General features: G+C 43.1%; 1 protein-coding gene across 2 annotated transcripts; it reads left to right on the top strand.

Annotated features, from left to right (window-relative positions):
* Nucleotides 1-3,784: 3,784 nt before the first annotated feature.
* SLC18A1 (solute carrier family 18 member A1) lies at nucleotides 3,785-42,982 on the top strand. 2 transcript variants are annotated; one of them, XM_068974328.1, is made up of 15 exons: nucleotides 3,785-3,908; nucleotides 6,386-6,743; nucleotides 7,332-7,390; nucleotides 12,640-12,723; nucleotides 13,592-13,684; nucleotides 15,919-16,008; nucleotides 16,250-16,293; nucleotides 20,652-20,712; nucleotides 20,794-20,889; nucleotides 37,163-37,241; nucleotides 38,202-38,253; nucleotides 40,792-40,855; nucleotides 41,135-41,254; nucleotides 41,466-41,599; nucleotides 42,869-42,982. In XM_068974328.1, the coding sequence occupies exons 1-15, from the start codon at nucleotides 3,785-3,787 to the stop codon at nucleotides 42,980-42,982; spliced, it is 1,572 nt and encodes a 523-aa protein (XP_068830429.1). The 2 variants fall into 2 exon arrangements, with proteins under 2 accessions (XP_068830429.1, XP_068830430.1); XM_068974329.1 differs by lacking the exon at nucleotides 20,794-20,889.
* The last annotated feature ends 21,258 nt before the right edge of the window (nucleotides 42,983-64,240 follow it).

Below are 64,240 nucleotides of genomic sequence, written 5' to 3'. Positions count from 1 at the left end.
ATGCAGGAGTCAAGGGTTCGATCCCTGGATTGGGAAGATCCCCTGGAGTAGGAAATGGCAACCCACTCCAGCATTCTTGCTTGGGAAATTCCATGGACAGAGGAGTCTGGCAGTCTATAGTCCATGGGGTCTCAAAGAGTTGGACATGATTGAGCATATACTCACACCAGCTTTTCCCCCCCCTAACTTTAGAAATTTAAACAGGAGGAAGATAAGAACTCACCTCTGTTTGATAGACAACGCTCTATGATTAACAATGATGAGCATTGGATTGTTGGATGATCATCCAAACTTGGCTAGTCTGTAGTATTAGTATGGCTACAGTTAACCGAAAATATATAATTGTAACCTTGCCAACTCCTTGAGTTTTAGCCCAGTAAGACCTATATTGGAATTCTGACCTCCTAAACTCTAAGATAATATGTTTGTGTTGTTATAAGCCATAAAGTGTGTGGTAATTTGTTACATCCACAATAGCAAACTCATATACTCCCCTCTTCCTCTTTCTGTTGCTTCCTTCCTATTTCTTTTTCTAGTTTTTCTTTAAATCTCTCTTTTTTTTAAGCCCTAAGTTGAAAGTTCCCCAGTTAATTAAGACAATTAGGAGAGGCTACAACTTGCATAATTAGGAAAGCTCTGCTACTACTCTGCTCAAAAGTTGTATTTGCTCTTTTATAAATTATTCTTTGCATGGGCTTCCCAGGTGGTGCTAATGGTAAAGAACCTGCCTGTTAAAGCAAGAGTCGTAAGAGTTAGATCCCTGGGTCAGGAAGATCCCCTGGAGTAGGAAATGGCAATCCACTCTAGTAATCTTGCCTAGAAAATCCCATGGACAGAGGAGTGTGGCGGGCTACAATCTGTGGGGTCGAATAGAGTCGGACATGACTGAAGTGACTTAGCATGCATGTTCTTTGCCCTAATGATGACTCTTCAATGTCATGAAAGTATAGACCTATAGGGCCACTCCAAGCTTCCATAATGAGCCATACTCTCTCATGTAACCCATCCATCCAGTCATCAACACAAGAAATATTTACTGGAGGCTGCTATGTGCTAGGCATTGAGCTAGCATTGGGATATAAAGATGGAACTGCACAATCCATGCCTCCAAAGAGACCATGGGAGTTGGATTTTTAAACTTGAGAATTGCAGCGTTTTTTTGGTGTTTTCTTTTTTTTTTTATTGGTCCTGTGGGTGTTCTAATATTTGCTTATTTCCAGAAAGCAACCGGATGTGTGAAGCTCTTTGACTAAGTAACAAGGGACAGGATCTGTACCCTGGTTCCGCTGTGTCTTCCAATTTGTATTCAGACCAGACAAAAGTTAATGGGTTTGATGATAGATAAGCATGGATGGAAAACAGTGTAGCCTAGTGCATCTTTGTTTAGGATAATTTCTCCCCGCTCTTTGTGCCCTTCAGTGGTACTTTCCTCCCTGTGACGCAGGGAGTTAAGGTTCCAATTAAATCTTTGTGGACAAAGGGCACACATGGCCTCCTCAGATAACCTGTGGCAATAAATCCACCAGCAGGCACACTTTATGAGAAAAGTCCCTGCTGAACTGTTAACAGCTGGCAATACCTCACTGAGTATCTCATACCAGGTGAACTCTCAGGTAAGATGTTTCTCTCTCTGGCCACATTTAATCCTTCTTTATAATTTATGTCTCTGAATAGAGAATTATGACTTTAAAATTTACTGCTGATTTGTTGATAAATTCCTGGTTTTGTTTGGTTTGTTGTTCCATTTGGTTTTGATCATTTATATATTTTTGGTCTGCTCTCAGAGTACTTATTTTATTCCATTTTCCATCTTTGAGTTTTCCATTGTTTTTCTTTTAGTTTTTTCTTATTTTCTTATGTATGCATTTCTTACATATTGTAAGTCAATTTGTATTTAGAAATAGCTTTTCCTTATATTCAGAGACATGAAAGTTCTTAAATGATTTGCAGGCATTTTCTGCTTATTTCTTAGTTTCTGATCTGAAAATTTGGTTCCATGGGGACTCCTCAGTCACTTGGATCTGTAGTGTGGATGGTATTTTTCCTCCAGCCCTTGCCTTAGAACAGAGCAGCTCACTGCTTGGATATTCCCAGCATGTGAAGTTGACTACTGAACCCCAGTGATTATCATTTAAAATCATTTATTTCTTATATTATGGAATTAGTTAATTGTAGAATAATTAAGTTATAGAATAACTCAAAAAGAAGATAATTTGTCATTGATTATAATAACTCTTGTGTGGCTCTTGTGTGTGTATCTTTCTATTCTTTTAAAATGGTGCATCTATATTTTTTATGTAATTGAGATCAGGTTATAAATACAGTCTAATATCATTTTTTCTTAACATATTAATGATATTTTCTAAATCATGAAAATTATTTGAAAACATTATTTTTGAGAACTATTTATATTCTACCATCAAAATGTATCATTTCTTCACTAACATAAATAGGATTATTTATTTTAAACATTTAATTTTTACTTGAAAATATTTGACTATTTCTGATTATTTTCTGAAGACAGGTTTCAAATTAAGGGGAAGGCAGTTTTTTGAGCCTGATATGTTTCTTAACCGTAATCTATTTCAAACATTATAAAATTGGAATTGTTGATGCTACAACAGAAACAACATAAAAGAAAATGGAATTCTTCCCAGCAACTGTTATTACCTGAAGTTTAACAAAGTACTGTGACTTTTTGCTGACTAAAGACGTGAAGTCCTAAGTAGAAAATGAATCATCAAAGCTAGGATTTTACTTACACAGAGTAGCACACATTTCTAAGCGGCATTTGTAAGCTTAAACAAAAAAATAGGTGTGTTTCTAGTATCACAGAACAAGGAAAGGTGGTGGGGTACTTTCCTGCAAGTTAAAAAAAAACTTGGGATTTTGTTCTAGTTTGTTACTAATTGTGTGACCTGAGACACACCTCTTAGCTTCTTGAATCTCAGATTTCTCATCTGTGAGATGAAAAGGCTGGTCGAGGTCAGTGTTTCTCGCTGGCAGCAAAAGTTTTAATAACACTGCAGCACATGGGCTACTTTGAGGTGGTACATAGACGTAGAATATTATTTTTTTGACATAGCACATAAATTTCTGTTTTTAAACAATAGTGTTTCAGCTTTTAAAAGTGGCTATAGAGGAAAAGATTAAGTAAATAACAATACAAGTAGTCCTCAGATATGCCATAAACTACCAAGGTGGTGGGCAAATGTCTGATGTTTGAGAAACACAGAACTCCATGATACTCTATAAAGCCTGCTTCATGTGCAGGGTAAAGTTCCAGATATAAAAAGCTGATAAGCAGTGCTTTCTTGGAAGGCATTCTGGGAATGGGTTATGGAGATGGATAACAAGAGAACAGAGATGTGAGCACGGAAAAGTTCAAATACCGTCTGATCTTTGGGAGTTTGGGATTAGCTGATGCAGACTATTATATATAGGATGGATAAACAAGGCCAGGGAACTATATTCAGTATCCTGTGATAAACCATAATGGAAAAGAATATGAAAAAGAATATAGACATAGGTATAACTGAATCACCTTGCTGTACAGCAGAAATTAACCCAACATTGTAAATCAACTATACTTCAAGAAAATATTTTTTTTAATGAAAAAAACAAAACAAATACCATCCTATCACTTGAACTCTTTGTGCTTCTCATTTTAATCATGAGTTTCAATTTTCCGGAGAGAATTTCTCCCTTCTTTCAGCAAAGACTTGTAACTATAACAGGATCCTCCCTGAGAACCTGGTGAAGTTGCCCTGGCCCAGCCCTCAGCATGCTCAGGACAGTCTTGGATACTCCTCAGCGGTTACTGAAGAAGGGGAGAGAATCCCGGAAGCTGGTGCTACTGGTGGTATTTGTTGCTCTGCTCCTGGACAACATGCTGCTCACTGTGGTGGGTACGTTTGGGGGTCTTGGTGCTGGGGGTTAATTTGCTCTGTGCCCCAGGGGGCAGCATGTGCCCTGTTAGAACTCTGCAGTGAATGGACTGGAGACTTTTTCCTTTTGTGCTTGAAGACACCAAGATTGCTAGGGATTGGAGGAAACAGCAGGAAATGGAGTCTGAAACTTACCAACCTTTGCTGAAAGACCCCAGAGGTTCAAAGAGAAGGAGGTTCAGACAGCATCTGACCGAATCAAAGAGGCTGACCTGGGGCCAGAACCGGAAATCCTTTTCTTCCTCCCCCTACTCCTTTCCAGGGTGCTAATTATTTCAAAGGCCTCTGGGATAGTGAGTATCTTCTCACTGTGTTACTTTTGTCTGTTCTGTCAAAATAACACACTCTATGCTGCGCTTAGTTGCTCAGTCATGTCTGATTCTTTTCTACCCCTTGGACTGTAGTCTGCCAGGCTCCTCTGTCCATGGGGATTCTCCAGGCAAGAATACTGGAGTGGGTTGCCATGCCTTCCTCCAGGGAATCTTCCTGATTCAGGAATCGAAGCCGAGTCTCCTGCATTGCAGAATTGCAGGTGGATTCTTTACCAGCTGAGCTACCAGGGAAGCCCAACATATTCTATGTGGATTTCCAATTCCTTACTCAAATCTTACTTTCCTGTGGCTCATTCCCTCCCAGTTCTTCTTTTTAAGTTGGTAGTATATTAATTTTTACATTTAGTTATGCTGGTATATAAATGGGTGCCAACATATTTCCCCTTGGATAAAATGCATGCATGCATGCCGTGTCGCTTCAGTTGTGTCCGACTCTTTGAGACCTTCTGGACTGTAACCCACTGTGCTCCTCTGTCCTTGATATTTTCTAGGCGAGAATACTAGAATGGGTTGCCATGCCCTCCTCCAGGGGATCTTCCCCACCCAGGGATTGAGGCCGTGTCTCATTATGTCTCCTGCATTGGCAGGTGGTTCTTTACCACTAGCACCACCTGGGAAGTCCCTTGGGTAAAATATATGCTTCCAAACAAGAATCTTATTGAGACAAATTGTAAATCCAGTACAGTCAGTTCTTATTTGTGGTAATTATGCTCTATAAAGTTTCTGTGAACATTGGGTTTATTTATCTATATTCACATTTATTTATGGCCTCACTTGGGGCATGCCAGGTCTTAGTCTCCTGACCAGGGGTCGAACCCATGACCCTGCAGTGAAAGCATAGAGTCTTAGGCACTGGACCACCAGGAAAGTCGCTGAGCACTGGATTTAGTCAATTAATATTTAGTCAGTTGCCTGCAACGCAGGAGCCATAGGAGACTCGGGTTCAATCGCCTGGGTCGAGAAGAACCCCTGAAGGAGGGCATGGCAACCCACTCCAGTATTCTTGCCTGGAGCATCCTATGGTTGGAGGAGTCTGGTGGACTATAGTCAATAGAGTCGGGCACAACAGAATTGACTTGGTGTACACACATGCATGCATGCATTTAGTCAATTAATATTTTAATGACAAATAATTGCTCCTTGGGAAAATACACACATATACATGCATACCCCATATAGATTATAATCTTAAATTTAAAAAAAACGTTATCTGTCCTGGTAGATTGTATTTTTTTTTCTTTTAACAGAAGAGATAGTGAGCTTCAGAAGTGTTGAGTGACTTACTTGCCTGAGGCGGCTCCACTAACAGGTGCCGAGTGGATTCAAGCTCTGCGCAACTGGCCCCAGAGCTGCACATTCTTGCCCTGCCCCGCTCCTCTCCACCTCATGCTCCGCATATCTGTGTGAGAGTGAAACAAGAAGGCAGAGTCTGCCTTGTTCAGCCTCAGTTGCAAAACCGAACATCTGATGACTCAGTGTTTTCTGCATGTGTGTCTAAGAAAAACCATGCTGGCTCTGTGAGCATTGATTTTGGTGATTACAAATAAATGTTAGCCAGTGAGTGAATGAGCCAATATGGAATCTGTGAATAATGAGGACCAGTTGTATGATGGTTGGAATTCAGGCACTTGAGCTAATAGGATAATTTGGGCAGGCACAGTCCTTTCTTTTTTTTTTTTTGGCTATGCTGGGTTCTTTTTGCGGCTCACAGGTTCTTCGCTGATGCACCCGGGCTTTCTCTAGTTGTGGTGAGTAGGGGCTACTCTATAGTTGCAGTACATGAACTTCTTACTGTGGTGGGTTCTCTTGTTGCTGGGCACAGGCTCTAGGACCTCAGTAGTCGTGGCACACATGTTTAGTTGCCCCACAACATGTGGGACCTAAGTTCCTGGGCCAGGGATCGAACCCATGTCCTCAGTTGAAAGGTGGGTCCTTAACCACTGGACCACCAGCGAAGTCCCAGCACAGCCTTTGGGTAGACTTCAGATCATATCACTTAGACATCTCCATGAATGTAAATTTGGATTGCGTGGTAATGTCCCTGGATTGACTAACAGTCAAAAGACAATCTGGCCTTAGCCCTCATGACTTGTACTTCACTTTCAGTGCCCATTGTGCCCACCTACCTCTATGCCAAAGAGTTCAAAGACATCAATGGTTCTCGATACCTCGGCTCCACAACAACTTCCCAGCCTGCCCTCACTCCTGCTTTTTCCACCATCTTCTTCTTTGAAAACAACACTGTGGCTATTGAAGAAAGTGTGCCCAGTGGCACAGCAAGGACAAGTGGCATTTCTGGTACCGTCTCCCCTCCAGTCACTGAAGCCAATGCAGTGCGTGGAAACAACTGCTTTCAAGCCACAGAATTCCTGAAGGAAGAGAACATATGGGTCGGGGTTCTGTTTGCTTCCAAGGCTCTGATGCAACTTCTGGTCAACCCCTTTGTGGGACCTCTTACCAACAGGTATCTTGATGGGCGCAGTGCCATACAGGGAACTCAGAGACTCAGAAATAGGAGGATGGGCTAAGATATCATAAAGGTGGTTAGAAGGGATAAACGTGATTACTTGTCTGCATCCCAGGCAGTCAGCTGTTTGGGAAGGACAATGCAATATTGGTGTAATACCATGGGTTTCAGGTTTTCTTTGACTGTTGAATAGCAAGAAGAGAACCCATGAACAGAAGTATTCTATTGGTGTTATTTCAGTGCCCTGGAACATGGTTTAAATGGGGAAAGGGTGGAAATAGGACAAGCCTATTGCAATCTAGAGTGCTGGCCTCTTAGTACTTCATGGTTTGGGATTATTCTAATGTTTCAAAAAGATATATACTCTGCTTAGGTTATCTTTTCTGGAAAAGAGGATTTGGGTCTTGGCTGACAGGTAAATTTGCCTGTTTATTTGTATGTATTCATGTGTAATATTCCATCTCTATACCGGCATTCAGAGACACTCAAATAACCACATTTCTGTTCCCAACTGCATGAAACAATATACTGCAAGTGTATGGATGGCTACTGGACTTGTATCTTTTTTTTTTAATTCCCTTTTAGGATCGGATATCACATCCCCATGTTTGCTGGCTTTGTTATCATGTTTATCTCCACAGTTAGTAAGTAATTTGTTCCTGCTATTCTTCCCTTCATTGATTAACTTTGATTTTATCACATGCATTACAGGGAAGACAGCAGAGTCAAGTTAGCTAATTAGTCATTTGACTAAGTGGCCTATGCACTGATTTAAATGCTTTACAGTTTTGTTATTGGGACCAGAGCAGGAGAGACAACTTAGTCTATGTGGCAGCGACTATGTGCTCAGTTGCTCAGTTGTACCTGACTCTTTGTGACCCCTTGGGATTATCCCAGCAAGAATACTGGAGTGGGTTGCCATTTCCTCCTCTAGGGGATCTTCCTGACCCAGGGATCAAACCTGAATCTTCCGTACCTCCTTCCACTGGCAGGTGGATTCTTTACCACTGAGTCAACTGGCAAGCCCGGCATTTGTATATTACACTGTAAAAGAACAGGTAGTTCACTTCATTCAGCTGGGGATAACTGTGAAGGCTGTTTTAATATGTATAATGTAGTGTGAGTGTGTGTGTATGTGTATATGTGTTTGTGTGTGTGTGTGTGTGTGTGAGTAATCCCTTGAATGAGTTTAGTACAAACCTCTCATCTTTGAGAATAGGTCATAGTATTTTGATTTACAAGGGTAAAGGGCAACTAACAAAAAATCTAAATTGGTCAATACTGCTGCTGCTGCTGCTAAGTTGCTTCAGTCGTGTCTGACTCTGTGCAACTCCGTAGATGGGCAGCCCACTAGGCTCCTCTGTCCCTGGGATTCTCCAGGCAAGAATACTGGAGTGGGTTGCCATTTCCTTCTCCAATGCCTGAAAGTGAAAAGTGAAAGTGAACTCGCTCAGTCGTGTCTGACTCTTCGTGACCCCATGGACTGCAGCCTACCAGGCTCCTCCATCCATGGGATTTTCCAGGCAAGAGTACTGGAGTGGGTTGCCATTGCCCTCTCCAAATTGGTCAATAGCAACTGGCAAATTCGAAAAAGTTTACTGCCTTCAAGGAAGGCCATGAAAGGTTATAGATTTAGAGAATAAATTTGCTAAAGAAACAAGAAAGAGAAAGACAAATAGTCTACCCAGCATCAGATAAATGTTCCCAATAAAATGGAGATAAAATGAGAATATTAAATGAAATAAAATATACCTGGAAATTGACCCTGAAAAAATAAGAAAGAATGAAAATGGGCAAGGGTGAGGGGGTGGGGAGAGGTTAATAAAGGGAAGGTAGCTTGATGCTTCTGCTACCTCTCCTCCAAGCAGCACACCCATTCTCCCTCTTGTTTCTCTTTTCCAAATTATTTGTTTATTTACTTATCTGTGGCTGTGTTGGGTCTTTGGTGATGTGTGTGGGGTTTCTCTAGTTACGGCGAGTGGGGGCTACTCTCTAGTTGCAGTGCTAGGGCTTGTCATTGTGGTGGCTTCTCTTGTTTCAGGGCACAGCCTCTAGAGTTCATGGGCTCAGTAGTTTTGGTGCAGGGGCTTAGCTGCCCTGAGGCATGTAGGATCCTCCTGGCCCAGGGATGGAACTCCTGTCTCCTGCATTGACAGGGGAATTCTTCACCACTGGACCACCAGGGAAGACCCTCTCTCTTATTTTTCTTATTACCTTTCTATTACTTTTCTATTTTTCCTATTGTTCCTCCTGAAGTTACCATCCATTCCAGCACAGAACTTGACTCCTTTCTACCAGTGCTTAACAGGAACTTGTTTCAGTCAGGGCTAGAAGGGACAAAGTGCAGGAGCTCCGTGTGTGAAGTTCTATCGGAGAATGTTAGGAAATCTTCATTGAACTTCTAGGAGCTCAACCTAGGCTGAAAGTGATGAAAGTGAAAGTTGCTCAGTCGTATCCGACTCTTTGCAACCCCATGGACTATACAGTCTGTGGAATTCTCCAGGCCAGAATACTGGAGTGGGTAGCCTTTCCCTTCTCCAGGGGATCTCCCCAACCCAGGGATTGAACCGAGGTTTCCCACATTGCAGGCAGTTTCTTTACCAGCCGAGTCACAAGGGAAGCCCAAGAATACTGGAGTGGGTAGCCTACTCCTTCTCCAGCAGATCTTCCTGACCCCAAAATTGAACTGGAGTTTCCTGCATTGCAAGTGGATTTTTTACCAACTGAGGTATCAGGGAAGCCCCAACCTATGCTAAGCAGTAAATTAAAAAGTAATGAGGTGCTCTGTTTCATCAAATGAGATAGATATAATTCACTTCTCTGGTGCATATGTATGATGCCTTGATGGTGAAAAGTCACTGAGGGAATGTAAAGAATGAAAAGATGTGGTTCTACACATCTTGAAGTTCTTATTTATTTTGGCTACGTGGAGTCTTCATTGTGGCAAGCAGAATCTTTCGCTGTGTTGCATGGGCTTCTCTCTAGCTGTGGTGCCCGAGCTCCGGCGTGCATGGGCTCTGTAGTTTGCAGCACACGGGCTCTCTAGTTGCAGAGCATGGGTTCAGTCATTGCCACACATGAGTTTAGTTGCCTCGTGGCATGTGGGATCTTAATTCTCTGACCAAGGATTGAATCCATGTCCCCTTCATTGGAAGGCAGATTCTTTTTTTTTTTTTTTTTTGAATAAACTCCATTAGGAAAGATTTATTTATTTATTTGCTTTACTTTTGGCTGTGCTGGGTCTTCGTTGCTGTGCACGGGCTTTTTCTGGTTGTGGTGGGTGGGGGCTCTTCTCTCAGTCTCATCATTGCGGTGGCTTCTCTTGTTGCAGAGCACAGGCTCTAGGCATACAGGCTTCAGTGGTTGTGGTGCATAGGCTTAGCTGCCCCCCAGCATGTGGGATCTTTCTGGACCAGGTATGCTATCCATGCCCCCTGCATTGGCAAGTGATTCTTGACCACTGGACCCCAGGGGCTTCCCTGGGCACTTGATGGTTGCCTGGACGACAGGACAAACACAATGCAAAATGAGATAATGCAGTGTGCTAGTGGATCCCTTACTTTTTTTAGCCTGATTCTCTGCCAAGAACCCATGTTTTGAAAGCTTTCTTATCTACCAAACTGTGTGTATTAAATAATAATTATTATTTCGATGCCGTAACCAGTGTTGCTATGCTGAGTTGGCCTAACTCTAGCAAACATTTGGTGTTTAGGGGATCCTATGTAGCATTCCTTCAGGGTTTTGTCTTTTTTTTTTTAAGTATTTATTTATTTTATTTTTGGCTGGACTGGGTCTTGGTTGCTGCGCTGGCTTTTCTGCAGCTGCAGTGAGGGGGCTATTCTTCATTGCAGTGCCCAGGCTTCTTATTGCTGTGGCTTCTCCTGCTGTGGAGCACAGGCTCTAGGCATGCAGGCTCAGTAGTTTTGGCTCCAGGGCTCTAAAGCACAGGCTCAATAGTTGTGGCATTCCGGCTTAGTGGCCCTCCAGCAAGTGGAATTTTCCTGGACTAGGGACTGAACCCATGTTCCCTGCATTGCCAGTCCGATTCTTATCCACCGTGTCACCAGGGAAGTCCTCTTCAGGGTTTTTAAATACTAAATGAGGTTGCTGATGCCCATCACTCTCCCTAAGGGCCCCCTAGCTGGAAAACAAACAATGTAATTAGGAGTTACATGGTGGCCTGTGTTAGGGGTGCAAAATTACTTTGGTCTTCCTAAACAGGGGGGACCAACCCCCCAGTTTGCCTGGGATTGAGGGGCTTCCCAGGATGTGAGACTTTTGATTTTAAAACCTCTAAGGTCCTAGAGGCTTCCCTGGTGGTCCAGTGGTTAGGAATCCATGCTGCCACTGCAAGGGGCACAGATTCAATTCCCTGGTTGGGGAACTAAGGTCCCACATGTTGTGAGGTGTGGCCAAAAAAATAAAATAGGATGAAGTAGTTTTATTTTTGGTTTTTTAAAGACCCTCCATACTGATCTCCACAGTGGCTGCATCAGTTTACACCCCCACCTACAGTGCAAGAGGATTCCCTTTTCTTCACTCCCTCTCCAGCCTTTATTGTTTGTAGATTTTTTGATGATGGTCATTGTGTGTGTGATGTGTGGTGTGAGGTGATACCTCATTGAAGTTTTGATCTTCATTTCTTTAATAATTAGTGATGTTGATCATCTTTTCACATGCCTCTTGACCTAGATGGGTGGAATGGGTGGGTGCAAAGGAGGTCCAAGAAGGAGGAAATATATGTGTGTATATATGTGTCCTATTGACTTCATTGTACAACAGAAACTAGCACAACATTGTAAAGCAGCAACTATATACCAATAAAATAAATAAATAAAAATAAAATAAAATCATGAAGGTCCTGGGCAAACAGGGATGAGTTGGTCTAACTATTCTCAGAGGTCACAGGGGTAGCAGACCTTGAACAGATTGGAATCAGAAAGCCTGGGAGAGATCATTGGAAGTGTGGCAGGAAGAGGCCAATCATTTGCATGTTTGGGAGACGGTGTGATCATGTGGGGAAGTAACGGGGGAAGATAATAAGCAGAGCCATTGTAATGAATAGGCAAAGGGTTTCAACGTTGCTGATGCAGACACTTTGGGAGCAAGTCTTCTCCCTTTCTGCGGTGTTGTCTTAGAATCTGGGATGAGACATGTCTGGACTCATCAACCTTACCTCCAACACTCTGTAATTTAGTCTCTGATAACATACTCCTGTTTGGCCCTCAGTTTCATGCGTGCTTGTTAGTCTCAGTAGACTGCATCTCTTTAAGGGCATGAACTGGGTGGTCTCTTTGTTTCACACTGCTGCAGAGTCCAGCACAGCTGCATGCTCAGTATTACTTAATAAATACTCACTGATCTGACTTGGCGAAAAGATTTTCCAATATAAGAGGAAGGATCCAGTTGAATCACAAGACATTCTTTTCTACCCAATACCCATGGACCTTCAAGTACACATAGCTTTTGTCTCCCGCTCCAGATGACCCAATAGGACCCAGCTATGGCAAAGATCAAATCAGGTTGTGGCATACGGAGAATCCAAAAGTAGGGTCTAGGGACTAGTTCTCATTCCAGGGCATTGGGTTACATGTTCAGCCCTGACTCCAGTGGGCAGGATGTTGGGCTTTAAGCAGGAAATGTGGGCACCCAGCCTTCTGTCCACCTTGTGGTGCATCAATTTATGCTTCTTTTTTTTCCTCAGTCTTCATGTCAATTATAATGCAATCCTAATTAAGGGAGGGATTAGAAAAGCAGCTCTGAAAACAGGGAGCAGTGATCCCTCTTTATTAAAACATGAGCATAATGGCTCATGTCTGTAATATCATGAGCCCAGCTACTGGTGGTCAGACCATTTGCTAACTGAGGAATTCTTGCTATTCTCTTTGTCCAGTGTTTGCCTTTTCTGGTACCTATACTCTGCTTTTTGTGGCCCGAACTCTTCAAGGCATTGGATCTTCATTTTCGTCTGTTGCAGGTAATGCTGACATCTTAAACACACACAAATTTCTTACCCATCTCTTGCTATTAATACCTTCAGACCCTATAAAATTTATATGAAGAAATTAAGGAAACTATCATCAGAAAATGCAGAAATTGTGATTCAAAAACAAGATAATTATAGAGTTGCTGGCAGGGCCTCTAAATCCCTAAGACTGATGTAAGTTTCTCTGGTAATATTTAGGTGGAGTTAGCTCAGGTCAGACCAAGCCCAGGGCAAAAGGTACAGTCGGCAAGGTTTTAATTTAATGCCATTTTGTGGTCTTTTCTCTGTCCCCCTCTTAATGTTTTATAGAAACAGTAATATTGATAATATTGGTAACAACATCCCAGTTTGCAAAATATTATCAAATACGTGACTTCATGTAATCCTATGAAGTAGAGGTTTTATGCCATTGTACATGTAAGTAAGTGGAAGTAAGAGCCCAGCCCATACTCTCTCCCAGGTGCTTTCATGCTCTTCCATGGGCACCTTCATCGAACAGAGTAGTGTTCTGTGTCCATGGGTTTTCATTCCCTTGACCTACTCCCTATCCATGGATTCAGGGAAATGTATCAGGAAATGATAAAGTGATATGAAATACAGGATCATTGGATAATGGTATTCTGCATTCAGAGACTTTTGCACTTCCAATAATATTCTGAGCAGAAGAGGTGAGTCATGTGGGCATTTGGGGGACCCTTGGGGACAGTATGTATAAAATACTATGAGTTAGGTTCTGTAAAACCCTTCCAATTGAAACTCTAGTTAAGATGACTTCTGGAGATATAATCGGGCCGAGACCAAGGACTCAGTGAGCGTGGCAGAGACAGTATGCTAATTCTGCCTGCCTTTCTCCTTTCAGGTCTTGGGATGCTGGCCTGTGTCTACACTGATGACCACGAGAGAGGGCGGGCCATGGGAATTGCCTTGGGGGGCCTGGCCTTGGGAGTGCTGGGTGAGTGGCACCTGGGAGATATCCCCAGGAGGCAGGTATTTCTAAGGTCTTGGGAAACAGTATTTTCCTTCCTTCTCTGTCCAACCATGTTTTGACTCCTTCTGAAATTCTGCCCAGGGAAAGCAGAATCTCTTTCCCTTTAAGAAGCTGAATAGCCTCTAAGGGGCTGGGGATGGTCCAGACACCTAGTCTACTCAAGGAAGTGAATCTTCACATGTTAGCAGCTGCTGCCTCATCTCCGCTTCCATACATGGCCAGTGCTTTCAACTGGGGACCATGCTATCTTCCAGATTTTGTGCTAAATATATACTGAATCTTTTTAAAATCCTCACCACCACAGTGTGAAGGAGGAATGATTGTCCCCATTACACAGATGAGGATTAAAAAGGTTCATAGCCATCCAAGGTCACATGGCCAAGAAATGCCAGAGCCAGAATACGAACTCAGATTTTCTAGGCTCGAATCCCAAGCTCCAAATCCCGAGGTTATACTTTCTTTGAGGTTCATTCGAAATCTAGTTTACTCGATTAGTCCAACAAGACACACGCTTTTACTGAGTACGTATTATATACCCTGTGTTGTTGCTCAGTCTCCAAGTTGTGTCCAACTCTGTGACCCCTTGGACTGCAGCACTCCAGGCTTCCCTGTCCTTCGCTATCTCCCTGAGTTTACTCAAACTCATGTCCATTGAGTCAGTGATACCGTCCAACCATCTCATCCTCTGTCACCCCTTTTCTTGCCCTCAGTCTTTCCTAGGGCATTATGTACATGCCAAGTACAATGCTAGCACAAAGGGCATATAGCTCAGAAGTCTTAGATGTGGTTCCTGCCCTCGAAGTGTTTGCAAGCTAATTGAGGAGAAGACACAAGCATCTCTCCCCTTACCCCCATGGTGAGGACAGGGAACCAAAGTTCTACTCTGTATTAGTATCCAGTTCCCCAAACACCCAAGCTAAAACTTGGGTGCCTCCTTGTCTCCTTTATCACCTTTCACTCCCAAATGATTAAGTCCACTATATCCTCCTTGCTCAAGGCCAGTTCCTCTTCACATCTCACTTAGAACATGGCATCAACTGCCTGCCTGATCTGTATGTTGCCTCCTTCCTTCAAGGTGCCTCCGGAAGAAGCTTCCTATGCCCAGATATTGTGGTCCTCCCCCACCAGAAAAGCACGGGTGTTTCTCTTGCCCACAAGACCAAATACGTGCTTTATTTGCATATATGGAGCCCTTGAGTATTCAGTCTCAACCTTCCCCACTCTCCTGTCTCCCAAACACACTTGTTTTAGTAACAGGGTTGTTGTTGTTTAGTTGCTAAGTTGTGTCTGACGCTTTGTGACCCCGTGGACTGTAGCCCACAATGCTCCTCTGTCCATGGGATTCTCCAGGCAAGTATACTGGAGTGGGTTGCATTTCCTTCTCCAGGAGAATCTTCCTGACCCAAGTATTTAACCCACATCTCCTGCACTGGCAGGTGGATTCTTTACTGCTGAGCCACCAGAAGTTCCCACTCTCCTGGTCTCCCAAATACTTCTATTCTAGTGACAGGGAGTTTCTTCTGTCTTGATCCACACTTCTTTTTTCTGACACCTCTGTGTTCTTCACACATGTTTTATGCCCACCTGTATTAACTACTTAACAAAGCCCCTATGGCCACTTGAACTCACTCTACTGTGATTACATGGGCTTCCTGGGTGGTGCTAGTGGTAAACAACCCACCTGCCAATGGAGGAGATGTGGATTTGATCCCTGGGTTGGGAAGATCCCCTAAAGAGGGAAATACAATCCATTATATTGTTCTTGCCTGGAGAATCCCATGGACAGAGGAGCCTGTTGGGCTAGAGTCCATAGCATCACAAAGAGTTGGACGTGACTGAAGCAACTGATTACTTGGCACTTTGAAGATGGAAACTTTACTTTTCTTTTCCCTTTTTAAAAAAATTTTAATTATTATTATTTTTATTATTGGAGTTTAATTTCTTTACATGGAACCTTTACTTTTCATCATGTTCTAATTATTTGGGTCACACCCCCACCCCCCATGCCTACTCACACATTTTTTCCACTAGAAACTGAACCCCGTGAAAGCAGGCCTTCTTCATCTCTGAATCCTCAGAGGCTTATGCTCTCCTGCAATGCTCAGCCCCTTGTAGGCCCTCATGAAATGCTCACTGGATGAACATGAATGGGGGGACTGCTCCTCACCTCTGGAATCCATGGCTGTTTTCCTTTTCAGTAGGAGCTCCCTTTGGAAGTGTGACGTATGTGCTTTTGGGGAAGACTGTACCCTTCCTCATCTTGGCCTTCCTGGCTCTTCTGGACGGAGGTGAGTCACCATAAGAAGCACCGGACAGGTGAGAGTCCCAGTCAGGTTGGAAATGGATTATGCTGTGGTGTCTGGGTAGACGTGTCTGGGTGGATTGGGGGCTGCCCCATTGTAAGAAAGAGGGAGGCAGCTCAGGGAATTAGATCTGTAAGGAGCAGAGTACTGACAATGTGACCATCATTGGATCTTCCAACTAGTAAGTGGACACACTGAACTAGCTCTCTCTCTCTCCCTTTCTTAGCACTCCAACTCTGCATCCTACAGCCTTCTAAAGTCTCTCCCGAGGTGAGTGAACACCAAGCTCCACTGCCGACAGAGAGAGAATGGCCGAGTGCAGTGATCCAGGCTTGCCTGGACCATCCCTATTAAGCCACAAGGAGAAAGGGGAGTGGAGCTGGAGAAAGCTAGAACTGTCCTGGATTCCCAAGAGGGTCGTATTTAGGATCGTGTGTGTGGGGGGGGGGGGGGGGGGAGGGGAGGGGAAGTCTGGCTTGATATTGGACCGAGATGGAGGAGGGGTCTTATAAAGAGTCAGAGAAACCTTTCACGACGGCAATGACGATGATGACTACTACTACTAGTGAGTCATATATAGTAATTCAGAACCAGGATGACAATGACATTGGGGCCTGAGTATTCATAATTATAACATCTTAATGTCTCAGGGGTAAAGAAGACCTTGGAGGCCATCCAAACAACATTTTCCCCCAGAGCAGCCTTACAGACTGTCATTCTGTAGCAGTTAAATATCAGAGTTGGTCTTTATCTGATTCCAAGACAGAGATGGCTCTGAGAAATTCATATCAGACCATGAAGAGAAATAAGAAAGTACAGACAATATGGGAAAGTTTGATCCAAAGATCTTGATTTTGTAGCCAAGTCAGACAGTACTGTTGGTATCCTTTGGGTGCGCTACTTGTGATGGGTGTCTGAAGTGGGATTCAGTCTGTGGGGTCTACACCGTGAAAGTGTTAGTTGCTCAGTCATGTCCAACTGTTTGCAACACCCTAGACTGTAGACTGCGAGAGTCCTCTATCCATGGAATTCCCCAGGCAGGAATACTGGAATGGGTTTCCATTCCTTTCTCCAGGGATCTTCTGGACCCATGGTTCGAACCTGGGTTTCCTGAATTGCAGGCAAGTAATTAGTGTCAGAATTGAATTGAATTGTCAGGACATTCAGTTGGTCCAGAGAACTGGAGAATTCCTTGGTATGAAACCCCCATCCTTGTGGTATCAAAAGTATGACTAGGGGAATGATTGCCTTTTAGTACTTTTTGGAATAATTTTGAGTTTTGGATGGTAACGTTTTGCATATTTTAAAAAAGTGGTTCCTTTTCTGGCTGGCATACCATTGTATGCATTCCATGTTTTCTGCTATCATCTATGTTTGAGCATTTCAGTAATTTCCAGTATTTTGCAAATATGAATAGTGCTGCAATTAATAATCTTGTGAAAGTGAAAGTCGTTCAGTCGTGTCCAACTCTTTGTCGGACTTTAGAGTACATGGAATTCTCTAGGCTAGAATACTGGAGTGGGTAGCCTTTCCCTCCTCCAGGATATCTTCCCAACCCAGGGATGGAACCCATGTCTCCTGCATTACAGGCAGATTCTTTACCAGCTAAGCCACAAGGGAAGCCAAAAATACTGGAGTGGGTAGCCTATCCCTTCTCCAGTGGATTTTCCAACCCAGGAATCAAAGTGGGATCTCCTGCAGGCAGATTTTTTACCAACTGACCTATCAGGAAGCCTAATAATCTTGTCAGTTCAGTTTAGTTGCTCAGTCATGTCTGACTCTTTGCGACCCCATGAATCACAGCACGCCAGGCCTCCCTGTCCATCGCCAACTCCCAGAGTTCACCTAAACTGATAAGCATCGAGTCAGTGGTGCCATCCAGCCATCTCATCCTCTGTCATCCCATTCTCCTCCTGCTCCCAATCCCTCCCAGCATCAAGATCTTTTCCAATGAGTCAACTCTTCGCATCAGGTGGCCAAAGTATTGGAGTTTCAGCCTCAGCATCAGTCCTTCCAAAGAACACCCAGGACTGGTCTCCTTTAGAAAGGACCGGTTGGATCTCCTTGCAGTCCAAGGGACTCTCAAGAGTCTTCTCCAACACCACAGTTCAGAAGCATCAATTCTTCGGCGCTCAGCTTTCTTCACAGTCCAACTCTCACATTCATACATGACCACTGGAAAAACCAAAGCCTTGATTAGACGGACCTTTGTTGGCAAAGTAATATCTCTGCTTTTTAATGTACTATCTAGGTTGGTCATAACTTTCCTTCCAAGGAGTAAGCGTCTTTTAATTTCATGGTTGCAATCACCATCTGCAGTGATTTTGGAGCCCCCCAAAATAAAGTCTGACACTGTTTCCACTGTTTCCCCATCTGTTTGCCATGAAGTGATGGGACCAGATGCCATGATCTTCATTTTCTGAATGTTGAGCTTTAAGCCAACTTTTTCACTCTCCTCTTTCACTTTCATCAAGAGGCTTTTTAGTTCCTCTTCATTTTCTGCCATAAGGGTGGTGTCATCTGCATATCTGAGGTTATTGAGATTTCTCCCAACAATCTATATTCTAGCTTGTGCTTCTTCCAGTCCAGCGTTTCTCATGATGTACTCTGCATATAAGTTAAATAAGCAGGGTGACAATATACAGCCTTGATGTACTCCTTTTCCTATTTGGAACCAGTCTGTTGTTCCACGTTCAGTTCTAACTGTTGTTTCCTGACCTGCGTACAGGTATCTCAAGAGGCAGGTCATATGGTCTGGTATTCCCCTCTCTTTCAGAATTTTCCACAGTTTACTGTGATCCACACAGTCAAAAGCTTTGGCATAGTCAATGAAGCAGAAATGGATGTTTTTCTGAAACTCTCTTGCTTTTTCAATGATCCAGGTTATGTTGGCAATTTGATCTCTGGTTCCTCTGCCTTTTCTAAAACCAGCTTGAACATCTGGAAGTTCACAGTTTATGTATTGCTGATAATCTTGTATATATGCATTTTCCTAAAATTGGAAGTAATCTTTAGAGTAAATTTCAAAAAGTAAGATTGTTGAGTCAAAAGTTTTATTGAATCTCTTTAGGTACATTTTATGATTTAGATCTGCCTCTTTACTTTGAATTATATATGGGAGAGGGCATGATCTTTTTAGTTGTAGTATCTCTGAATATCATAATCCATCCCTGTGTGTATGCAGAGAGGGTTATCGTATCAAAACTATTAAACCTATTTATCAAGTCAACCATTAAGCTATTAAAAAACTTCTATTGGTGTGTAATTGATGTACAATGTTGTGTTAGTTTCAGGTGTACAGTAAAGTGAATCAGTTATACATATACATATGTCCACTCTTTTTAAGATTCTTTTCCCATATAGGTCATTAGAGAATACTGAGTAGACTTTCCTGTGGTTTACAGTAGGTCCTTATTAGTTGTCTATTTTATATATGTGGTGATTTCAACCTCCTAGTTTATTTCTCCCCCACCCCTTACACCCAGGTAACCATAAGTTTGTTTTCTGCATCGGCAATTGCATTTGTTTTGTGGATAGCTTCATTTGTACCCTTTTTTAGATTCTACATGTGAGTGGTATCATATGGTATTTGTCTTTCTCTTTCTGACTTCACTTAGTCTGACAGTCTCTAGGTTCATCCGTATTGCCGCAAACGACATGTTTTCATTCCTTTTTACGGCTGAGCAATATTCCATTGTGTATATATGCACCACATCTTCTTTATCCATTCCTCTGCTGATGGACATGTAGGTTGATTCCATGTCCTGGCCATTGTAAATGGTGCTGCGATGAACACTGGAGTAAATAAACTACCAAATCAAGATAGAAAGTGGTAAATACCATGGATTAGGACATAATGCTTAGGAAGTTTAAGAGAGAAAAGTTCCAGCTACTGAGTTAGGGAACACTGTGGATAAGAAGGGGCCATTTAAGCTTGACATTGATGAATGCCTGAGGTTTGGACCTACTGGAAAAAGGAGGAAGGGAGTTTAGGGAAAGGTAACCATGATGACCAAGGGCTTGCTGGTATGCTTGGAAGGAAGGTAGATGACTAAATATAGCTGGACTGGAGTTTTCTGAAGGACAGGCCGTGTTATAATTGGAAATTCAGGCTGACATTTTAATCTATATGTCCAGGCTTCTTTGGCAATGCCAGTCCAGTATGGCTCCACATTGTCAGAACTAAGCATTCAGAAGGCCTGAGCAGCTCTGTGAGCTGTCACCGCTGGAGCTCAGTGATCTGCCTGTGGTTCTCCCTGGATAAATGTCAGTGCTGGGGAGATCAAGTGGAGGGGCTAGGCATCCAGACACCTGTTGTCCAGTGGCAGCCTTGCTGACAACCCCTTCTGACCTGGTTGGTGGTCATCTGAAGGCAGGACTTATGTCTGGATTATGTTGTCCCACCCTTTGTGGCTGCCTTTCACATGGGGGCCATGTGGTTGCCACCAGCTCACTCTGTGACACTGGTACATCACTTCTCCATCTGTGACCTGTGGGTGGCTGATCTCTGCAGTAAGGGAGCTGATGTAGGTGGTCTCTAAGGTCCTGCCTGCATGCTCTCAGATTCTGTGAAACAGGAGAGGCATATACACTGTATAGATGAAGTGTTTTTTTGTCCGTGTTCTCAGAGTGCCAAGGGGACTCCACTCCTCACGCTTCTCAGAGACCCTTATATCCTGGTGGCTGCAGGTAAGCTGACATTGCCTCCCTTTGGGAGGAAGGATCTGAGCTTCAGGACTGCCTCAGGGGCTCACTGGACTGTCTCCCCAGGCTCCATCTGCTTTGCCAACATGGGGGTGGCCATGCTGGAGCCCACATTGCCTATCTGGATGCTGCAGACCATGTGTGCTCCTGAGTGGCAGCTGGGTAAGTGACCTTGGTCCTCAACATGAATTTTGGCAGAGGTATGGGCCAGGGGCCCTTTTTGAGGTCATTGGTAAGCATCATCAGGGCCAGATCTTGAGAGTCATAGAGGGACAGCATGCTTCCTTCATCAAATTACCTCTCCTGTCTGTATCTGTGAATCTAGCCTGATTGGGTAGGCAGTTCCTTCAAGAAGCAGTCTCCAGTACAGAGTGGGAGGGCTTGACAGGGGTGATGGAGGGGCAACTCACCTAGCTGTGTGGATGAATGACTGCTCGTCAAATGACCTTGGCTTTTCCTTTCAGCTCCATTAATTTGCTATGCAAACCTGTACAAATCACATCAGCTTTCTGAGCTTCACTTTCCTATCACTAAAATGGCTATCAGAATACTAAGAGTTCAGAGGGTAAATCTGACCCTGATGCTGGGAAAGACTGATGGCAAAAGAAGAAGAGGGTGGCAGAGGATGTGATGGTTGGATGGCATCACTGACTCAACGGACAAGAACTTGGGCACACTCCAGGAGATAGTAAGGGATAAGGAGGCTTGGCATGCTGCAGTCCATGGGGTCACAAAGAGTCAGACATGACTTAGCGAATGAATGACTGAAGAATAAGTGACATAATCTGTGAAAATGCTTTTTACCTGTAGAATATTAGCAAGTACCACCATCACCATCATTGATATTGAGCTTGCCAAAAAGTTAGTTTGGGTTTTTCTGTGTTATGGAAAAACCCAAATGGACTTTTTGATCAATCTTACAGTTTCATCTTTCCCACTCACTGTCCCCCAGATTACCCTTTTGCTTTTTTTTTGTTTTAACCTCTAGAAAGGTGCTAATGGAGTACACTCTACTGTGAGGGGGCCCTCCAGCTTCCTCTGCTCCACGGACAGATGTCTTCATGACTCATCTGAGGGAGGAGGCCCTGGATCTTTCCAGGAAGCCTAAGGAAAGGCAACAGAGAAGGTTATGTGCCAATCGCTCAGTCACGGCCAGGAGGAGAGCTTATGTGGCCAGAAGGGGAACAGATGAGGACCTGATATAGCTTAATGTGCAAGGACAAGCACTAAATCTAATTTTTTAAGGGACCATGCTAAGCAAGGCTCCCAGCTGCACTCCTAGTGCCAAACTGGATTTTTCCAAGCTGCAGCTGCCTCTGACCATGACAGTTAATTGAGTCGGTGCTCAATGCAAATAAACATCTCCTGCCCCAAGACTCCAGATGCTGGGGCTCTTGGGCAAACGGGCCACCAACCATAGCTCAGAATGGGCTCTCCCTGACCCTTCTTCACCCCACAGGAATATTAAAAGCAAACTAGCCATCAGTCAGTAACTGGTGAATTGCTGACTTTGGGTTTATTTGTAATCACCCTGACAGTTTCTGTTAGGGTGCACTGTTTCCAGTCAGGATACAGAAAAACAGAGAGAGAGGCTGGTGAGACCCAATGAAGTGCACAAGCTTGATGTCAGACAGTGCCTTGTGCAGGCAAGGCTGCAGTAGAAAGTGCTCAGGAGAGTGAGTGAAAGACTGAGGAGGTCTTGTCCTCCACCATCCCTTACAACTTTCTTCAGTGCCCTCTGCATCTGTAAGTCTAAATACAGAGGTTCTCACCGGGAGAGTGTATTAAAATTCAGATTGCAGTTCCCTTCCAACAATTCAGTAGAAACAAGTTGCATTCCTGGTAAGTTTTCCGATGATGCTGATATGGCGTCAGTGACCACACAGAAAAAGACTGCTCTCCATGCAGACCCCTCTCCAAATTGTTGGGAGGAACAATTCGTAGCCTGTGGCTGAACACTCTCCCAGTGGCCCGCTATGTGCCCACTACTCTCACCCAGTGGAGGAAAAAGCTCAGGCTTTGGAAATATGCCCACCTGCGCTGAAATCCTGACTCGACCACTTACTGGGTGTGTCCTTGGATAAGTTACTTAATGTCTTCAAACTCCACTTTTTCCTTTTTATTTGTAAAAATGGAGGCACTTTTCTGGTTGTTTTCAGGGTTAAATAGACTTATGTATTCTAAGGGCTTCCCAGGTGGCGCTAGTGGTAAAGAATCTGCCTGCCCATGCAGGAGACACAAGAGATTTGTTGATCCCTGGGTCGGGAAGACACCCTGAAGTAGGAAACAGCAACCCACACCAGTATTCTTGCCTTGAAAATCTCATAGACAGAGGAACCTGGAAGGCTACAGTTCATGGGGCTGCGAAGAGTCACACACAACTTAGCGCGCACACACACATGTTCTAAAGGCATTAGCATGGCGCTTGGGATAGAGTATATACTCAGGAAATAAAACCCATTTCTGTTTTCATCATTGTTTTTGTTGAAATCACTTTAGCAGTCACAGCTATGTGTAATCCCCAACCCTTGAAGATACACTGTGAAATATATCTGTAGAGATACAGTATGGAACACCTCATTTGCACAAAATGCTACTGAATTGCAAGTTACACTCAGATCCTAAAGAACAAACCATGTTGGTTGAGAAAAATCTCATTCAGGAAATCCCACATCACTTGAAATGATGTCAGGCAGATGGATCTAGCAGGCCTGTGGTCTTCCTGCCTAGTGCCCATTTCCAGATATGAAACAATTGAGTGGTTGTTGTTTAGCTGCTAAATCATGTCTGGCTCTTTTGTGACCCCTGACTGTAACCCGCCAGGCTTCTCTGTCTATGGGGTTTCCAAGGCAAGAATACTGGAGTGGGCTGCTGTTTCCTCCTCCAGGGGATCTCCCTGATCCAGGGATCAAACCCAAATTTACTGGATTGGCAGGCAGGTTCTTTACCGCTGAGCTACCTGGGAGGCCTCAAACAATTGAGTAGCTATACCATTAATTTTTTTTTTTAAGCAATGAAACATAAATACATGGTTTCATGGTTACAGTTTGAAACAGATTGCCCACCTGCACAGATAGACTAGACAAATATATTAAAGTGTGTTTCGCCTCCAGTCCATAGAAGAGGATATTAAAAGCAAACAAGACATCAGCCAGTAACTGGTGAATTATTGACTTTTGGTTTATTTGCAATCATCATGTCAGTTTCTATTAGCACTGTTTCCTCTCCATACAGAGAGACAGAGGGAAGCTAGTAAGACTGAAGGAAACTCATGCTGCCGATTCCATGCAGCTCTTTATGCTAGAGCCGTCTGTGCTGCTACACTACTGGTGTGGGTGGTAGAAGCACCTGCCATCAGAGGGAGAAGGTCTGGGTTCAAGTCTCGAGTGTGCTACCCACTGGTTATGGTGGTGCTAGTTAAGGGGGGCACTTACTCTGTTCCAGAAGCCTTGCCAAACGATTGTTTTACGTTAATGGTCACTTATGCCTGGTTGCTAGCCTGTCTGGTAGGAACTATTATTCTCACATTTCAGAGATTTCTTAATCTGAACCAATTTTCCACTGCCCTCCTAAATCCTGAGCCCTGTGGAAGTCTCTGCCATAGGCAAGTGTCCCTATTTGTTGGGGTCCTTTAATGGACCAGAACCTGGTGGTCTGGAGTCAACGAAAAGAAAGTGAAAGAGAGAGCTGGAGAGAGGGGGAGAGAGAGAGAAAGAAAGACAGACACTTGGACCCAAGCTCTGATGGAGCAAAGGTGCTTTAATGATCTTTCTGTGAGTATATATAGGCTGTTGTACAAGAAATTTCTTTCTACAATGATAAGGATCAGAAAACCAAATGTACAGCAACCATTACCAAGGGAACAAGGGATTAATAATGGTTACCAGGCTAGGAGACTATCTATATCTCAAGAAAGAGGATCGAGACTAAGCACTTTTGTCGTAAAGAGAATGTTTACTGAGGGAGATTCAAGCCTGTCTCACATAATGACCTCAGTCCTGGGAGCAGCTTGCTGTTCCACTGATAAGGAACAGAGGACTTATGAGAAACAGCACGTAGGAATCCTCCTGTTAAACACTCCCTGATAATTCCTCCTTATTTATAATATTTGTAAAAAGGGTTCTGACCATTAGAGTTTGTTTAGTTTTAACAATTTTTGCATGAAGGCAACAGTAGATGACAAATATAGTTGTCAAGACAATCACCAAAATTACAGTTCCAGACCCGATGCTCTGAGTAATGCTTTGAAACCATCCACGTGCATCTAGCCCAGACAGTTGATCAGCTAGTTGTTCAGCTAAAGTTTCCAAATTAGTGGAAGAGGGCAGATTATTAGAAAAGGTTTCAAAGATTTCTTTTTGTAATAATTGTACATTCAGAGAGGCGTTATCATGTACATTTTGTAAATGAAATTTGATTTGTTCCCAGTTGTAGGTGCTATTATTGAATTGAACAGGAGTAACAGAAAATTGAGTAGAATTCCAATCACATTTTAGCATCACCTGTTTTTGTACATCTGTTAATTGATCTCCAACTCATTTGATGGCTGTTTTTAATTCCTGTATTTCAGCTTGAATATCCTCATCTATCTGAGCCTGAGTGGCCCACATAGTATGAGCATCTTTAGTCCAGTTTTGGATAAAATTATGTGATTGAATTGAGGTTTGTAAAACAACACCAGTGATGGCAGCAGTGGTGCAAATAGCTATTAATCCCCAAATGCCAAGAATCAGCCATCCAATGAATTGTTTAGATCGCTGGAGCAATTTAGTAAGTAACCAGGAAGCAAGTCCAGCCATGGGACCTTCTTCCCAGGGCCGCTGGAGATTTATTGGTAACCACAGACTATGTCAAGTTTGAAGAATCAAAAGGGTTTCAATTCTTAAGGAAACAGAAGAGTTAAGACAAGTATATAATTTGCAATTTATACAAGTTACAGAACGTAAAGTCTTCTTGAATTTTAAATTTCCTGTAGCTACAACAAAAGCAAGTGGAACACAGGCTTGTATGAAATATGATTGATTATAGGGAAAGAAATAATTACTATGATTATGATTGGTACCTGTGAAATGTCCAGTCTAAGTCCCAAGTTCTTTGGTGCTTGCAGCACGTTTCCAGATGTCCCATTGTTTAGGCCCAATCTGTTTATCAAGGATGATTTGAGGGCGAGAAGGTGGTATTTCACCATGAAGCCAGCCAAGGAGTCCTTTTCATGGAAGTGTTTCATTGAACTGTTGGTAATCTTCTATGCTACTTGAGTAGCATAGTCACACATAGTGCTGTCAATATCATCTGAGCAGCTAGATACCCACATACCATGGGGTCCCCAAACAACAATGGTATAATTGGCCATAAACATTAACTTCCCTTATTTAGCTTGACATTTATCTCAATAAACAGAAGTATATCTAAAGTCTTTATAAGTAAACCTCTTACATTTTAACTTTTGCCCTTTTCCTAGAGTTTTGGTAGTATTGACATGGTTTTTATAAAAGGACAGGACAGCAAACAGTCCAAACAATGTGTAGAAGTTCCTTTTTGGGGGGCAGGATGAAAGCCCATGTTTGTCGACTAACATTAATACAAAATTTTGTTGGGCCCATGCATAAAGGAAGGATTTCATAGCTTAGAGAAATGTTAATTAGTCTTCTTTCTTTCTCAGGATGGGTGGGCCCCTCCAAGCTGCATGGAGGGGGCATAAGTGTTGAGTCATTAGTGGATACAATTGGTCCTATATCCATTCTATGACCTACAGTAAAAAGGGGGGTTTGGGGTACATGTCCAGTTTTGATGCAGGATACAGGATGCTTGGGGCTGGTGTACTGGGATGACCCAGAGGGACGGTACGGGGAGTGAGGTGGGAGGGGGGTTCAGGATGGGGAGCACGTGTGCACCCGTGGTGGATTCGTGTTGATGTATGGCAAAACCAATACAATATTGTAAATCAATTCACCTCCAATTAAAATAAATAAATTTAAATTTAAAAAAAAACAACAAAAAAAGGGGGGGTTTGGTATATAAGCCCAGTAAGTGTGATCAGTCAAGTCAGCCTGAGTGGGGAAAGCAAAAGCAAGCAAAGCAAGCATAGCAACAAAAATATTTTCAGGATTCCAAGGCATTCCCTACTGAGAAATCAGATTTTCAACCTGGTTAGTAAGGGTTTTTATCTGTCTCCAAGTAGGGAGTTCATAAGGTCGATGACATCAAGTTTTTTGGAAATTTTTAAAGCCGCCATGGCTTATACTGGAATTTCTTCCTCCTGGGGTTTTTGTTGTTTTGTCTCTAGTTTGAATGTTGGGGGCCCACTTAGGTCAAATCTTCCGAAGAGGAAGCCATGTGAGTTCGTTGGATCCATCTGGAGAAATAGAAGCATACCCCTTTCCCTGTAAGATTAGTTTCCTAGATTTCCATTGATTAGTTAACCCATCTTGATACCAAATGGGCAGAGGAAGGGAGGTGTCCTTCAATGTCTTGAAATGTTTTTCTGCTTTTGTCAAAATATCTCCTTGCGGTAAGTTTAAAAGAATTTAAAACAAATAAAGCTATATTAACAATAGTTATAGGCTAAAAGAATATATTGCGTTGGAATCTAGTAAAGTCTGCTCTGGATAAGGAAGATAAAAGTGTTCCTGTGTATTCCCCCTTATTTAATTTTTTATTTGTAGTTTCCGTGTGTACTGTGTTTGTTTAACTATGTCTTGTATAAGGAATGTCTGTAATCTGTTTAATAGAGAATGAATGTAAAAATTGCTTGAACTGCTTAGAAATATAGGCAGGGTCATGGTCTGTTTTTATAGAATTAGGTGTTCTCATTATTGCAAAGTAAGGTAACAGGTGGGTTATAACATGTCGTGTAGTTTCACCTTGGAGAGGTGTGGCCCATATAAAAGAAGAATTTGTATCGATTGAGACAAGTAAGAAGGAAGAGGAAGAAAGTTCAGGGCAATGAGTTACATCCATTTGACATAAGATTCTCTTTTATTTGGCATAAACCTTTTTTATATTTTTGTATTCATCATTTTATTTGCCACTTCTTATATCTTTTTATTAAAAGCATATATCTTACTTTTCTTTAGCAACTATGAAGTGTCTTGTATATTAGCATTTTATAGATTGGTGAATATATTTATTATATATTATATTATATATTTTTTCTATATAATATATATTTATATATATATTTATTAATAGTCTAAAATCTCTTTAGTTTTCCTGTAAGAAAAACTTTTTGTAAGAGGAAGTTAGTGTTCAGTAATTAATGTTTTAAAATCTTACTTTATTTGGAAATGCCCTAGCTATTTAATAAACTTTTATCATTTAGTTTAGTACAAGTCTAGAAATTTAAGTTACCCCAATCCTAAGAGATTATTTTAGATAGACTTTTTAAAATATACTTATTTTTAATAGAGTTTATCTAAAAGTTTTCATCTCATTTATATATTTATATATATATATTTACTTTTTTGTTGACAAATTTAGTTTTACCTTAAACCTAGGCATAATAAAAGTATTATACAATGTTGATGACTTAAGACATGTCTTAATTAGATTGGCAAATAATTATATTTAAATTATATTTATATTAAAATAAACATTATATTTAATATTGAATATTTTTCAGTTCATGTGAACTTGAATTTAAATAGAGCTCATTAACTTCATATTATCCAAAAACAAAGACATACATTGAGACATGTATAATTATAGATAGACAGGCAGACATAGTTTTCTGCTTGAAATTTAAAATATCTTTTATATATATATATATATATATATTTTTCTTTTTTCCTGAGTTCCACCAATTTGTTTATGGCTGGAGTCCCAGATAGAGTGGGCTGTGTATCCCAAGGACATGATAAGAGTTAACTTTAGGTTTTTTCTTAGGCCTGTTTTTGTTTCCCAGGCAGAATTGGAGCTCCAAAAAAGTATTTTAACAAGTTAGCCTTTTCCTAACTGCACGTGTAAGAAGAACCAGTTTTGCAGTTTCCAAAAAGATTTTATTTTAATCAGTTTTTTTCCAGATTATAAAGAATATCATGGCCATTCAGTGTCAAAAATATCATTTCTCCTTTTTGTAGTTACAGTATATTATTAACGATATATGCATGAGGGAATTGCTGTCACATTGGAAGTACAGTCTTGGCTACAAAATTTTGACAAATAGTAAATGGCAACCTACTCCAGTATTCTTGCCTGGAGAATCCCATGGACGGAGGAGCCTGGTGGGCTACAGTCCACGGGGTCGCAAAGAGTCAGCCACGACTGAGCGACTTCACTTACTCACTTAACTTACTTAGGACTGTTAAGCATACCTTGAGATAACACAGTCTATTGAAATCTTCTATGAGGCCCTATGTGACTAGGGAAAGGGAAAGAGAAAGTTAATGTCTCTCAGTCTAAAGGGTGTAAAGGTATATTAAAAAAGCAGTCTTGTAAATCAGTAATAATAATGTGACAGTTTTGAGGAATAGTAGTAGGTGATGGGATCCCTGGTTGTAAGTACCCATAGGTTTTATAGATGCATTAACTTTTATAAGGTCTGTTAAGAGATGCCATTTGTTAGATTTCTTTTTTATAACAAAAATAGGAGAGTTCCAAGGAGAGCAAGATTCCTCAATATGTTTTAATTCTAATTGTGTGCCTATAAGTTCTTTAGCAGCCTGTAATTTTTCTTTCATAAGGGGCCATTGCTCTGTCCAAATAGGCTCATCATTTTTCCAAGTTATTTTAATAATTGCTTTGTTTGTTAAATGAGCAGTGGCCCTTAGGAAAAATGTGGAATGTATATCTGAATTTGCCATTGTATAAGTCCCTTCTTATTAGATTAAGTGGTGCATCTATCACATAAGGTCTTAATGTTGCAGGCTGGCCTTTTGGTCCTTCATATGGGTAGATTTGAACATTTTGATAAATTTCTTGTACTTTGGTTTGAGAATTCCTGCAATTTGGCAAGAGATTTTTTTGTATAGGCCAGAATTTGGGCCATAAGTGTTTGGAAATTATAGTAATATTAATATTAGATCTAGTGTCGAGGAGACCAGAAAATTTTTTATCATTAATTTTGATATTTTTGGTTGGGCATATTCAGATACCAGTGATGTCCATAAGGATTGTTTTTGATCTGTACTACCAAATCTGCTTGTCTGTATATTATTAGAGGAGTTAATAGAAATGTAAGGTAAAAGAAGTAATTGAGCAATTTTGTCTCCCTTTTTGAATTGTCATAGAATCTGAGATGACATCATAATTTGAATCTCTCCTTTATAATTTGAATCAATTATTCCAGGATGAACAGTAATTCCTTTAGAAGTCAAACTAGATTGGCCAAGTAAAAGACCAAAGGTTTGTGGGGGCAGGGGTCCAAAAAGTCCGGTAGGTATTTTAGAAGGGACTGCTTGAGGGTAAATGAAAAAAATCACTTAAGGCTGGTATATCGGACGGCAGTACCGCCAGATCTTGAGGGTTTAAAGGAAAAGATAGAATTTGCCCCTGGTTTTTGTTGAAGGGGACCTGGGGGGTCCCCTGCTTGGAGTTTCCTGGAATAGGTTTTCTTTCAATATCAAATTTAGATTTACAATCTTTGGCCCAGTGCATTCCTCTATGGCAGCGAGGGCAGATTCTTGGAAGTTTTTTATTAGCCGTCTTAGGGCAGTCCCCTTTTAAATGGTTTTTATCTCCACATGTAAAGCATCCTTCATTTCCCTTTATAAAGGCAGCAGCCATTGTCTCAGCTAGCATTTGCATCTTTTGAGTTTCTGATCCAAGATTGCGACAAGCCTTCAAATAATCAATAATAGTCCCAGTCTCACAAATTGGAGCGATAGCTTCTTGACATTCCTGATTTGCATTCTCATAAGCAAGTAATTTCTCTAGCTGTGTTTTTTTGGTTTCTTCTCTGATTACAGTATGGGAAATAACAATTTCTAATCTAGTTTAAAAATCAGCATAATTTTCATTAGGTCCTTGTAATATTTTAGTGTAGCTACCTGTAGGCTCTTCTTGAGGAGTAATTCGATCCCAAGCTTCAAGGACCACTGTTTTTAATTGTTCATGCAACAAGGGAGGGCATTGTATTTGAGCTTCTATGGTATCAACTTGTCTGGCATCAGTTAACATTTCAAAAGTAATTTGGTTTTGGGGAGTGCCAGCTCAAGCATTCTTGTTAGCATGATCTCTGGCTATGTCGTAAACCACATTGTCCATTGAAGATATTCTCCTGGTTTAAGGCGAGCTTTTATTAAAGTTCACCAATCATAGGGAATAAAGTTTCCAATAGAAGATGCCACAACATTTAGAAGCTCTTTAGTAAAAGGCGAATGTGGGCCATACATAGTTATAGCCTTTTTCATTTGTTGCATGTAAAAAAGATTAATACCATCATATTGAGGTATTATGTGCCCTTGAGCCTCAGGATTTCTTCAAACTGGAAAGACGGAGAAACCATCAGTGTCAGAAACTTGTGATTGCAAAGCCACTAATTCAGAGAGCCTCTGTTGTGGAGGAGAGAGAGTAAGTGCTAATTTTTTGCAAATATGAGTCTGTGTTAAGGACTTATCATTATCTAAAAAAGTGTTGCTGGTTTTGGTGTCAAAAGTGTCTCAAGAGAGTCGTTGTTAGAATCATTAGGTTCTAGCAAAGGAGAGACTTTTGGATTTGTGCCTGCTGGCAGAGGAGGAGCACTTGGAGCAGCCAGGGCAGGGCTTGTAGGAAAATTTTGAAATATTTTATGTTGTTTTAATTGGGCATTTTGTAAAGTTTTATCATTTAATTTATATTCATGTAGTAAGTATTCTGTCTGTTGTCAAATATTGGGAGGGCTAGAATTTACCTTGAAATGGCAGAATTACAGCTTTAATGAGAGCCCATAGGGGCCAGAAATCAATTGGAATATTTTATCCTTGCCTGGTGGCTCATTCAACATTTTCTTTGACCCAGTGCCAAATTTCTAAATTAAAACTACCTTTATAAGGGAACCAAGGGTTAAACTCAACCATTGTTTGAAAGCAAGCCTCTATTCATTGGCGTGAAACCAAAAGTCCCTGAGCTTTAAACAAATGGTGAAGTAAAGTAGAGAAATGATGGGGCTTTCCAGCCGTTTGACCCGTGTCTTAGTACTTACCGACCTCAATAGGTCTCTTGAGTCACTCTGTCAGAAATGCCAGATATACCAGAGTCCCTGTTCTGGGGGCCACTTGTTGGGGTCCTTTAATGGACCGGAACGTGGTGGTCTGGAGTCGAAGATAAGAAAGTGAAAGAGAGAGCTGGGGGGGGTGGGGAGAGAAAGAGAGAGAGAGAGAGAGAGAAAGAAAGAAAGAAAGACACGGGGACCCAAGCTCTGATGGAGCAAAGGTGCTTTAATCATCTTTCTGTGAATATATATAGGCTGTTGTACAAGAAATTTCCTTCCACAATGATAAAGATCAGCAACCATTACCAAGGGAACAAGGGATTAATAATGGTCACCAGGCCAGGAGACAATCCATACCTCAAGAAAGAGGATCGAGACTAAGCACTTTTGTCGTAAAGAGAAGGTTTACTGAAGGCGATTCAAGCCTGTCTCACATAATGACCTCAGTCCTGGGAGCAGCTTGCTGTTCCACTGATAAGGAACAGAGGACTTATGAGAAACAGCATGTAGGAATCCTCCTGTTGAACACTCCCGATACCTATGCCCTCAGCCTCTTCTCTGAACACTTCTTTCATCTTCTTACCCTAAGACCTAAATGTTTTCTGAGAACACCATTTTCCCACACTCCCACTGATGGAAGTTCTGGGGCTTCCCTGGTGGTTTAGATGGTAAAGAATCCACCTGAAAAGCAGGAAACCCAGGAAGATCCCCTGAAGAAGGGAATGGCAAACCCACTCCAGTATACTTGCCTGGAGAATCCCATGGACAGAGGAGACTGGTGGGTTACAGTCCATGGGGTCACAAATCATCAGACACAACTGAGTGACTAAGCGTGTGCAGATGCGCATGCACACACACACACACGCACATTCCTTCAGACTTGGCTTTCTTTTGCTGCTTCTAAGTCATTTCTTCGTCATTTTCCTTCAACCCTGATTCCCAGGGACTTCCCTGGTGGTCCAATGGTTAAGACTTTGTGCTTCTAAAGCCATGGGGGGGAGGTTAGATAGATCCCTGGTCAGGGAACCAAGATCCCACTGGTTCATGCTGCCTGGTACAGCCTTGAAGAAAAAAGACCCTAATTCCATTGAAGATCATGTCATCAGATTGTACCACTCCACCCCTCTTCATTGCAATTATCTACTGATCCCTGAGGTATTCCTTCTCTTTCATTAAATCCACCAACACCTGGTTCATATTCTTTTCACCTTTACTCCTGTCACCACTATTGATGACTTTAGTATCCAGGTGGATAACTCTACCAACATCTCAGCCTATTCCTTAATCTACTTTCTTGCAATGATCTGCTCTCCACCATAACTGATCAAATGTTTCTGTAATATGGACCTTGAAATCAACATTAATTGAAACATCTCTGAAATGTCAAATCCAGGTTATCACTGTCTGTATTCCCTGCTCAGGTCTTCTGATCAGTATCAGTCCAGTTGCTCAGTCGTGTCCGACTCTTTGTGACACCATGGACTACAGCACGCCAGGCCTCCCTGTCAATCACCAACTCCAGGAGTTTACTCAAACTCATGTCCATTGAGTCGGTGATGCCATCCAACCATCTCATCCTGTCATCTCCTTCTCCTCCTGCCTTCAATCTTTCCCAGCATCAGGGTCTTTTCAGATGAATCAGCTCTTTGCATCAGGTGGCCAAAGTATTGTAGTTTCAGCTTCAACACCAGTCCTTCCAATGCACATTCAGGACTGATTTCATTTAGGATGGACTGGTTGGATCTCCTTGCAGTCCAAGGGACTCTCAAGAGTCTTTTCCAATACCACCAGGGTGTTAGGTCTTCTAATATCCTTATATTAACATATTTTGGCTACACTGAGATCAGCAGTCCATTCAGTTCTTTCTCTGTTTACATCACTACTCATGTGTTCACTTCTTTCTTTATTGGTTGTGAGGCATGTGGGATCTTAGCTCTCCAGCTAGGGATTGAACTCATATCCTCGGCATCAGAAACATAGAGTCTTAATCTCCAGATCACCAGAGAAGTCCCTGCCCTTCTTTCTTTACTCAGTTTTGAGTTCATACGATGAATCTGCATCCATCATTAATGTCACTCCTTTGAAAGCATTGTTAATGCCTTTGCCCCATCTGCTCTTCCTCTGAGATTGTCACATGAGAAGCCTTAAGTCTCGTTAAGTCTATCTGGTTGCCCACTCCTTGCCTGCACCTGAGCAGTGAAATGGGGCTATAGGAAACACATACTTGGCTATTGGTCTCACCTTGTATCGATGGCCATAAATCTAAAATTAAAAAAAAAAAAGAAATGAAAAAAATTTTTAAAGGACAAGCAAAAAAAAAAAAAAAAAAAAGGCCATGAATCTAAAGTGGACTCTCACATTATCACATTTAAAGTAATCGTTCTTTTAAGTCCCTAGTTTCATTCTTCCTACTTTCTGAAAGGACTGGCTTACACTATTCCATTCAAACCTCCTCCACATTCTCATCCCTTCGCCTCATCATTTTCAACTCCTAGTCATTCACTGAGGAAATAGAAGCAACAAAAAGGGACCTTGCATGTTCTCATCACTAGATATACTTGGACCTGTGTACACATCTAGGGCCTTCTCTGTATGGTTGAAATGTTCCAACTCCTTCAGGGGCCAAACTTCTTTATTTTCTTTCCTTTTCTTTTCCTTTCCCGTCTGGATTCCATCTCCTCTCATCTATTTAACTGGCTACTATCACCTTTGCAATCACCTCCTCTTTTGTTAACCTTTAAAGGAAGGAGTCCCTGAAGGCTCAGACCACAGATGCGTGTTCTCTCTCTGATCTTTCATGGGTCACCCCAGCCATTCCCCTGGCTTTAAGAGTTGAATTGGTAGGGACTTCCTTGGTGGTCCAGTGGCTGAGGCTCCACCCCGCCAATGCAGGCAGCCCAGGTTTGATCCCTGGTCATGTGGCTTCCCAGGTGGCGCTAGTGGTAAAGAATTTGCCTGCCAGTGCAGGAGATATAAGAGACTCGGGTTAGATTCCTGGGTTGGGTAGATCCCCTGTAGAAGGAAATAGCAACCCACTCTAGGATTCTTAGGGCTTCCCTGGTAGCTCAGAGGTTAAAGTGTCTGCCTGCAGTGTGGGAGACCAGGGTTCGATCTCTGGGTTGGGAAGATCCCCTGGAGAAAGAAATGGCAACCCACTCCAGTACTCTTGCCTGGAAAATCTCATGGATGGAGGAGCCTGGTAGGCTACAGTCCATGGGGTTGCAAATAGTCGGACACGACTAAGCGACTTCACTTTCACTTTCACTAGTATTCTTGCCTGGAAAATTCCACGGATAGAGGACCCTGAAGGGCTATGGTCCATGGGGTTGCAAAGAGTCCAACACAACTGAGTACACATACACAGACACAGGGAACTAGATCCCACAAGCTGCAGCTAAAGACAGTGCATACTGCAGCGAAGATTTCCCATGACAAAACTAAGACCCAACACAGAGAAATAAATAGATATTAAAAAATTAAAAAGAAAACAAATTCATAAACCAATTAGTTGAACCCTTTTATTTTTCTTTAGGATCTCTCTTCAGAACTCTAGACTTGTCCATTCAATAAGCCTTCCAATTTGCATTAGGTATTTTTGTTTGTTTTTCTCGCTAAAAAAACCTGTTTTGGTTATTCAGTTCTCAGTTTAAATACTACCTTCTCAAAGGAGTCTTCCCTAACCCCCTGAATCTAAGTTATCCCTTATTCCTGGTCACTCTTCCTTATCACCACTTTAAACTTTCTTCACAGAACTTATCACTGTCAAAGTCATCTTTTTTCATTTATTTCTTTACTTGTTTATTGTCTATCTCCCTCCCTTGGAATGTAAGCTCCCTGGAGGCTAGGATTTTGTCTATTTTATTCACTCTTCTAATCCTGGTTCCTAGAATACCTGTTACATAGTAAAATCTCATTAAAAATACTGAAAAAATGAAAGAAAAAATAAGACTCAGAGAGGGTAAATTTCCCATGGTCACAGAGTGGTTAAGCCACAGTTTGAACCCAGCAGCAAAGCCCATGATCCAGTGTGCTTGACTCTATTTTCACAAAAAACTATGGGACAAGGGTTTCAGTTTACAATATTCTTTTATATATATTTATTAATATTTAATTTGCTTCTTCATGTAATCTAGTGTGATAGAATCACAGCTTTGTGTTTACTGGATGTGGAAACCAAAGATAGGAAAGGTTTAGTAACTTATTCAAAGTCACCATCGGAGGGAATTCCCTGGCAGTCCAGTGCTCGACCAGAACTCCATGCTTCCAATGCAGAGGGCATGGGTTCAGTCCCTGGTTGGGGAACTAAGTTTCCACAAGCTGTGTGGTGTGGCCAAAAATAAAAGGCACTGCCAGAGCAATAGAAAAGCAGGTAAATAATAAGGTAGAAATTTTACTTCCCAGGAAGTATGTACTGTATGTCTTTCTCTAAAGCTCATGCTCTTATGCTGATAATCATGGGTATTTTATACATGAGAATGGCTCAGCAAAGTCTTTCATCAGGAAGACTAAGAGAGGAGCTGGAGGGGGACGTGACGTTAAATGTGTTTGTTCAGTCGCTAAGTTGGTTTGACTCTGCGACCCTATGGACTGCAGCATGCCAGTCTTCCCTGTCCTTCACTGTATCCCAGAGTTTACTCAAACTCATCTCCATTGAGTCGGTGGTGCCATCCAACTGTCTCATCCTCTGCCATCCCCTTCTCCTCCTGCCCTCATTCTTTCCCAGTATCAGGGCTTTTTCCAATGAGTCAGTTCTTCACATTAGGTGGCCAAAGCATTGGAACTTCAGCATCAGTACTTCCAATGAATATTCAGGGGTTTGATTTCCTTTAGGATTGATTGGTTTGAAGTCCAAGGGACTCTCAAAAGTCTTCTCCAGTACCGCAATTTGATAGCATCAGTTCTTCAGTGCTCAGCCTTCTTTATGGTCCAGCTCTCACATCTGTACATGACTACTGAAAAAACCTTAACTTTGACCATATGGACCTTAGTCAGCAAAGTGATGTCTCTGCTTTTTAATACGCTAAGTTTGTCATAGCGTTTCTTCCAAGGAGCAAGTGTCTTTTAATTTCCTGGTTGAAGTCACTGTCTGCAGTGATTTTGGAGCCCAAGAAAATCTAAAGAAAGCCCTGCTCTTGAGGACAGCAGAGGCGTGGGAGCCCTATGTCATCTGCTCTGGGTTTGCACAAGGATCTCTAACCCACAAAACAGTGGTTTGGGATCCTTGAAGGTAATGGGGAAACTACACTGTCTTGTAAGACCCAAGGTGTTTCAGAGTAGCCTAAGGTGAGGACCTGTGTCTTTCTGCAGGTCTAGCCTTCTTGCCCGCCAGTGTGTCCTACCTCATTGGCACCAGCCTCTTTGGTGTGCTGGCCAACAAGATGGGTCGGTATGTAGCCTGGGGATCTGGGAAAATTCAGATGGGAGAGTCTTCTGAGGTGTTCCCTGCACCTGGGATGATGGATGATAGCTTGTCTGAGATTGAAAATTTAGAACAAGTACTGGCAGATGCTTGTTCTAAGGGTGGGAATGGATAGCTGGTGAGGGCAGTATAGAGAAAGGATTGGTTCTGAGCTTGTTGTTATGGAAGATGCAGTGAATATATGAGGGGCAACCTTTACTTTCCAGATGTTATGGTCCAGTTGAAGAGATAAAATAAACTTCACAGAGAACAGGTATGAATAAAACAGTACCCAGAGGCCGTTGTTGTCAAACTGTTATCCATGGAGCCCCAGGGAACTCTCCAGAGGCCACCAAGTGTAAAAAGGGTTGGGGGCTAAGAGGTATAAGTCTGAATTTCTTTCCTCCAACTACAGCGAGAACAGGTTTAATTTTACCTTTGGAGTGTGATGTAAAGATTTGAAGAGTAATTTAAAAAACCATTTCCATAGGAAATCAGAGAAGGAAGGAAGTTTGGTATGTTTTGTGGTTTTTGAGATGGACCCTGAAGACCAGATAGAATATGTGTCGATGAGAGGTATAGGCTGAGTTAAGCAACAGCAACATTAAGTTAGAGCATTATTCCCAAGGGGAAAGGACCTTCTGAGTCAACTGATTCCTCTTCTAAGGGAAGGAGGACCGTGTCCCATTGCTCCTCGTCTGCTTCTACTCTGGGAAGAGGTGTGGAGCCAGGGAAGAGATGAGGGGTGAATAAGGGGCTGGGGAAGGGCTCACCTGAGTACAAACTGGTCCTGTAGAGATGTGTTTATCTTCTCACATCCCAAAGGGTTCCTGGAATTAGGGATAGCAGGACTGGCCAGTGAGTTGGTGATGGGTAGCAACTGGAAGGAATCTCAACCCTTAGCACTGTTTGAAAAATGCTGTTGTTTTTTTTTTCTCTTTTTTTTAGGTGGCTATGCTCCCTGATTGGGATGTTGGTAGTAGGTACCAGCTTACTTTGTGTAAGTATAATAAGGTCTTTTGGGGAGAGTCAAAGGGTGGGGAGAATGTCAGACACTTAAAGACAACTTTCCTTTGAAATGAGCAGAGGATTGACTTGGCAAGGACTGTCAGAAAGACTGTTTCTGTGGAATTTAGGTAGGAATTTACCCCTAGGGGAGATGCTACACCATCCCACTGAAAGGAGGTGGGTAAGGAGAGGGAGAGGGAGAGGGCAGTGGGGGCAGCTGAAGACAGAAATCTGAGCCTTTATGGATGGCCACATGAAGCAATGGGCTTCTCAGGGGGCGCTAGTGGTAAAGAACCTGCCTACCAATGCAGGAGATGAGAGAGATGGGAGTTCGATCCCTGGGCCAGGAAGATCTTCTGGAGGAGGAAGTGGAAACCCATTCCAGTATTCTTGCCTGTAGGATCTCATGGATGGAGGAGCCTGGTGGGCTACAGTCCACAGGGTCACACAGAGTCGGACATGACTGAAGTGACTTAGGGTGCATGCACATGAAGCATTACACGTTGGCATCTATTTTGGGGGTCTGTAGAATGGTGCATTTTATGCCTTCACTTACATACCTCACAGTGACAGGATCCCAGAAGCCACTAGAGGAACCTTCATTATCTGTGCTTCCATTTCTAGCACCAGAGTGTTTGGTAGAGGAAGAAAAAAAGAAGGGCTTTTCTATTTTCAGGAGTCTCCTCCAACCCCTCTAAACCTGCATTTTCTCCTCTCCAGCATGGAGATCAGAAGCACCCTTGCCTCCTAGGCTTGAGGGGGAACGAGATGGCCGCAAAGCCCTGAGTACAGTGCTCAAGAAAGGCAGAGAGTCCTGATCGGGGGGCAGGGCCAGTCCCAGCTTGGCCATTTGTTGCTTGTGTGACTCTGAGTTCACTACATCACCTCCCTTGGCTCAGCATCCACATCTCTGTAGAGGGGATTCTGCTGCCATCTCGAAGGATTACCCAGACCAAAACTGCAGTGGTGTCTGGCTCATAGGGAGCCCACTGTGAATCTTAACCAGTACTAGTACTAAAATAGAAATATCCCCATGGGCTTCCCTCGTGGCTCAGTGATAAAGAATCCTCCTGCCAATGCAGGAGACGTGGGTTCGATCCCTGGTCTGGGAAGATCCCATATGCTGTGGAGCAACTAAGCCCATGTGCTGCAACTATTGACGCCTGCACGCTTAGAGCCTGTGCTCCACAACAAGAGAAACCTCCACAGTGAGAAGCCCACACACTGCAATGAAGAATAGCCACCGCTCACTGTAACTAGAGAAAAAAAAAAAAAAGCCCACGTGGCAGCAAAGACCCAGCACATCAATCAATCAATAAAATTTTAAAAGAAATATTTAAAAACAATTTTAATTCATTCCTAAGACCCTGTTTTTAGCTAGTGACATCTAAATGGTATGTAAAACCTCTCAGGGGTGAGTATGCTAGTGTAGCAGGTGTGGGAGACAAATGCCCAGGGAGGGAGGTAGGACCCAGCAATAGAGGAAAACAAGGCTTCCGTTGGGGATCGGGAGGGTAAGAGAGTGAATGTCACAAGCCGCTGAAGCAGCAACACAAACCACGCCACCTGCCCCTCTAGCTTGTGGGTAATTGGTTGTTGACGACTCTGTGTTTGTCTTCTTGCTCCACTGGCTTCAAGTCAGGGTTTTACTAAAATCTCTGTATGCGTCTCTACTCCTGCCTTGCAAATAGATTCATCTGTACCATTTTTCTAGATTCCACATATATGCGTTAATATATAGTATTTGTTTTTCTCTTTCTGACTTATTTCACTCTGTATGACAGACTCTAGGTCCAGAGACGCAGACGCAGACAGGGCTGGGGGTGGGGGGAGAGGAAGGTGGGATGAATTAGGAGATTGGCATTGACATATATACACTACTGTGTGTAAAACAGCTCGCTAGTGAGAAGCTCCTGTATAGCACAGGGAACTCAGCTCTGTGCTCTGTGATGATCTAGAGGGGTGGGATGGGGGAGGGGTGCAAGAGAGAGAGGATGTATGCATGCATATGGCTGATTCAGTTCATTGTGCAGCAGAATCGAACATAACATTGTAAAGCAAGTATACACCAATTTTAAAAAAAGATATAAGAAATAAAAAAATAACACCACCACCACGTGTGGATGATATTGCAGATAGAAAAGAGAGGAAACTCCACCCTAGGTATAATGAGGACAGAAGTGTGTGTCTGGGTGGAGGGGGTAGAGGAAGGGGAGGGAGAGTCCATGGGCCATTCACTGCGGTGACTTGAGAGTCAAACCTGAGGTTCACACTTGATCTCACTGCTTATGTTCTGAAACTCTCAGTGGGAACCCAAATGGCACCAGTTTAGATTTCATCGCTGTAAATGGAGGTGAAGATTCTTTTTCATCAGAGGTGTAAGGATCAAGAGATAACACATGTGGCACATAGTACCTGGTTGATAAATGCACTTTGTAGGAAAACCCTTCGTTTTTGTGCTGTCCTATCTGACACGCCAGCCCCTGCCCCCACCAGATTCCTGATAATTCTTCCTCTTTTCCTCCTGCAGGTTCCTCTGGCTCATGATATTTTTGGTCTCATTGGCCCCAATGCAGGGCTTGGCATTTCCATAGGTAAGAAGTACCCTTAAAGGAGACCGGAAGCCCCTGAATGTTGGCTCGGGGTCAGATCAGAGGGGGTACATGGAAAGGCAGGGGGGATAGGAGAGCAGCCGGCAGGGGTGTTGAGAGACAGGTTCATGACTCCTGGTGAGAACGGGTGTCAGTGAAGAGGGAGGACAGACAGCAGGCAGAGACAGCGGGGTAAAGCGGGAGGGGAGGAAGGGGATGTTACAGACAGGGAGGGGGCTGTGTGTAGGACTGACGGCCGTGCCCTGCTTGCTGTGACCACAGGCATGGTGGATTCCTCTATGATGCCCATCATGGGACGCTTGGTGGACCTGCGCCATGCCCCGGTCTATGGCAGTGTCTATGCCATCGCTGATGTGGCTTTTTGCATGGGCTTTGCAATAGGTATGTTGGCAGAGAGACAGGGACCTGGTAACCCAAATCTCCCTTTATGGACTGTTTACCTGCCGGAAGTGGAGCCAGGAGGCTGGTCCTCCTAGGGTTCTGAGATATTTGGCCCTGGGGCATCCTCTGGGTCACCTTTGGCCCCTAGCATGGTGTCCTCCAAGCGGTTAAGAATCAATAGATGCTTGCAGACTTGTTTTATTCCTCACAGGTCCGTCCACCGGGGGTGCCATCGTGCGGGCCATTGGCTTCCCCTGGCTCATGGTCATCATTGGGGTCACGAACATCCTCTACGCTCCCCTCTGCTACTACTTGAGGAGCCCCCCTGCCAAGGAGGAGAAGCTCGTAAGGGGCTCTAACTACTGCTGAAGAAATAATTTGTTTCTTTCATGTCTCTCTCGTTCCTTTTAATTCTGTGCTTCTTTTTTTATATATCTGTTTTTATTTATTTATTTACTGTGTTAGGTCTTAGTTGTGGCATGCGGGACCTTAGTTGTGACATATGGAATCCAGTTCCATGACCAGGGATTAAACCCAGGCCCCCAGCTTTGGAAGCGCTGAGTCTTAACACTGGACCACCTGGGAAATCCCTATCTTGTGCTCCTATTTCCTCCCTCTTTGGTAGGCTCTCTGCTCTGTCATGTTTTCTGATTCCCCTTTCATCTCTCTCTTTCCTTTGTCCCCTTCCTTCCTTTTTCCTTCTCTACACAACCGCTTTCTCTCTTACACTGGTCAGTTAGAAAGGGTCCTAAGTACAGAAGGAAAATGGGAGGCTTGTAATGCGTTGGGGTCAAGGACCATCAAAGGCATCATGTACTTGCAGTACTTACAGCAAAGTGTGAATTGCCCAATCATGCCCACAACATGGACAGAATCCCACTGGGCACATTCATGCATTCATTCCTTCACTCACATCTGTCATTATCCTTACCAGGTCTTTTCCTAAAGTACCAACAGCCCAGGGGAGAGAACCACAACAGACTATTTTAGTTAATAGATGCTTTCTTCTTACTGCAGCAGGAGCACCTTGAGGGTCTGGGTGGGTTGGGGGCAGATGTGTGTGCTACATGCTAAGTCACTTCAGTCATGTCTGATTCTTTGCAACCCATGGACTGTAGCCTGCCAGGCTCCTCTGTCCATGGGATTCTCCAGGCAAGAATACTGGAGTGTGTTGCCATCCCCCCCTCCAGGGGATCTTCCTGACCCAACGATTGAACCCGTGTCTCTTACATCTCCTGCGTTGGCAGGCGGGTTCTTTATCACTAATGCCACCTGGTAAGCCCAAGGGTGTGGATGTGGAGGCTGCTTAAAGGAACAGAAAAAGACAGGAAAGTCCAATGAGGGGCAATGCCCATTTCAGCTGGCTCCCAGCTATAGCCTGTGCTACTGCTATTAGGATTCAATGAAAAGCTTATCACATGATTGTCCTAACCAGCATGGCTCCACCTGGTGCTTTGGGTGGACTGGGCACGTATATGAAGCAGAACGAGGGTCCTTTTCTGGTTCCTTGAGTCTTTTCTGAGCAGCCCTAGACTTGGATGAGCTAGTTTGGGAGGGGGAAGGGGAAGCTGGTGAGAGACGGGCAGTGATTTCTCTTCCTGCTCCTTGCTGCAGGCAGTTCTGAGCCAGGACTGCCCCATGGAGACCCGGATGTATGCAGCCGAGAAGCACACAAGGCAGTTTCCTCTGGGAGAGGACAGCGATGAGGAGCCTGGCTGTGAGGAGTAGCTGCAGAAACCGGCCCCTGGACCTCATCACATGAAGCTCAGACTTCAGTGACCACTTTGTTCCTGGACCTAGATCACGATGGACTGTTCAATAAGCTTCACTTCTATCTCCCCTGGTGTCTCCTTTCCTCCCCTCCCATGGGTGCTGCCCCCAGGTTCTCTCCTCTCCTGTGTCACTCACAGCTCTCCCTCTAAGCTTTGATGCCTCAGCTGGTCCACCTGTGGTGGGAGGACAGAGTGCTGTTTCTTCCTCGGCTTCTGTAAGGCTGTGATGGGTTCTGCAAGGAGTGACTCATTTCATGGAGGCGGCAGTGAGCACTGTGTTCCCCGAAACCAGCGGGGTGGCTGACAAACCTCATTTCATCTGTTATCCGATTTTCTCTGGCAACTTCCCAACAGTCTATAATGGAGTTCTGTTCTCTGTTCCTCGACGTGGTCTTCCCTGAGTTTCCCTAGATGAGTTAAAGTGTCCTCAACCCTGTACTGCTGCTACCTGGCCAACTTGGGACATCCTTTGGATGTTTTTTTTCTAAGCTGAGTGTTTTCTCTGTGGCCAGACCTATAGCTGCTGAAATGAGTCTGTCTTCAGTGACAGGAGGGCTCCTATATTCCTCATTACCAAGGGGAACTGGAAAAAATCTGCTTCTTCTATGCATGAGTTACTGACATTCTCATGATGTCCCCTGTGGGCTTTTTCTGCCTTACCTTAAATTTCTTAGATTCTGAGAAATAAATAGGAGAGAAAATGCAATTTCATGGGAAGAAGTAAAGCAGCTGTGCTGAAATCCCTTCCAGTTGTGGGTTTCCTAACACAAGGGTTATAATGAGGCGTTGTTCACATTTGCTAATGACTAAATTATTCCCTAATGCAGACATGGCAAACTTTTATAGCATAGGAGAGTGTGGATGGAAAGATAGTAGGTCCTATAAATATTTTGACATATAGCAAAAATTTTTTTGAAATAGTTGCTAAAACAAAATTTCAAAGAGATGGGAGACACAGCAGTTACCTTCAAGTAGCTTCCTATCCCTTCAGGCAAACTGGATATATGCGTGCATGCTCAGTTGCTCAATTGTGCTCAACTCTTTGCAACCCCATGGACTGAAGCCCGCCAGGCTCCTCGATCCTTGGGATTTCCTAAGCAAGAATACTAGAGCGGGTTGCCTTTTCTCCACCACAGGATCCTCCTGACCCAGGGATCAAACCCACATCTCTTGTGTCTGTCTCCTGCATTGCAGGCAGACTCTTTGCCACTAGTGCCACTTGGGAAGCTACAAAGTGGGTATACACCAAATAAAAATATCAGTGCTGCAAGTTTGTATATACTCTATATTCCAGAATAAAGAGGCAGGGATGCTCATGTTCTGGGTGGGGAATAATGGTGGAGATGGAGGCAGAGGCAGGAATGGAAAGACCCACAGGCACAGACTTGGGGTTACTGGATGTTAGGTTGGGGGTGGTCAGACGTTACTCTGGAATGACGCCTGGCTCTGATGTTGGAACTCCTTTGCAAGAGTTTGGTGGGTTTAGTGCAAGCCCTGAATCATCAGAACACACTCTAGCTGAACCTCAATGAATTCGTACCACTTGGATAATGGGTATGTGATTTATGGATGTGTTTTTAGGGAGTTGGCATTAACTAGACTTACTTGATTTGCAAAACACTACTTATATCATCATACTTATATCACCATTTAGTCAGGATAATATTATCTCAGATTTTGAAGGAGCTCAAATATAAGATTAGGAAATAATTTGTCAAAATATGGAATCGGAGACTGCAAATTTAGACTGAGTGTGTGGCCACTGTGACTCTTATACAAGGTGGGAGTGGAATAGGGTAGGGTGTGGAGGCATCAGGGGCACTGACGATGGTGTGCGCGTGCATGTGTGCTAAGTCGCTTCAGTCGCGTCTGGCTCTGTGACCTCATGGACTGTAGCCCACCAGGCTCCTCTGTCCGTGGGATTCTCCAGCCAAGAATACTGAAGTGGGTTGCCATGCCCTCCTCCAGGGGATCTTCCAGACCCAGGGGCCAAACTCAGGTCTCCTGCATTGCAAGCAGATTCTTTATCATCTGAGCCACCAGGGAAGCATGACAACAATACCCTGCTGATTCTCACATCCACAAGGAGGACAATTTATAATAAAGGACAGGCTTGTTACAGAAATTGTTCATGCATTAAAGAAATAGGAAGAAAAAAAATAAATAAGAAGAAAAAAAAAAGAATTAAGAGTTTTTAAAGGAGTAATCCATCTTTAACTTGCCAGTTAACATTTAGCAATTTAAAACACATTTAAGGAAAAACAATGGATGCAATTTAGTCAGGCTTTCAAATAATGTTGATAACAGTCAACGCCAAACACTACAAAATAAGTCAGGACATATTTTTTAAAACAATTATAGATCAGAAATAGGTAAAAATATAGCCTATATATGGAAGATTATTTAAAGAAAGAGAATCTTATAAAAATAGAAAATTAATTAGTCTTTATTAATGCTTTTACAAATGATATTAGGAAAAGAATTCATGGTAAACTTTCACATTCACAGGTGACATTAAATTCTTTTATTTTTTAAAAAAAATTTATTTATTTATTTTTAATTTTAAAATCTTTAATTCTTACATGCGTTCCCAAACATGAACCCCCCTCCCACCTCCCTCCCCATAACATCTCTCTGGGTCATCCCCATGCACCAGCCCCAAGCATGCTGTATCCTGCGTCAGACATAGACTGGCGATTCGATTCTTACATGATAGTATACATGTTAAATGCCATTCTCCCAAATCATCCCACCCTCTCCCTCTCCCTCTGAGTCCAAAAGTCCATTATACACATCTGTGTCTTTTTTGCTGTCTTGCATACAGGGTCGTCATTGCCATCTTTCTAAATTCCATATATATGTGTTAGTATACTGTATTGGTGTTTTTCTTTCTGGCTTACTTCACTCTGTATAATCGGCTCCAGTTTCATCCATCTCATCAGAACTGATTCAAATGAATTCTTTTTAACGGCTGAGTAATACTCCATTGTGTATATGTACCACAGCTTTCTTATCCATTCATCTGCTGATGGGCATCTAGGTTGTTTCCATGTCCTGGCTATTATGAACAGTGCTGTGATGAACATTGAATGAAAATACCAACCTAGCAAAAATGAGCAATAATAGAAGTTTCTTTTTGTTTGGTTTTTAGTTTGGTGTGTGTGTGTGTGTGTGTGTGTGTGTGTCTGTGTAAAAGTAGCATAAAGTTTAGATGGCCTCCACCATGGCCAGGTTGAAGAGTCTTATGAAAAGGGGGAGCTTCAGAGGCAGAGACTATAAGCATATTTATAGGGTGAGAAGCTCACACTACCAATTAGATGCAACAGAAGAGACAGTGGGAACTCAAACTATTGTGCTCAATTTGTTGTCTAGTCACTAAGTCATGTCTGACTCTTTGCAATCCCATGGACTGTAGCAAGCCAGGCTTCCCTGTCCTTCACTATCTCCCAGAGTTTGCTTAAATTCATGTCTATTGAATCAGTGATGCTATCCAATCACCAACAGGCCAGAAAAATACTGAGTTTCTCAGAGTGTTGGAAACAAGTCAGGCGATATTTTATTTCCAAAGTACAAAAACTGAGTGGAAGCCAGAGCTGCACAAATTAAGGCAGTAACTGTGAAGTGGGAGAGAATACAGAAGAGGCACATGAGAGGATAAATGAGTGGCAGGGAGAGCGGTGTGAAGACAGACAGGAAAATTCTTGTAGGGAGGGACCAAACCCAAAGGGTAGTCAGTAAAATAGCTAAAACTTTTAAGAGAGACCCCGTCTGGGTGGCCATTGCGTCTCAGAACACTTCTGCAAGGGGCCATTTCAAATACACTATGGAGGGCTTCTCTGGCGGTCCAGTGGTTAAGAGTTTGGCTTCCAATGCAGAGGACACCTGTTCAGTTCCCAGTCCAGGAAGATCCCACATGCTGAGAAGCAACTAGGCCCAAGTGCCACAGTGACTGAGCCCCCGAGCCTAGAGCCCGTGCTCGGAAACGAGAAAACACTGCAATGAAAAGCCTGTGCACCACAACTGGAGAGTAGCCCCTTCACAGCCACAAAGACCCAGAGCAGCCAAAAATAACTACATAAATAAAATAAATAAAAATTATTAACACACACACAAAAACACTACAGAGCTTAAAGCAAGAGTTAATATTGGAGAATATTATCCCCACTGGGTTGTTTTACTTTATGGAGTATCATAACTCCAAGATATAGCCCAAACTGAAAACAATATATTTTCTAGGAAAATTTAAGTGTTTCTGGAGGCAACCCTATAATACTCATGTAAGTCAGTTCTCTGAGGCTGACCTGAAGAAAGGGCAACATAGTCCTTGCATACAGCATTCCTGGGTGGCCTGAATCTGTCTCTGTCATCTCCAATACCTGTTTGTCCCTCACCTGTAGCCTGAGCTTTATGGGTGATGCACCAGGGTCGTTGTATCACACCAATTAGTCAAGCTGAGTTCACTTGTGCAATGTTGTTGAGAGGGGCACAGCTTTCTCTGGAAAAAGGGAGCATTGAAACAAGTGGCTTTGGCACACAGCAGCCCCCTCCCTTGCTGTGAGGGTCTTGAGAGAGGAATGCTGATGTCATAATGTGATAGAAGGAAGACCAGATCAAGAGTAAACAGACCCGATCCTAGCCCTGCTTGGCCACTAGCCAGCTATTTGTCCTGGGATGGGTCATTTCACACCTCTGGGCTCTAGCATGCCCTCACCCTGCAAATCTGGCTTTCCGTGGTTCCATCTCGCTACTGGCTTATTTTGGGGGCCATCTGCAGTGAGTGCCAGAAGTGGGGCCTGTGTGAAGGGCCTGAGTCAGAGACTCAGTCCATCCATCGCTCCAGCAGCAACTCAGAAATACAAATGTGACTTGAGGCCTCAGTTCCTGTATTCAGGAGATTATGGGAAATAGAATTTGTTCCCTCCTCCTCCTCCTCTTTTTTTCCTCCCCATCCTCCTCACCCACCTGTTCTTCCTCCCCTTTCCCCCTTTCTTCTTTGCTCTTCTTTGAAGGGTGAAGGGCATAGGGTAAGCAGAGGCAAGAGGCCTGATCAAGGTCTGTTTGCATTCATCCTTCAAACTGAGTCAATACACAGACTCCCGAAGTCACAAGGGAGAAGATTGAGGTTGTTCGGTCGAATCTTGCTTGTTTTGGCTACTCAGACTCTAGGTCCAGGTCAGTAACTGACAACTATTCTTTTTTTTAATTATTATTTTAAGTTTTATTTTATTTATTTTGGGCTGTGCCAGGTGAAATACTGGATCTTTAGCTCCTCAACCAGGGATTAAATCTGTGCCACCTGCACCGGAAGTGGAGTCTTAACTACCAGACCTCCAGGAAGTCCCCTGACAATTATTCTTAAAGGGAGAACTGCATGGTCCTGGGTGTTGAAGGGCCAGCCAGACAGCGCGGATGTCACAACTGATTGCTGAGCAAATCCTCGCAGGAAAGCAAGAAGCTCTGTGTGTACAGGTGCAGTATAATAGAGTGACGTGACAGTGTGCAGGTGGTCTGGCGCTCACCTGAGATCAACCATGGAAGAGTGGAGTGTCGGGGATCTGGAGACAGGGCAGCAAAGCTGGTGGCAGAACTCCACTGCATAGAAGCAATATGACAAGAAGAAAGTCCTTATTTGTAAAGTGAAAATAATAGCAATACAATTATTGTGTGTGATGAAGATTAAATGAGATAATAATATGTGAAATAGGAATACACTTTATCAATCATGAAGTCCTTGAACTGTAGCCTGCCAGTCTCCTCTGTCCATGGGATTCTCCAGGCAGGAATACTGGAGTGGGTTACCATGCCCTCCTCTGGGGGATCTTCCCAACCCAGAGACTGAACCTATGTCTCTTATGATGTCTTCCACATTGGCAGGTGGGTCCTTTGTCACTAGTATCGTATCCTTTAATCTGTGTTTTTCTGATGTCTTCTCATGATTAGATTGAGGTTTTGCATTTTTGAGACATGCACTACAGAGATGATCAACTCTTCCCAATGCATCACATCAAGGAATACATAATATCTCTTATTATTGGCAATTTTAACCTTGATCACTTGGGTAAGGTGGTCTCTGTCAACATTAATTGAGATTTTAAAAACTGAAGTATAGTAGATATACAATATTACATTAGTTTTAAATGTACATCATACTGATTCAATATTTTTATAGATTATACTCCAGTTACAGTTATCATAAAATATTGGCTAAATTCCCTGTGCTACATGATACATTCTTGTTGCCTGTTTATTTTATACATAGTACTGCTTGGTACTGCTTAATCACTTACCCCTATATTGCCCCTCCCTCCTTCCCTCTCCCCACTAGTTACCACCAGTTTGTTCTCTATATCTGTGAGTCTGTCTCTTTTTTGTTATATTCATTACTGTGTTTTATTTTTTAGATTTCCCATATTAAGTGATACTACACAGTATTTATCTATCCTGTATAATTCATTTCATTAAGTGTAATACCTCCCAGGTCTATCCATGTCATTACAAATGGCGCAATTTCATTTTTTATGGCTGAATAGTATTCCACCATGTATTTATGCTATGTCTTCTTTATCCATTCATCTGTCGATGGACACTTAAATTACTTTCATATCTTCACTATGGTAAATAATGCTGCTATGAACATTGAGGTGCATTTATCTTTTCCAATTAGGGTTTTCGTTTTCTTTAGATATATAACCAGGAGTGAAATTACTATATCAATAGTAGTTTTATTTTTAGGTTTTTTGAGGAACTTCTATACTGTTTTCCATGGTGGCTGCATCAATTTACATACTCACCGACAGTGTAAAAGGAATCCCTTTTCTCCACATCTTCGCCAACATTGTGGTCTTTTTAGTATTAGCAATTATGACAGGTGTGAGATGATATCTCATTATGATTTTGATTTGCATTTCTCTGATGATCAGTGATGCTGAGCATCTTTTCATGTGCCTGTTTGCCACCTATATTTATTTATCCAACATTTCCATCCCAATGATTTCCAAAAATTTCCTACTATTTCATGTAGTTTCATCTACTTTCCCCAAATCTTTCTTTTGAATCCTTTCATAGGGTAGTTATAGAAGCTTATGTGAATTAAAATCTTTTTAGCTCATTTAAAGAAAGATAGAGGAAAAAATTGCTCATAGTTTCAGTTTGCTTATAAACACATTGAAAAGAGCCAGAGTTGAGACAAGTTTGGAAGAGAGTTTGGTCTGTGTGTGCACTTATTTTTCACATTTGCTGGAGTAGTCTGAAGTTAAGCCTTTTTTTGTAATTGGCCTGATTGTTCTTGTTAGCAATTAGCTGGGGCAGGACCACAGTAGAACTTGTTTTTGGCATGTGAGTGTTGACTAAAAAAAGACGTACAACTTGAGAGTTTTGAGTGAAGTTTTATTTGGGGCAAAATGAGGACTGCAGCCCGGGAGGCAGCATCTCAGATAGCTCTGAGAGACTGCTCCAAAGCGGCAGTTGGGGAAGGCCAATATATAAGGTTTTGGTGAAGGGGGAGTTCAATACCATGAAGTACTCATTTTACAAAAGGTTTTTTTTTGTTGTTGTTGTTGTTAGTCATGAGGATCTGATATCACCATGAAGGGATTTAGTGCTTTTGTAGATATGAGGAGATGCAAGGATGGAGATCACAAAATCTGTTCCTAAAAATATCCAACTATCTAAAGACCTGTCCCACCAGATTCCTTGGAGCACAGGGTGCCTCACTGCACCCTGAACTCCCTCAGGGGTTGTTGAAGGTCAACAGCTGTAGCAGCATGGGGTTCAGTCTCCATAGAGGCAGATGGCAGATGCCTTTGTTGTTCAGTCATTGGCAATGCTCTGGCTAAGTGCCGATCTATAGTTGACACAAGGCTGTGGGTGAATGACTGTTGACCCCTGCATCCTGAGCACTTTCCAGAAGTTGTGCTTGTGTGCTTAGTTGCTTCAGTGGTGTCTGACTCTTCGTGACCCCCTGGACTGTAGCCTGCCAGGCTCCTCTGTCCATGGGAATCTCCAGGCAAGAATACTGGAGTGGGTTGCCATGCCCTTCTCCATGGGACCCTCCTGACCAGGCAAGAATACTGGAGTAGGTTGCCATGCCTTTCTCCAGGGGACCCTCCTGACCAGGCAAGAATACTGGAGTAGGTTGCCATGCCTTTCTCCAGGGGACCCTCCTGACCAGGCAAGAATACTGGAGTGGGTTGCCATGCCTTTCTCCAGGGGACCCTCCTGACCAGGCAAGAATACTGGAGGGTTGCCATGCCCTTCTCCATGGGACCCTCCTGACCAGGCAAGAATACTGGAGTGGGTTGCCATGCCTTTCTCCACGGGACCCTCCTGACCAGGCAAGAATACTGGAGTGGGTTGCCATGCCCTTCTCCAGGGGACCCTCCTGACCAGGCAAGAATACTGGAGTAGGTTGCCATGCCTTTCTCCAGGGGACCCTCCTGACCAGGCAAGAATACTGGAGTAGGTTGCCATGCCTTTCTCCAGGGGACTCTCCTGACCCAAGGATAGAACCTGTATCTCATGTCTCTTGCATTGGCCAATGGGTTCTTTACCACTAGTGCCTGGGAAGCCCCCAGAACTTGTGGAAGCAGCCAATTTCACATACCCAGCTCTACTCTGGACTCTTGGTCTATCTTGGCCTCCAGTTCTAGCCATCACGAGCCAAGGAGTTTCTTACAGAAATCACTTTCCTGCACACTGCACAGGCTTTCCCTTCACCTGGGTGATTCATAGGCCAGTCTACTGTTGCTCTGTCTCCTACACCATATCAGCAGAAATTCCTCATCGTCTCTTCCCATTGGTTCCAGGACTGACACAGGCCATTTAGTGAGCCCTTAGGAAGACTGGGATGTTGTTGTTTTTCAGTTGCCCAGTCATGTCTGGAGGGCCATGGATGAGGGGTGGGGTGGGGTAGAGTTAAAAGCACTTAGATCACTATCTCTTACCTTGGACGTGGGGTATCTCTTCATGGCAAGAGTGAACGTTGACACTCTAGGAATCAGTGAACTAAAATGGACTGAAATGGGTGAATTTAACTCAGATGACCATTATATCTACTACTGCGGGCAGGAATCCCTTGGAAGAAATGGAGTAGCCATCATGGTCAACAAAAGAGTCCAAAATGCAGTACTTGGATGCAATCTCAAAAACGACAGAATGATCTCTGTTCATTTCCAAGGCAAGCCATTCAATATCACAGTTATCCAAGTCTATGCCTCATCCAGTAACACTGAAGAAGCTGAAGTTGAACAGCTCTATGAAGACCTACAAGACCTTTTAGAACTAACACCAAAAAAAGATGTCCTTTTCATTATAGGGGACTGGAATGCAAAAGTAGGAAGTCAATAAACACCCAGAGTAACAGGCAAATTTGGCTTTGGAATACGCACTGGTCATAGCAAACACCCTCTTCCAACAACAGAAGAGAAGACTCTACACATGGACATCACCAGATGGTCAACACTGAAATCAGATTGATTATATTCTTTGCAGCCAAAGATGGAGAAGCTCTATACAGTCATCAAAAACAAGACCGGGAGCTGACTATGGCTCAGATCATGAACTCCTTATTGCCAAATTCAGACTTAAATTGAAGAAACTAAGGAAAACCACTAGACCATTCAGGTATGACTTAAATCAAATCCCTTATGATTATACAGTGGAAGTGAGAAATAGATTTAAGGGCCTAGATCTGATAGATAGAGTGTCTGATGGACTATGAACGGATGTTTGTGACATTGTGCAGGAGACAGGGATCAAGACCATTCCCATGGAAAAGAAATGCAAAAAAGCAAAATGGCTGTCTGAGGAGGCCTTACAAATAGCTGTGAAAAGAAGAGAAGTGAACAGCAAAGGAGAAAAGGAAAGATATAAGCATCTGAATGCAGAGTTCCAGAGAACCGCAAGAAGAGATAAGAAAGCCTTCTTCAGAGATCAATGCAAAGAAATAGAGGAAAACAACAGAATGGGAAAGACTAGAGATCTCTTCAAGAAAATTAGAGATACCATGGGAACATTTCATGCAAAGATGGGCTCGATAAAGGACGGAAATGGTATGGACCTTTCAGAGCAGAATATATTAAGAAGAGGTGGCAAGAATACACAGAATAACTGTACAAAAAAGAGCTTCACAACCATGATAATCATGATTGTGTGATCACTCACCTAGAGCAGACATCCTGGAATGTGAAGTCAAGTGGGCCTTAGAAAGCATCACTCTGAACAAAGCTAGTGGAGGTGGTGGAATTCCAGTTGAGCTGTTTCAAATCCTGAAAGATGATGCTGTGAAAGTGCTGCACTCAATATGCCAGCAAATTTGGAAAACTCAGCAGTGGCCACAGGACTGGAAAAGGTCAGTTTTCATTCCAATCCCAAAGAAAGGCAATGCCAAAGAATGCTCAAACTACCACACAGTTGCGCTCATCTCACATGCTAGTAAAGTAATGCTCAAAATTCTCCAAGCCAGGCTTCAGCAATACGTGAACTGTGAACTTCCAGATGTTCAAGCTGGTTTTAGAAAAGGCAGAGAACCAGAGACAAATTACCAACATCCGCTGCTGCTAAATCACTTCAGTCATGTCTGACTCTGTGTGACCCCATAGACGGCAGCCCACCAGGCTCCCCCGTCTCTGGGATTCTCCAGACAAGAACACTGGAGTGAGTTGCCATTTCCTTCTTCAATGTATGAAAGTGAAAAGTGAAAGTGAAGTTGCTCAGTTGTGTCCGAACATCCACTGGATCATGGAAAAAGCAAGAGAGTTCCAGAAAAACATCTATTTCTGCTTTATTGACTATGCCAAAGACTTTGACTGTGTGGATCACAAGTAACTGAGGAAAATTCTGAAAGAGATGGGAATACCAGACCACCTGACCTGCCTCTTGAGAAACCTATATGCAGGTCAGGAAGCAACAGTTAGAACTGGACATGGAACAACAGACTGATTCCAAATAGGAAAAGGAGTGCGTCAAGGCTGTATATTGTCACCCTGCTTATTTACCTTCTATGCAGAGTACATCATGAGAAACGCTGGGCTGGAAGAAGCACAAGCTGGAATCAAGACTGCCAGGAGAAATCTCAATAACCTCAGATATGCAGATGACACCACCCTTATGGCAGAAAGTGAAGAGGAACTAAAAAGCCTCTTGATGAAAGTGAAAGAGGAGAGTGAAAAAGTTGGCTTAAAGTTCAACATTCAGAAAACGAAGATCATGGCATCTGGTCCCATCACTTCATGGGAAATAGATGGGGAAGCAGTGGAAACAGTGTGAGACTTTATTTTTTTTTGGCTCCAAAATCACAGCAGATGGTGACTGCAGCCATGAAATTAAAAGATGCTTACTCCTTGGAAGGAAAGTTATGACCAACCTACATAGCATATTGAAAAGCAGAGACATTACTTTGCCAACAAAGGTCTGTCTAGTCAAGGCTATGGTTTTTCCAGTGGTCATGTATGGATGTGAGAGTTGGACTGTGAAGAAAGCTGAGCGCCGAAGAATTGATGCTTTTGAACTGTGATGTTGGAGAAGACTCTTGCGAGTCCCTTGGACAGCAAGGAGATCCAACCAGTCCATTCTGAAGGAGATCAACCCTGGGATTTCTTTGGAAGGAATGATGCTAAAGCTGAAGCTCCAGTACTTTGGCCACCTCATGCGAAGAGCTGACTCATTGGAAAAGACTCTGATGCTGGGAGGGATTGGGGGCAGGAGGAGAAGGGGACGGCAGAGGATGAGATGGCTGGATGGCATCACGGACTCGATGGATGTGAGTCTGAGTGAACTCTGGGAGATGGTCATGGATAGGGAGGCCTGGCGTGCTGCGATTCATGGGGTCACAAAGAGTCAGACACGACTGAGAGACTGAACTGAACTGAACTGAATGTATCCTGTTGAGGACAGCCTCTGGATTAAAACTTCTGGCTAATCCTATTATCTTAAAATGTAAATTATGGGAGTAGGTGTAGTGATGTCTTTACAACCTCCAGACATTGTTTTGATTCATCGTAATGACTAATTGGAGAGTATATAGCTCCATTGCTAACACTAGCAAGGGGGTACTCTTTCTACCCACTTCTGATGCCTATGTCAGAAGCTTTCTCTATCTCCTTTATACTTTAATGAAACTTTATTACACAAAGGCTCTGAGCGATCAAGTCTCGTCTCCGGCCCTGCATTGAATTCTTCTCCTCCGGAGGCCAAGAATCCCGGCATCTTTTCGTGGTTCAGCAACAACCTTTCACTATATATATATAGTAAGGTGCACTGTTGGGCTGCACTCGCCCAGCTTTTAGACCAGAGAAAGAGCCCTGAATCAGCAACAGAGATGTCAGGGCTTTAATGGATGTGGAATCTTACACATCCATGGCAAGATCCTGGAGTGACAGCTTACCATGTGCAGTGGGCAGTGGGCAGAGCATGGTGGCAGTCTTTGTCACCAGGGGGAGAAGGTGACTATCAGTTATAGAGGGAATTGATGCTGGGTTGGCTCACTGTTGCCAGGGAACCCAGCAGAGGGGCATGCCCCTTCAGTGCCCCTTTGATTAGAATAATCACTAGCTGGGGTCTGGAATAACCATGTAGAAGTTCAGTCACAGGAGTTGGATAAAGGTGGAGCAAGCACAGGTCCCAGAAGGAATGCACAGACACCAAGGGAACAGCTGTCTTGAGTGGCCTGACCCTACAGGTACTAATAAGGGTATACTGGATACATTTATTTATTTATTTCTGAGAGCTCTTCCTTTTTCTTATATCAGTATTTGGGGGCTTGGAAGAAATATTTGTTATTGTTGTTTAGTTGTTAAGTCATGTCTGACTCTTTTGCAGCCCCATGGACTGTAGCCTTCCAGACTCCTCTGTCCATGGGATTTCCCAGGCAAGAATACTGGGGTGGATGGCATTTCTTTTTCCAGAATATCTTCCCAACTCAAGGGTTGACACTGCATCTCCTGCAATGGCATGCGGTTTCTTTACCACTGAGCCACCTGGGAAGCCCTGGAAGAAGTATATATTTTTAAAAGTATTTGTTTATTCTTGGTCATTCTGGGTCTTTGTTGCTGTGAATGGGCTTTCTCTAGTTGTGGCAAGCAGGGGGCTGCTCTCTGGTTGCAGTGCACAGGCTTATCATGGCAGTGGCCTCTCTTGCTGTGGAGCGTGGGCTCTAGGGCATTCAGGCTTCATTTGGTAGTCATGGTCCACGGGCTTCATTGCCCCATGGAATGTGGGATCTTCCCAGACCAGGAGTTGAACTGGTGTCCCCTGCATTGCAAGGTGAGTTCTTAACCATTGGACCACTAAGGAAGCCCTGAGCACTTTTCCTTTCCTTTGTTTTTAAAATTTATTTGTTCTTGAAGTATAATAGTTGATTTAAATGTATTAGTTTCCGGTGTACAGGGAAATGATTAACTTCTACACACACATGCATATATTCTTTTCCATTATGGTTCATTACAGGGTAATGAGTATAGTTCCCTGTACTATACAATACTACATTGCTGTCCATTCATTCTATACATAATAATTTGCATCTGCTAATCCTAAATTCACATCCATCCCTTCCGCACCCCTCCTCCCTCCTGGCAACCACAAATCTGTTCTGTGTCTGAATAGAATCTGTTTCTGTTTTGTATATAAGTCCATTTGCATCACATTTTAGATTTCACATGTAAGTGATACCATATAATATTTGTCTTTTTCTGACTGACTTAGTGTGATAATCTCTAGGTTCGCCCATGTTGCTGCAAATTTTATTGTTTCATTTTTTTTCTTATAGCTAAGTAATCCATCTTCTTTATTCTTTCATCTGTTGAGGCTGCTTCCATGTCTTGCCTATTGTAAACAGTGCTGCTATTAACATTGGAGTGCATGTATCTGTTTGAATTATAGTCCAGATATATGCCCAGGATTGTGATTGCAGGGTTATACTGTTACTCTGTTTTCACTTTTTTGAGGAACTTCCATGCTATTCTCCATAGTGGCTGTACCAACTTACATTTCCACCAACAGTGTAGGAGGGTTCCCTTTTGTCTACACCCTCTCCTATGCTGGATAAATGTATGTATGACTGTGTAACTAACACTCAGATAAAAATAGAGAACACGTCCATCACCCAGAAGGCTTTCCTTCTTCAAGCAATACCCATCTCGCACCCAAGTATAAATACTGTTCTGACTTCTATCCCCTTCAGTTGTTTTTGTCTGTTTCTGAACTTCATATATATTTCTCCACTTCCTCTTTATTTTTCTCAAGATGATTTTATAATTTTCCTCAAGTAAATTTCCTTTTGTTCCCCTTCTTGATGCATGTATAATTGATTTACAATGTGAAATTAGCTTTAGGTATGCAACATGATGATTCAATATTTTTATGGATTATACTCCATTTAAGGTTATTACAAAATAATAACTATATTTCCCCATGAAGGTGATATTCGCTCAATTGTGTCTGACTCTTTGTGACTCCATGGACTGTAGCCACCAGGCTTCTCTGTCCATGGGATTCTCCAGGCAAGAATACTGGAGTAGGCAGCCATTCCCTTCTCCAGGGGATCTTCCTGACCCAGGGATTGAGGCTGGATCTCCAGGATTACAGGCAGATTCTGTACCATCTGACCCACGAAGAAAGCCTGTGCTGTACAATAGATCCTTATTGATTACCTAGTTTATACATAGTAGTTTGTATCTTCTAATCCTTTACACCAGCATCTTGTCCCTTACATTTCTTAAAGGAAAATCTATGACATATTGGACCTTTTAAACATGGCATCTCACTTTATCTTCTTGGGTTAGGTGTTACTGTCCCCATTTTATAGAGGAAAGACTGAGGTTGAGAGGTTAAATAATCAGCTTGAGCTCACTTTCTCACAGAACAAGCAGCAGAGTCCAGATTTAAACTCATGTTAGCCTGCCTCCAAAGTTTGAGCGCTTTCCTCCACAAACTAGCATCTCAACAAACACCTTCTACTCATAACAAAATTTAGTGCAGGGCCCTGTTTCACAACAGTGAATTATTACTAAAGTTTGGAGGGACTGGAGAATCTTTTCTGTATATTTTGAGAAATATGCTACATTACCATTTTTGCTCCCACCCTGCTTCTCCTTCCTCTCGAAACACCTACCAAATTTTGTCTCGATTTCCACGGTGCAACAATAGGTTTCAGGTTTCTAGTCTTTTTGGCCAACTTATACCATCAAGCTGCTGCTGCTGCTGCTAAGTCGCTTCAGTCATGTCCGACTCTGTGTGACTCCATAGACGGCAGCCCACCAGGCTCCCCCGTCCCTGGGATTCTCCAAGCAAGAACACTGGAGTGGGTTGCCATTTCCTTCTCCAATGCATGAAAGTGAAAAAGTGAAAGTGAAGTCGCTCAGTCGTGTCGGACTCTTAGCGACCCCATGGACTGCAGCCCACCAGACTCTTCCGTCCATGGGATTTTCCAGGCAAGAGTACTGGAGTGGGGTGCCATTGCCTTCTCCGTATCCCATCAAGAGTAATGGTCAGTTCTCCATTCTTTCCAGAAGAGGGCAGCAGCGCCCACACTAAATTGGTTAGAACCTGGTGGGCTGCCCTATGGGGTCGCATAGAGTAGGACACGACTGAAGTGACTTAGCAGCAGCAGCAGCAGCATCGACAACCATCATCTATCTCTCGACTTTTTCACCTTCCTAAACTGAAACTCTGTCCCCATTAAACATTAACTTGCACTCCTTTCCCTACTTCCATTGCCACCCCACTCCAGCCCCTGGCACCTACCAACGTATTTTCTGACTCTGTGAATTTGACTATTCCAGGCACCTTGCCTGGAGAAGGGCATGGCAAACCACTCCAGTATTCTTGCCTGGAGAATCCCATGGACAGAGACTGGAAGGCAAGCTCTGATCCATGGGGTCACAGAGTCAGACAGGACTGAATCGACATAGCGTATATGCGGGTAACCTTGCATAAGTGGAATCAAACAGTATTTGTTTGCACCTAATGTATATTAGAATGCATTTTAAGGTTAATACATGTTCTACAAACAGATTGCACCTTCTTTTTTTCTTTTTTCTTACTGAAGCCTTTCACTTTTCCTGCTCCTGACCTCCTCCCAGCTGCAAAAGTGAGTGAGAGAGGATTCTGCTTCCTTTGGGCTCTGTTTTCTTCCAGAGTCAGTCCTAGAAAGATGTTTGGTGGCTTGTGTTTATGGCTTACCTCAAAGTGACTGCTAATGGCTGACTCCAGTGCAGCAAGCGTGGTCTAACATCTGGTTAGTATTGGCCAAATCTATAAGAGAGTTAAAAAAAAAAACTGGAAGCTACAAGTAACAATTTTATTGTTGCTTAGTTGCTAAGTCGTGTCTGACTCTTTTGCGATCCCATGGACTACCGCTCGCCAGGCTTCTCTGTCCTTGGGAATTTTCCCAGGCAAGAATACTGGAGTGGGTTGCCATTTCTTTCTCCAAGGGGCTCTTCCCGACCCAGGGATCAAACCCAAGTCTTCTGCATTGGCAGGGTGATTCTTTACCACTGAGCCATCAGGGAAGCCCAGAAACAAAAATACCTGACACTTACTGTGCCTTTACTAAGTGCCTGGCACTTTTTAAGCCCAGGTGCCCACACGAGTCTTTGAAGGCCCCTATGCAGCCGTGCACATGTGGGTGTGTCCAGATTCAAGAGACTGCAGGAGTTAGACCCCTTGGAGGACTACTGAGAGTCTAATTCCTGTAACTTAAGAGCTTACTTTCTGGAGAAGAAAATGCAACTGACTCCAATATTCTTGCCTGGAGAATCCCACGGACAGAGGAGCCTGGCGGGCTATAGTCCATGGGGTCACAAAGAGTCTGACATGACTGAGCGACTAAACAGCAGCAAAGAGCTTACATTAGTGCCACACTTGCCATTCATCTGGGGTTGGTGGAGAAAAGCCTCTGCTCCACTACTCAGCCCTCAGCGAATGCGACTGACTCCTTCTACCTTCAGTGTTGCGTAGACCTCATGGCTGTATCCCTTACCTGGATTATTGTCTACATTGCCTTGTGTTCATCTTTACTATTCTGACTATGGGCTTCCCAGGTGGCACTAGTGATAAAGGACCCGCCTGCCAATGTAGGAGACACAAGAGACCCTGGTACGATCCCTGGGTTGGGAAAATCTCCTGGAGGAGGGCATGGCAACCCACTCCAGTATTCTTGTCTGGAGAATCCTATGGACAGAGGAGCCTGGCAGGCTATAGTCCATAGCGTTGTAGAGTCAGACAAGACTGAAGTGACACAGTCACTTAGCACATACGCACACATTCTGATTATATGAATGGTACCTCCCTGAGCCACATTATGGGTTCCTCAAGGATCCTTCCATGCTGCACAATTTTGGACCCTCTTGTAACTTTCCAAGTACATTAGCTTAGAAAGTCTTGATTGATTGAAACTTAGGGTGGAGAGTCCTGTTGCTTGTGTGAAATAAAAGTTCTATTTTTATGGCAAGACGAGCAAAATTTAAACAGAAAATCTTCTCTGCCTTTGGCTTCCTCTCCCCGCATGTGCATTTGGTATCTGCATTATGTATCATCAGACCTCCCCAACAGACAGAAATGAATACCTGCTTAACCGTAAACAGCAACTTTGCCCAGCACCAAGACAACTCCTTAAAAGATAACATTCCTTCTTAATCTTGTAAGAGTCACATGATGAACCACGATGGTGATTAGATCTGGATTATGTAAACTGTCAATAATATTGAATACATTGTTTAATGTACCTTTAACAGCCTTCTGTCTTAAAAAAAAATCTTATATAAACATAAACTGTGTCTTGACTTGAAACAGTTCTCAGAATTTTCTGAGATGCTCTTCCCAGGTTATAATACTGAAATTTGGCTTGAATAAAATGTCCCACTTCTTTCATAGATTGCCAGATCAATCTTTCACTGACACTAGCACTTCAGTTCACTTCAGTTCAGTCTCTCAGTCATGTCCGACTCTTTGCAACCCATAAATTGTAGGACGCCAGGCCTCCCTGTCCATCAACAACTCCCAGACTTCACCTAAACCCATGTCCATTGAGTCGGTGATGCCATCTAGTCATCTCATCTTCTGTCATCCCCTTCTCCTCCTGCCCCCAATCCCTCCCAGCATCAGAGTCTTTTCCAATGAGTCAACTCTTCGCATGAGGTGGCCAAAGTACTGGAGTTTCAGCTTTAGGACCATTCCTTCCAAAGAACACCCAGGACTGATCTCCTTTAGAATGGACTGTTTGGATCTCCTTGCAGTCCAAGGGACTCTCAAGAGTCTTCTCCAACACCACACTTCAAAAGCATCAATTCTTCGGCGCTCAGCTTTCTTCACAGTCCAACTCTCACGTCCATACATGACCACAGGAAAAACCATAGCCTTGACTAGACAGACCTTTGTTAGCAAAGTAATGTCTCTGCTTTTGAATGTACTGTCTAGGTTGGTCATAACTTTTCTTCCAAGGAGCAAGAGTCTTTTAATTTCATGGCTGCAGTCACCATCTATAGTGATTTTGGAGCCCCCCAAAAGTCTGACACTTTCCACAGTTTCTCCATCTATTTCCCACGAAGTGATGGGACCAGATGCCATGATCTTCGTTTTCTGAATGTTGAGCTTTAAGCCAACTTTTTCACCCTCGTCTTTCACTTTCCTCAAGAGGTTTTTTAGTTCCTCTTCACTTTCTGCCCTAAAGGTGGTGTCATCTGCATATCTGAGGTTATTGACATTTCTCCCGCCAATCTTGATTCTAGCTTGTGCTTCTTCCAGCCCAGCGTTTCTCATGACGTACTCTGCATAGAAGGTAAATAAGCAGGGTGACAATATACAGCCTTGACGTACTCCTTTTCCTATTTGGAACCAGTCTGTTGTTCCATGTCCAGTTCTAACTGTTGCTTCCTGACCTGCATATAGGTTTCTCAAGAGGCAGGTCAGGTGGTCTGGTATTCCCATCTCTTTCAGAATTTTCCTCAGTTTGTTGTGATTCACACAGTCAAAGTCTTTGGCATAGTCAATAAAGCAGAAATAGATGTTTTTCTGGAACTCTCTTGCTTTTTCCATGATCCAGTGGATGTTGGCAATTTGATCTCTGGTTCCTCTGCCTTTTCTAAAACTAGGTTGAACATCTGGAAGTTCACTGTTCACATACTGCTGAAGCCTGGCTTGGAGAATTTTGAGCATTACTTTACTAGCGTGTGAGATGAGTGCAATTGTGTGGTAGTTTGAGCATTCTTTGGCATTGCCTTTCTTTGGGATTGGAATGAAAACAGACCTTTTCCAGTCCTGTGGCCACTGCTGAGTTTTCCAAATTTGCTGGCAGATTGAATGCAACACTTTCACAGCATCATCTTTCAGGATTCGAAATAGCTCAACTGGAATCCCATCACCTCCACTAGCTTACTTATTAGCTCTCATTTCCCCAGTGTGGGAATGGTGTCCTCATGCGTTAAACAGAAAGGTTGATCCTTACCAATCCTGCCATTCTGGAATTCTGTGTATCCTTTGTCTTTTTTTTGGACTTCCCTGGTGGCTCAGATGGTAAAGCATCTGTCTACAATGCGGGAGACCTGGGTTCGATCCCTGGGTTGGGAAGATTCCCTGGAGAAGGAAATGGCAACCCACTCCAGTACTCTTGCCTAGAAAATCCCATGGATGGAGGAGCCTGGTGCAGGCTACTGCCCATGGGGTCGCAAAGAGGTGGACACGACTGAGCGACTTCACTTTTGTCTTTTTTAAGGTCTGCATAAAGAAATGTCGAGTGGCTGAAATCAGCTAGTTACTTGGTGGGGGAAGCTGGTGGCGCGGGGGCGGGGGGCAGGTTGGGGGGGCGCTGCGGGGGGGCGCATGTCAATATCAGGTCAGTTCTCAGAAATCAAAGGGGGACAAGGTGGTTTGGTTGAATACATCCCTGGGAAGTTTCACCACATTAGATGCGAGTTCTGCATTTGCTTTGGCGTCAGCTTCGCTCTTCAGAAACAATAGAAGCATTACATTTAGATCACTAAAAGGCTGCAGAGAAACGGAGAACAAAGCTTCCCCAACGGGCCAGGAGAGCCGGTCACCAGCAGAGCTTTCCTTGGCATAAGACTAAATTGAAGAAAAATCTGCATTCAAATAAATGGCTTGCTGAGTAGATACTTTGGCCACCTGATGTAAAGAGCCGACTCATTGGAAAAGACCCTGATGCTGGGAAAGATTAAAGGCAGAAAGAAAAGAGGGAAGCAGAGGATGAGCTGGTTAGACAGCATCACTGTCTCAATGGACATGAATTTGAGCAAACTCCAGGAGACAGTGGAGGACAGAGGAGCCTCGGGTGCTGCAGTCCATGGGGTCGCAGAATCGGACACGACTCAGTGACTGAACAAAAATAACAACAAAAAGTAGATTTGTTTACGAAACACAATGATGTCATATGAATCTGATATGTAATGTTATCTTACAGTTGATGACATTGCTTCACATCATTTGTGTTCCATTAAAAGATTTAATTCAGTGTTGATCAGACTTGAAATGGTATTCAATGCCAAGGACAAAGGAGATCATGAAAAATGTGAGGGTCATAGAGAATGTCATCCTGAATGAGATAAGTCTGACAGAGAAGCAGAAACATCATATGACATCCCTTGTATGTGGAATCTAAAAATAAATGATACAAATGAACTTATTTACAAAACAGAAACAGACTCACAGACTTAGAACAGGAACTTATGGTTGTTGGTGGGGGGCGGGGGGAGGATGAGGGAAGGGATAGTTAGAAGTCTGAGATGGACAGGTACACACTGTAATATTTAAAACGGATAACCAGCAAGGACCTACTGTGTAGCATAGGGAACTCTGCTCAGTGTTACCTGGCAGCCTGGATGGAAGGGGAGTTTGGGGGAGAATGGATACATGCACATGTAGGGCTCAGTCCACCTGAAACTATTACAACATTGTTAATTGGCTACACTCCAATACAAAACAAAAAGTAAAGAAAAAAGAATTAAAGTATAAACAAGGCTTTTTTTTAATGTGAAGGTCAGGGATTATTTATTAAGAGTGATGGACACACTTCATGGGTATGAAAAACCTCAAAACATTAGTTTTGGTGTGTTCATTTTCTAAAATAATTGTCAAACGTGGGAACAGGCCTGGGCTTCAAAATGAAGGCCTGTTCAGAATCCCCTGGGGACCCAAGGGAGGTGGTGGCTTCACCTTGTTGAATTCCACTCCCTTGAGTGTGAGACTCATGTCTTACATGTCAGGC

This window comes from Capricornis sumatraensis, chromosome 6 (genome assembly GCF_032405125.1).
Source record: "Capricornis sumatraensis isolate serow.1 chromosome 6, serow.2, whole genome shotgun sequence".
NCBI lineage: Eukaryota > Metazoa > Chordata > Mammalia > Artiodactyla > Bovidae > Capricornis > Capricornis sumatraensis.
Note: the sequence above shows the minus strand (reverse complement) of the source record. Positions and strands in the feature narration are given on the sequence as shown.

What these genes read in the sequence shown, in the direction of transcription:
- SLC18A1 (XM_068974328.1), top strand. Translation starts at nt 3,785, where the DNA reads ATGCTCAGGACAGTCTTGGATACTCCTCAGCGGTTACTGAAGAAGGGG. An exon ending in TGCTCCTGAGTGGCAGCTGG is followed by an intron (nt 20,890 to 37,162) that starts GTAAGTGACCTT and finishes GTCTTTCTGCAG; the next exon opens with GTCTAGCCTTCTTGCCCGCC. An exon ending in TTGCATGGGCTTTGCAATAG is followed by an intron (nt 41,255 to 41,465) that starts GTATGTTGGCAG and finishes TATTCCTCACAG; the next exon opens with GTCCGTCCACCGGGGGTGCC.